Below are 72,089 nucleotides of genomic sequence, written 5' to 3'. Positions count from 1 at the left end.
AAAAATCGGCTCCAGTAAAATTTTCTAAATATCTCGAAGTGTTTAATTCCGAAGTCTCGCTTCTCTACATTCAAAACTGAAGGACAAGTATTGAAAATACTGTACGCAGGTTTTCGGCCGCTGCACAGCAACGGGTGGTTGCTGGGCAACGAAATTCAAACGCGCACATTCCGAACAAATACTGCACATGTTGGCAAAGTTTCATCGAAATCGGTTCGCTGGTTTGTGCTGTGGAGCCTCGCGTTGCAGACACACACACACACACACACACACACACACGGAAACCCAACAATAAGGGATATCTAGCATATATAGCGAATCCAACAGACAGACAAATAATAAAAAGACGTCGTTTGCGAAATCCACCGCCCCTCTCCAAAGGTTGCTTGGATACATCAAATTGTCCATTTCATTCAGATTAAAATTGACAATCTTAATGAAAGCTCAGATGAAAATTTATTATTTTTCAGATTGAAATTGATGATTTTAGAAATTTGACCTTGAGTTGATCTTTCACCTTTTGAGCTCAGAAATAGTTGGTTTCCAAATTAAGTGATGTTCAATGTAATTGCTGCTTAATTTTCAGGCTAATCAGATTAAAATTTACAATTTTTTCAGATACAATTTTATGATTTTATCAGTTTGACCTTGAGTTGACCTTTGACATTTTGACCTCAAAATAGTTGATTTCCCAATTCAGTGATGCAATATGCAAATCTTGTTCAAATTTCAAGTCAATCGGATGAAAAATGACGATTTTAGTAATTGGACCCCCAGATGACCTTTGACCTCAAAATCAATAGGCTTCTCAGTTTGAGACTACCTCTACAATTTGGTAAAGTTTCATGACGATCGGTTTAGAATTGTGACCTGAAGGCGATTGACAGACAGACAGACAAACAAGAAGAAGACATCGAGTAGGGCACGCTACTTGGAAAATCCACCCCACTCTCCAAAGGTTGCTATGGATACATCAAATTGTCCATTTCATTAAGATTGGAATTGACAATCTTAATCAAAGCTCAGGTCAATCGAATGAAAATTGATTATTTTTTTTCCGATTAAAATTGATGATTTTAGAAGTTTGACCTGGAGTCGACCTTTGACCTTTTGACCTCAAAAATAGTCGGTTTTCAAATTCAGTGATGGACGATGTAATTGCTGCTTCACCTACAGGTTGATCGGATGAAAATTGATGCTTTTTCAGATGAAATTTGATGATTTTAGAAATTTGACCTCGAGTTGACTTTTGACCTCAAAATAGTTGGTTTCCCAATTCAGTGATGGACTCTGCAAATCCTGTTCAACTTGCAAGTTAATAGGATATGGCCTGATCCAGTGTGTTGTGCCTCGGAGGTTCCGAGAGCACGATGGATTGACCTTGTGTTGTTTTCCGTGAGCACAGCGAGGTTTTCATGGTTTCCGACAGTTTGTGGCCCAAGGGAAGCTCCAAGGAAAATGTCGAGAGACTGCACCAGGTATTATTAGGCCCGTTCGAGTCATTATTTTCACACTTTCTCCACCGTCCACGTGTCTGGTTGGGTCAGGCGTTTGTGTGCTGATTTCAAACAACGCAGCACACACAGCACGAGGTTAAACATATCGCTCGGCATCCATTTACACCAACCAAGTTACAATAAACCCGATGATGTGACTGCCACGGGATACCTGTGCTCTCATGGAAACAAAGCGCCAGGTGAACAGGTGACGTGTACCGGTCCAATGTGAACACCACCGTGTTTTGAACACTCTGTTGATGGTGGGTGTGATTTGGTTGATTCAGGAGAGGTTGTTTTAATGGAGAAGCTTTTGAGGTTCAGTTTAAATACAAATGAAGAGTTATGTCGGCATACTTTACTCCACCTCTGTAAATTTGGGTACAATTATCATTTAAGATTGGTGGGTGGTGTCATATCCCCTCCCTCCCCCCAACCCGGCCCCCTCCAGGTCATATCACCTTTGCTCATAAATATAATTTGCCAAAAAATACTTCTAGTAGGTAGTGATGGTTACAATAAATAATTATATCAAACCATCCCGACATCTTCCTTTGACGAATTGTTGTTCCCTGTTCATCCCTCCGAACATTTACAATGATAATGTTTGTTGATTGTTTCCATTCACGCATTTGTCCAGTGAAATGTGAAAGATTTAACACATACACACGTGATCACGCACACATGTACACACACATACATGCACACACACGCTCGCATGCCCAAACCCATGCCCCCCCACACACACACATACACACACACACACACACACACACACACACACACACACACACGCACACACACACACACACACACACGCTCGCATGTCCAAACCCATGCCCCATGCCCCCCCCCCACACACACACACACACACACACACACACACGCACACACGCTCGCATGCCCAAACCCATGCCCCCATGTCCAAACTCATGCTCCATGACCCCCCACACACACACACACACACACACACACACACACACACACACACACACACACACACACACACACACACACACACACACACACACACACACACATACATGCACATACATGCACACACATGCACACACACGCTCACATGCCTACACCCATGCCCACACCTTCCAAGGTAGGCAAAATGAGTGCCAGCTTGCTGGTATCCTGTGTCGGAATGGTGACCCATCCAGGATTGTGTCCAATAGCCAAGGAGACTGCTTCGGCAGCACCAACACTCTGCACGGAGTATGGTCCCAATGGATGGATGGATGTCGGGATGGTTTCACATGATCATTTCTTGTGACCATCTCTACCTTGTTTACATACTTTTTGTCATACCCATCCCTCCATCCTTTTACATTTATAACTCGATGGTATTCATAGAATAATTATCCCGCACAGTCTTGAGAAGGACTTGGTACAAGCCAACTCGAATGTTTTTCTAAAGGTTTTGTTTTGTTTTTGATCCAATATGGTGCCAGACCAGTGACCGATGATGTCACTTTTATCAAACTATATTTCCCAAGGGTAGTTCATGAATGAGTTAAAGTTTTGCATTGATCAGTTAGTAGTTTCAACAATTGCAGAGAATTTTTTTTCATACTGACGAGATCAAGCATTGTACTTGTCGAATTATGACGTCATATTTAAGGCACCGTTGACATCATCATTAACAAATCGTATTCCGCATGGGGAATACTTGACGATGAGCCATGCTTCAATTTTTTCCATGAAGCGGTTTGGTTCAAAGTTTTTCAAGGTTTTTCCAAGATTGCGCATGTACCACGTGACCTATGACGTCATAGTTAAGAATAAAAAAAAAATTCTACACGAGGCGGCGCACCTCTTTGGAAAATTTCATGTCAATCAGACTAATGGTTGCTGCGAAAATGAATTTTTAAAATGCAGACACTTACGTAGACACGCACGGCACACGTACTGTACATACGGCACACGGACACTACCGATCGCTTAACCCCACCTTTCGCTTCGTGAGCGCAGAGTAACAATATGTTTTTATTTCTGTTTTTTTTTGTGTTTTACCTTCTTCACTGAAGCCGGAAGGAGGTTATGTTTTCATCCCTGTCTGTCTCTCTGTTTGTCAGTCTGTTTGTTCAGATTTCGGCAATTATGTTGATTGGTTGTGTGTGTCATTATGTGTGTCTATCTGTCTGTCTGTCTGTTTGTGTGTTTGTTTACCCTGTAGCAGCCACACCGTTTCAGTGATTATGACCAAACTGGGTAAAGACGTCGGCCATGGTCCAACTTAGACACTTGTCGTTTTTGGTGAATCTTGGTCACCGGCGTTTGTGGAGAGACAGACAAAGACAGGCAGATACAGACGGACAGAGTGACCCAATTGCTTAACTGGCAGTTAACTACTGTCCTCCATTTTTTGAGAAAGTAAAGCCCCAACTCCATACGAAGAAGCAAACACTGAGAGGACCAGGGGTTTATCACTGCTGTCGTGAATGAAAACGTCCACAGATGTGAGCAACTGCTTTGCCTCCTGGAAATCCTCATTCTGCACCACACCCCACTATTATGCCTTTATGTAGCAACTTGTGAAGTGGTTTAAGAACTGACAAAACTCGGGCAAGAACTGATGGTGATAACTCAACATTCCTTGGAAACCTTTTAGCTGCTGGTTCTTCTACAATGGCCCAGGTGGACTATTGCACCAGCCGTATGCCGGTCGCATCAACACGATAACCACAATGCACAACTGAATCAACCGAGAAGGCACACTTGGCCTTATTTAGATGAATCCTTGCAATCTCAACCGACGGAACACTTCCTGTATGTGGGACAGGTGATCTGCTTGGTCTTTACCAGCTACAAGTATATCATTCAGTCGAACGACCACAAAAGGAATTGACTTCAGCAAGTTTATGAGGAAGTTCTGAAAAATAACTGGAGCCAATGTTGTACCAAGTGGTAGACAGTTGTAGCGGTAGAGACCACGATGTGTATTGATCCTTGTATAATCCTTCAAAACCTCGGCAAACTCCAATTGCATGTAAACTGACGTGAGATCGAACTTAAACCACTCTCCACCACTTATCTCCACGAGAAGATCCTCCACCTTTGGAATGGGAAATTGTTCAACCACTGCTGCCTGATTAAACTGCCACTTTGAATAATCGGCCCTCTTAACCAGGCCTCCAGACTCTAAGCGGTCAAGTTCAGAGTCAATCTTCTGCTCCAGAGCAAATGCCACTGGTCTGATTTCAAAAATTTGGCCTTACAGTGTGCCTTGGCATACAATGTAGCTTTCATGCAACAACCGACCTGTAACCCAAATGAATAAGTCCTCATAATCCGCTAACACTGTCGTCTGTGGGTGACTATGCATCTTGAACTGCTAGATCTCTGACAAGTTCAACTTCAGCTGTTGAATCCAGTTCCCCCCCCCCCCATAAAAAAAATTTAAAACTCGGGCCACTCTGAGTAACCAGCAATAGCAATGGTTGTTGCTGACCTCAATGTCTCATTGTGACAACAGCCTCCCCATCTAGGGGAATGTTTCACAAGTGAACGTCTTAATAGTACAGAAAGGATGAAGCAATGGTCGTCTATTTTCCAGAGAATTGTATACCGTCTGACTAAGGACAAAGCATGATGCTCCAATATCTATCTCCATGTCAACCTTGGTCCCTTCAATGTCAACTGTGCACGTAAAAGCTCCAGAACTGGACATGTGATACAGTGTATCCTACTCCATGTTATTATGTTCCGCTGAAGAGCGATCTCCACACCTGGATGTGTCTGACTCTGGTGCAGCCAAATCCGTTGATTAATCCAGCAGTGATGTAGGACACAAGTCCACTTTTTGGGGGACCTCGACTTCGACTTGGACTTGGACTGAACTCTTCAGGACTCTGACTCAGGTAGTGAGGACTTGAGTACTCGGTCGGATTCAGGCGAGAGTCCGGAAAAAAATTGTGTATTTATTGCTCGTTTCAAACCCAAAGCTTCAGGATCAGTGGTCCTATTTTTCTGTAAAGTGTTATGATAGACCAATACAATTTTTCTTGTTAGACAAACCCGACAGACCAATACAATCTTTCTTGTTAGACAAACCCGACAGACCCATACAATCTTTCTTGTTAGACAGACCTGACAGACCAATACAATCTTTCTTGTTCGACAGACCCAACAGACAAATATAATCTTTCTTGTTGGACAGACTTCAATTTCATAATAATAATAATTTTGAAAAGGTGCTGACGTTTCGGGCTTTACCCTTTGTCTTAGCAAAAGAGAGACGGGGAAACGGGAAGAAGTGTATTTGACAACCGTGGCGGTGTACTGTCAAGGCGTCTCCTTGCTTCGTGTCTTCAGCATCCTCCACAAGAAGTTCTGTCGATCGAGGGAGCTCCTCCCAAGCTTCATCCAAAAGACCTTGTAAACTTTCACCTGACATTACAGAGCTCCAGCGGTTTATCGACAGTTATGTGCAAGGTTACCGTGTTGAGGAACGGCTAAACGACGTAGCGAATGATGCCGACCCTGTGAGGCCTCCTACCCCCGTATTGCAGGAAGAGCGGCCGACAGACAGTTTTATCAGTGTAGTCAATGCTGTGAGAAGGTTTGCGGCACCCCCTGGGACACCGCAATACCAAACTTTAATTAATATGGCTGCGCGAACTCCACTCCCTCCAGTGGTCAAGTGGGATGGGCTTGAGCAAAGTAAAATGGCCGCGCAAACCCCACTCCCTATGGCGGAGGAGCAGAACAGCCACAGGAAGAGCAACATGGTCGTGCAAACCTCCCTCTCCTCGGAAGATGAGCGGGTCGGCCTTGAGCAAAGCTTTGAAACATTTGATAATAGACAGCCAAATCCTCTAAGCTCGCAGAAGGTGTACAGGGCCAAGGTGGCCCCTTGGACGCACAGCAGTACAATTTTACACGAAAATGCACTGCAGCTGCGGAACCATATGACTCAGAGCCCAATACAAAACTTAGCCATGTCTGGTTTGCAGCAGCCACCGTACGTAAGTGGTACCGGCACAGGCGATGACAATGATGGATGGCTGATGGCCACTGGCAGTGCCACTGAAGCCAGTGTTGACATTGATGGGGGCTAAGTGGCCACTGGTGGTGCCGCTGGTTCCGGCGATGACAGCGATGTGTGTTTGGTGGCCACTGGGACAGCCGCTTCAGCTATCACTCTCCTATGCTCCAAATGTAAGCTCACTAACATGAGGAAGCGTTCCATTCAGTGCTGGGATGTAATTCTTATAATCACTATTCATATGTTAAATTGTCTGGGCGTCAGGCGGCAATGCTTATGACCAATTGGTCATGTCCTCTCTGCCTTGGGATTGCACCGAACTTCAGTGACCGAACCCCCCCCCCCCCCAATCTTCCCGGTTATCATGGCCCAAACAATGGCCTTTTCCACTTTCTTATTGAGATGTCATAATAATTTTAGGGTACTCTAAGGGTGCTCATATGCTCTTGGCAAACTTCTCCATGACATTGTCTTCAAGGACCAGGTCCCATTTGCTTGGTATCACCTCCTTGTTTTTTGTTGCTTTGGCCTCAGGGTGTCCGATAAAGAAGCTCCGGACTCCCCTGATGTATCATTGACTTCTAAAGTTAAGCGTCAGGTGGCCGATTTTTTATTTCTTCGTTTTTTAGGAATGGACGTCTTGCCACCACTTCCAGTTGCCCTTCCTGGCAACGCCACAATTAAGCCTTGTAAAGCCGATAACTCAACAGAAGGGTGAAAGCCAAATTTACCGATATGGATATGAAGGAGGTCATCAGAGAGTTGGTGTCCTGTGAGGGGCACACCCCACAATCAGCTGAAACAGCCGAAGCCATCAAGCCAAACTCCTGGCTGCCCCGCATTATCTCAAACTACTGGCCGTGCCCGACGGTGAATTAGCCACTCCATTCGTTCTTTCTGAGCATTCCGTCCAAATTGCGGTCAAACTTTTTCCATCTGGGTTAGCTGGGGGTCCAAATGGGCTCAGACCAGGACATCTCCAGGCTCTTTTGGGCAAGGAATCTGCCGATGCAGGGCCCACTTACTCTCTTCTCTTACCCTGTTCATTAACATGGTTCTGCAGGGAGAGGTTTCCGAAGCCATGCATCGTGTTTTTTTTTCAGCGCAAATTTATTTGCTCTAACCAAGAAGGATGGTGGTGTTCACCCGAATTGCTGTGGGCAATACTTTGCGCCATCTCTGTGGGAGTCCGATCTCTTTCTAAAGATCTCAGGGCTGAGCTATGTCCTGTACAGTTGGGATATTCAATAAAAGGTGGGAGTGAAGCGACTTCCCACACTGTCAGACTTTATCTGACAAATCCACCTCCTAATCGCATCTTTCTTTAGATCGACATGCGTAATGCATTTAATTGCTTGAGGAGTGACTTTTTTTGTCTGGAGTATGAAGGTACAGTCCGGGTATCTATCCGCTCATCTGGCAGGCATACGCTTGGCCTTCTGATTTGTTCTATGGCAACAAGGCCATTTATTCAGCAAATGGCATTCAACAGGATGACCCCTTCGGGCCAGGTCTTTTTTTTCCCTGAGCATCAGCCCAATAGCCAGGGGGTTCAGTCAGACTTCAATATATGGTACTTAGACGACGCATCATTTAAGGATGAACCCGTGAAAGTGCTGTTTGGCCTCCAGAATGTCCTTGCCCGGTTGACCAACATTGGTCTTGAGATAAATGATGGCAAGAGTGAGCTGACCATCCTCAACCATGCATCATTTGATGACTGTCAACTCACTGAGGCCATATTTAAGGCAGTACTCCCTGATATTAAGATTGTCTTGATCAATCACTCTCCTCTTCTTGGTGTTCTGATCTCCGCAAGGCCTTCACCCAAAGCTATTATCGAGAAGCACAACGACTTGATCCGAATGGCTGGCCGTCTGGAACAAATTGACGCACATGAAGCATTTGTGCTGCTCAAAAACTATTTCGCTCTGCCGAAGCTCCTGTACATCTTGCGTGCACCCCCTCTTACCTGAATGGTGCACAGCTAGGAGCTTTTGATTGTACCATTTGCAAAACCGTTAGTAAAATCTCTAATGTTGCTTTCAACGATTCTGCTTGGTACAAGCCATGCTCCCAGTTATGCAGGGAGGTCTGGGTTTCAGGAGGGCTATTGATATCACCCTCCCTGACTTAATCTCCTCTTTGCTGGCAGTCCACCCCTGAGTTGATGCCATTCTGTCCCATGTAAGCAGTTTGGCGCAAACAGTGGAGTTGACAGCGGTGGTGTTGTCTTGGAGTTCAGCCCATATTGGCATCTGTGAACCCGAAGGCCTGTCCTGGCTTAGTCAAAAAGCATGGGACGTTGAGGCGGCAAGAGTGTCTTTTGACAGCCTGATGAACAATGCGGATCAGGTCACCAGAGCCCGTCTTTTGGCCGCAGCCACTAAGGAAAGTGGGATATGGCTTCATGCGGTCCCCATTCCCTCTGTTGGAACACAGCTTGACCCTGAGTCTTTATGGGTTGTGGTTGCACTTTGAGTTGGAGCATCAATCTGTGAGCAGCATAAATGCCGATGTGGCAGTATGATGGATACACTTGGATACAATGGTCTGTCATGCCATTTCAGTGCCGATCGATCTTTCAGACATTCGGCCTTAAACGATGTGGTCAAATGTGCCCTTTATGGAGCAAGGATACCATCTGTCCTGTAACCCCTTGATGTAGACCTTGGTGAAAACACCCACCCAGATGGCTTGACCATCATCCCATACAAGAATGGGAATAGCCTAACTTGGGATTGTACCTGTGTCGACACTTTCGCCAAATCACACATTTACAATACAGCCTCAACAGCTGGAACGGCTGCCACTGATGCAGAGGTTCTGAAATGCAATAAATACACCAAACTTATTTGTTTGAACCAATCACCATTGAAATAACCGGAGTGCATGGTCGATCTATATCCAACAACATTATTGATATCGGTAGAAGCCTCGTTGCATCCACTAGCGATATAAGACAACTGGCCTGGTTTATCCAGCTGGGAAATGCCATCAGTATTCTGGCTCCAGCGTGGGAAGAACAAAACCCTGCATTTACACCATTTTAAAGTCTGTTTTTTTTTTCAGGGAGGTGCGGCATAAATTTTATTTTATTTTATATGAGCAAATACAACACGTTGCTTCGCTGATAGGGACAAAAAAAGGGGGGAGGGAGAAAGAGGGAGGGAGAGAGCTAGAGAGAGAGAGAGAGAGAGAGAGAGAGATAGAGAGATAGAGAGATAGAGAGAGAGAGAGAGAGAGAGAGAGAGAGAGAGAGAGAGAGAGAGAGAGAGAGACAGACAGACAGACACACAGACAGACAGAGAGACAGACAGACAGACAGACAGACAGTAAGAGAGTGACAGAGGTGTGGGAGGAGAGGGCTGCTAAGGAGGGGGAGTGAGGAGGGGACAGCTTGAGTGAGAGAAGGGTGGAGGGAGAGGAGGGGAAAAAAAGACAGGTGACATTGAAAAAAAGACAGGTGACAGGTGGAGGTGGGGTTAGCAAAAAGAATGATATGTGAAGCTTAATGACTGAACATGAAAAAAAAAACATGTCAGAACAGCTGTACACACAACGACACAACAGAGTTTGTGGAAGTAATCCGCTGCCACACCTGCAAAAACTTTGATATTCCAGTTCCAGAATATTTGTGGGAAAATGACCCAAAAATAATCACTGAAAACATAGAAGTACTACTCACGTTCGACCTAATGATACCATCGGGCATGAACATCGAAAACAAAGCATTGTGACCAGATATCATACTTGGGTACAAAAAAGAGAGAAGACGATATTGCTAATTGAGGTGGTAATACCAGTGATGTTGTACGAATGATGCAGAAATCAAGAAAATGACCAACTATCAAGATCTCAAACATGAAGTGAAAAGATCCTGGAAGCTGAAGAATGCCAAAGTTGTATCAGTGATGATGAAGAACCTCATGGGAATGATGATGAAGAACCTCACAGAGATATTAAAAATCATCCCTGGGAATATCACAACAAACAAACTAGAGTTGGAAGCCGTCCTGGGCTCAGTAACGATCCTGAAGAGAGTCCTCGACACAAAACTTTGAAAACAGAAAACTTCACAGCTTGGTCCATGAATCGTGACTCCTTACCAAAATGAAGGGGGATACTTTGAGCCCACCCTTGGAGGACTCCATTCCACATTCTGAAACCCACAAAAGTAGATACCAATAAACGACACACACACACAGACAAACAGACACACAGACACACTGCCTTTTAATAGTTTAGATTTCAAAAAAGAAAAAAAAATGTGCACTCACTTGTTCAGTTTTTGTTTAGAAAGAGAAAAATTAAATAATACTCATAATCATAATAATAATAATTATTATCATATTTTCCCTCGAAGAGTAGTTAGTAGTGAGAGTACCCATCCCATGCCGATGTGATCATGTCCCCAATGGATAATAATGAAAAATTGGAAACCCAGAGTGTGCTGAGGACCAAGTACCCTCTGACTGCACAAATTTGCATGAAAGTACTGTGTGTTCCCATTTCATGTGCTCCAGTCGAGAGAGTATTTTCAAGGGGAGATGTCCGCTCCCAGTCCTGCCCTCATCGGGCAAGACTGGGAGCAGTCACTCTATCCAAACTCAATTGTAATGAAATCCAAAATTGTTTCGATAATATGACAATAATATTCAAACATGTTTCTGAAAACTTGACAAGTAGCATGATTGTCTTCCTTGACGCAATATATTAAAATAGTCAAGCAGACTGAAAATCACTGTTTTGGAATCATTTATGTCGACAATTTGAGCTATGTTTGTTTGATGCTGTTTTGGACTTTCATAAGTTTGACACACATAAATGCAAGTTTTTACCACCATGTTTTCTTAACACGAGTCATACGCTTAGTGGGTGTAGGGAAGTGTTTAGGCTTCCACAAAAAAAAAATAGAAAAAAAAATTGATTTCTTAAAAATGCCAACAGGATTTAAAAACACACCGGGCAACACCGGGGGTTCCCCTGCTAGTATGGAATAAAATCTGCATGCAAGTATAAGTTACACTGTGAGTCAGTTTTGAAATTTTCTTGTATTCATTTACATAAACACAAATAAATTCCCCATTTATTTTTTTTAAACACTTTACAATACATCTTCAGTAAAGGACTTGGATTGGGACTCGGAATGCCAAGAAGTTGACTCAGGACTACTGGATTCAGACCGCAGCATCAGCCTCGGAACAGGTGGACTCGACTACAACATTGGAATAATGGACTCTGGACCTCGACGATTGGAGTCCGCCTTCTTACCACAACATATGACCCATTTTACCGCAATGAAGACACGATTCGATTTTGAATCGGCAACTGTTCGGAGCAAGTTTTCCATAACGTCTCCAACATCTGATGGTCTTCAATGGCAGAAACAACAACATCTGGACCGTATTTGATGATTGGTTTCCCCCCCAGAACCTTCACGAATCACAGCAGCACCACTTCCAGCTGACACGGAGGACAATGCTTTTTCAACCACCATCTTCAATGTAAGTCCGTCAGCTTCCAACAGCCTCTTCTGCACGCTTTCATTACTCACTCCAAATAAGACCTGGTCCAGTATGAACTCATAAAGCATCGAACCATACTCGGTGTTCCCGTGCGTCTCGTAGTTCTGCCAGGAACGAACTGATGGAGTGCTCCGGTTTTTGCAAGCAACCTCTCCTCTCCAATTGAAACGTGCAAGGCTTTTATGAGGATTCGGTGAAAAATGCTCTTCTGCAAACATCTCAATCTCTGCAAAATCACCTTCTCCCAGTTTCCTGGGTGCAAATAACGACCGGATGACTGCAATCGTATCGGCGCCCACAACCGACAACAAAATGGCGTGTTTCGTGCAGTCTTCGGTAATATGATTTGGGTTGCAGTAAAATGCCAAACGTTCGACATCGGCATCCCATGACTGCCTGGGGTTGAACTCTTGCACTTTTCCATACGTGCCATAGTTTCCTCATCGCCAAACGTTTAGTCCAGACGACAGCAAAGACACCAGAATGACGGAGGGTCACCAAGAACAATCAGCACATCATTATTTCGCACCCCAAGCCAATACAGTACACGAGGTTACACTGTGTCGACAATTTTCCCTTTTAGGGACCTTTTGGTGTGAAACAGCTGACGAGTGTACTTTTGTTTTGATCGCGAGCATCATGATCGATTTGTAATTCCTAATTCCCTTTTCGGTTTGATTTGAGACCTCAATTTCTTCTTCAATTTGCAACTTGCTGTTTATCTATATTTTTTCGACCCAAAATCAAAAAAGGAAGGACATATGATGGTGTATATATATATATATATATATATATATATATATATATATATATATATATATATATATATATATTTGCCCTCAGGTCAATTCTGCCCCCCTTGCCCTTCCGCAGCTCAGGACATTTCAGGCAAGTGGGGCATCATTCACTCATTGAGTGAATAGGTGACATGTTCACCAGTATGACCAACATGGGTATAAGTGTCACGGATATGACAGACTTCCACCCATTTGAGGATTTCCCAATTTTTTTCCTCGAAAAAAAGGAATGGAAGTGGAAAATAATATTTGTATTTGCTGAACCTAAAACAAATGGCACCATTTTGTACTTGTTACCTCCACCAATGCCTGGTGTTGGCCTAATGGTGAGAGTGGTGGGCTTGGCATTCCAGGATCGTGAGTTCAAATCCCACTTTTCTGTTGAATTAATACCAGGCAGGGTTGACTCTGCCTGTCATCCTTCTGAGGTTGGCAAAATGAGTGCCAGCTTGCTGGTATCCAGTGTTGGAGTGGCGACCTGTCCAGGATTGTACCCAATAGCCAAGGAGACTGCTTTGGCAGCACCAATGCTCTGCACACAGTATGGTCCCAATGGATGTGTAGACCTCCGCCACTGAAGGTACATGTAGGTTATGTTTTCACCCCTGTATCGCTGTCTGTCTGTCTCCATTTGTCTTTGTGACTGTTTGTGAGCAAGATATCTCAAAAAGTTATGGATGGATTTGGACTAAACTTAGTGGACAGGTTGTGTGTATGACATGGTCAAATGGATTCGATTTTGGTGAAGATACATATCTGAGAATTTATTAATTTTAAGTGATCCTTAACTGGAGAAGGTTTTCAGAGCTCTCCCATAATGTCGGGCGCACTGCCATGTTGGTTGTATTCACTTCTCTGACAAAGATAGCATCAGTAGTTCTACAATCGAGCAAGTTTAACTTGTTATTCTGACTTACTGCAATGGAAGGTTACGCAAATTATTTGGCCTTGTTTACCTTTTCTTGCTTGTTTAGCTTGCCCACCAAAAAATAGCACCCGAGCACTGCATCATGGGTACAGAACCCCTTCTATTGAGGCCAAAAACGATATTTAGCATGATATTTCAAAAAGTTATGTGCACAGGTTATGACAAAACGAGGTGGATGAGATGGTTAGGTGATGAGATCGATTTTATTTCAAGTCCGGATCCAGATCTAGCCTATCAGTAGAAACAAAACATAAACGGTTCAGCCTGGTGGAGGTTTGCGCTCCACTGAGAACTGTTCTAGTAACAGGTCTATTTTTTACTGGCAGGTCTGTGTACAGTGGCCCACAAAAGTATCCACCCCCTTCCAATGACACATCCAGATGAATTACCAATTAGGTTGAAACAATTTTCCAAATGAACTTTTCTTTTCATACCTGAAGATCTCAAAATTAACACTGTTAGTGTTGAAGGAAGTTACATATCAAGAATACCTGTAAAAAAGAACATGCACAAATCAAAATTCACTGGTTGAAAAAGTATTCAGTCCCTTTGGTCAGGAATTGGTGGAAGTACCTTTTACAACAATGACTGCAACGAGTCTTTTTGGGAAGGTCTCCAACAGCTTTGCACAGCTTAACTTTGCCTTAACTGAAAAAACGAGTCGAACATACATGTATTGTGTAAATGAAAACGAGTCGAACATACATGTATTGTGTAAATAAAAATGAGTCAAACATACATGTATTGTGTCAATGAAAATGAGTCAAACATCCATGTCTTGTGTAAATGAAAATGAGTCAAACATACATGTATTGTGTAAATGAAAATGAGTCGAACATCCATGTCTCGTGTAAATGAAAATGAGGCAAACATACATGTATTGTGTAAATGAAAATTGAGTCGAACATACATGTATTGTGTCAATGAAAATGATTCAAACATACATGTATTGTGAAAATGAAAATGAGTCAAACATCCATGTCTTGTGTAAATGAAAATGAGTCAAACATACATGAATTGTGCAAATGAAAATGAGTCAAATACACATAAATTGTGGAAATGAAAATGAGTCAAACATACATGTATTGTGTAAATGAAAATGAGTCAAACATACATGTATTGTGCAAATGAAACTGAGTCAAACATACATGTATTATGCAAATGAAAATGACTCAAACATACATGTATTGTGAAAATGAAAATGACGAGAACAAACACATATTGTGTAAATGAAAATGAGTCAAACATACATGTATTGTGGAAATGAAAACGAGTAGAACATACATGCATTGTGTAAATGAAAAAGAGTCCAACATACATATCTTGTGAAAATGAAAATGAGTCAAACATACATATATTGTGTAAATTAAAACGAGTTGAACATAAATGTGTTGTGAAAATGAAAAAGAGTCAAACATACGTATATTGTGTAAACGAAAATGATTCAAACATCCATGTATTGTGTAAATGAAAATGAATAGAACATACCTGTATTGTGTCAATGAAAATGATTCAAACATACATATCTTGTGTCAATAAAAATGAGTAGAAGTTACCTGTATTGTGTCAATGAAAATGAGTCAAACATACATGTATTGTGTCAATGAAAATGAGTAGAACATACATGTATTGTGTAAATGAAAATGAGTCAAACATACATGTATTGTGTAAATGAAAATGAGACAAACATACATGTATTGTGCAAAATGAAAATGAGTAGAACATCAATCTCTTGTGTGAATGAAAATGAGTCAAACATACATGTATTGTGTCAATGAAAATGAGTCAAACATACATGTATTGTGTAAATTAAAATGAGTCAAACATACATGTATTGTGCAAATGAAAATGAGTCAAACATAAATGTATTGGGGAAATCAAAATGAGTCAAACATACATGTATCGTGCGAAAGAAAATGAGTCAAAAATAAATGTATTTGGTAAATGAAAATGAGTCAAACATACATGTATTGTGTAAATGAAAATGAGTCAAACATACATGTATTGTGCAAATGAAACTGAGTCAAACATACATGTATTATGCAAATGAAAATGACTCAAACATACATGCATTGTGTAAATGAAAATGAGTCAAACATACATGTATTGTGCAAATGAAAATGAGTCAAACATAAATGTATTGTGTCAATGAAAATGAGTCAAACATACATGTATTGTGAAAATGAAAATGACGACAACAAACACATATTGTGGAAATGAAAATGAGTCAAACATACATGTATTGTGGAAATGAAAACGAGTAGAACATACATGCATTGTGTAAATGAAAAAGAGTCCAACATACATATCTTGTGAAAATGAAAATGAGTCAAACATACATATATTGTGTAAATTAAAACGAGTTGAACATAAATGTGTTGTGTAAATGAAAAAGAGTCAAACATACGTATATTCCAACGCTGGCGGTGTGGCAAAGGAGATTGACCATGTCCTCATTGACGGTCGTTGGAGGATGATCCAGAACTGCAGGGTCTACCGGAGTGCTCAGTTCCTCAATATTGACCACAGGCTTGTTGTAGCAACTCTAAAGCTGCACCTTAAATCCTGGAGAATGGTACCATCCCAGCCGAGGCTGGATGTTGCCAAGCTCAGGGATGAGAGAGTAGCTGAGGAGTTTGTGAACAGGCTGAGTGGACACTTGGGGGTTCTGGGTGCTTTGGGGGGTCATGAAGAGTTGTGGAGCGCCTTCAAGACCACCGTCCTTGATGTTGCCGGTGGATGCCTTGGAGCTCACCGCAGGGCAAAGAAGAATTTTGTCTCTCAAGGGACACTGGATACCATTGACCAGAGTCGCAGGGCCAGGCTGAATGGCAGAGCTGAGCTGTTCAGGGAGCTGAGGCGTAAAACTGTACGTGCATTGAGGGTGGACAAGGAGGCCTATGTGCGAGGAATCTGTGAGGGGGTAGAGCATCACCTGTGGACAGGTGATTCTCGTCCCGCTTACAGGGGAATTTGCGCATTACATTCATCCAAGCCCATCCCTCGGAGCACTACAGTTCGAGCAGAGAGTGGTAGGCTCTTGACAGAGGAGTCTGAAGTGAAGGCCCGCTGGGCCGGTTACTTTGAGCGGTTGTACCAGGCTGATCCCCCAACTGTCGAGTTGGACGTCAAGGGTGTTACAATCCCTGTTGCTGACCCTCGAATCAACTGTGGTCCACCTACGCTTGTGGAAACACGGGCTGCGGTGAACCAGTTGAAACGGGGCAAAGCTCCAGGGATCTGTGGCATCCATGCCGAACTTCTTAAGGCTGGTGGAAATGCTGCACTCGTGTCGTTGCATGCAGTTTTGTGCTCTGCCTGGAACACAGGCATCATCCCAACTGACTGGAAGAGGGGCCTTGTTGTCCCTCTCTGGAAAGGGAAGGGTGATCGCCAAGACTGCAACAACTACCGAGGGGTGACGCTGCTCTCAGTGCTGGGCAAGGTCTTTGCTCGGATAATTCTCGATAGGGTTCGCCACCATCTGCTTGAGCACCAGCGTCCAGAGCAGTCAGGCTTTACACCAAAGAGGTCAACGATTGACCGTATCCTTGCACTTCGTGTCCTCACCGAACGCAGACGAGAGTTTCGGCAGGGGCTGCTTGCAGCCTATGTTGATCTCTGTAAAGCGTTCGATTCAGTGAATCGGGATGTCCTCTGGAGGATTCTTGGTCTTCGTGGGGTGCCACCAAAACTGATCGATCTGATGTCTGAACTCTACTCTGGTACTGAGAGTGCTGTGAAGTGTGGTGGTACCATCTCTGACTTATTTCCAGTTGTTACTGGAGTTCGTCAGGGATGTGTACTTGCCCCCACACTTTTCAGCACTTGTATGGACTGGATTCTAGGGAGGATGTCGGAGAGATCAAGTTGCGGTGCGTCATTTGGGAATGTCAAGATCTCGGACCTTGACTTTGCAGATGATGCAGTCATCTTTGCGGAGACTTTAGACATCCTCTTGGGGGCCCTCGAGGTGCTGAATGAGGAGTCGGAGCCGTTGGGATTACGGGTTTCTTGGGTCAAAACAAAGATCCAGGCTTTCGGTGACATCTTGGATGCTGCTGTCCTGTCTGTGTCTGTTTGTGGTGAGGATGTTGAGGTCGTGGAGAGATTCACTTACCTTGGCAGTGATATTCATGTCTCTGCTGGCTGCGAGTCAGAGGTCAATAGACGTCTGGGTCGGGCCTGGGGAGTCATGGATTCACTGGATCATGGGGTGTGGCGCTGCCGGTACCTGTGCGGGAGGACGAAAGTCCGAGTCTTCAGGTCCTTGGTACTTCCAGTCTTGCTCTATGGGTGCGAGACCTGGACTCTGACCAAGGATCTGAGACGGAGACTTAATTCCTTTGGTACCAGGTCTCTTCGGAGAATCCTTGGCTATCGCTGGTCGGATTTTGTGTCCAACAAGCGGTTGCTGAGAGAGACTCGGATGAGATTTGTTACCTGCATAGTCCGTGAGCGTCAGTTGCGGCTGTATGGACATGTGGCTCGTTTTCCTGACTCTGATCCTGCTCACCAGATTCTCTCAGCGAGGGAGTCTCATGAGTGGAGGAGGCCAGTGGGTCGACCACGTGCCTCATGGTTGCAACAGGTTGACCATCATCTCAAGGAGATGGGGATGGGCCTGGCATCTGCCCGGGGGATGGCCAGACGGAGGCCCCTGGAGTACCGGCGGAAAGTGGACGCAGCGACGTGCTGTTCTGGCACATGCTCCCATACCTGACCTGACCTGATACGTATATTGTGTAAATGAAAATGATTCAAACATCCATGTATTGTGTAAATGAAAATGAGTAGAACATACCTGTATTGTGTCAATGAAAATGAGTAGAACATTCCTGTATTGTGTCAATGAAAATGATTCAAACATACATATCTTGTGTCAATAAAAATGAGTAGAAGTTACCTGTATTGTGTCAATAAAAATGAGTAGAACATTCATGTATTGTGTCAATGAAAATGAGTCAAACATACATGTATTGTGTCAATGAAAATGAGTAGAACATACATGCATTGTGTAAATGAAAATGAGTCAAACATACATGTATTGTGTCAATGAAAATGAGACAAACATACATGTATTGTGCAAAATGAAAATGAGTTGAACATCAATCTCTTGTGTGAATGAAAATGAGTCAAACATACATGTATTGTGTCAATGAAAATGAGTCAAACATACATGTATTGTGAAAATGAAAATGATTAGAACATACACATATTGTGTAAATGAAAATGAGTCAAACATACATGTATTGTGGAAATGAAAACGAGTAGAACATACATGCATTGTGTAAATGAAAAAGAGTCAAACATACATATCTTGTGAAAATGAAAATGAGTCAAACATACATATATTGTGTAAATTAAAAGGAGTTGAACATAAATGTGTTGTGTAAATGAAAAAGAGTCAAACATACGTATATTGTGTAAATGAAAATCATTCAAACATCTATGTATTGTGTAAATAAAAATGAGTACAACATACCTGTATTGTGTCAATGAAAATGAGTAGAACATTCCTGTATTGTGTCAATGAAAATGAGTAGAAGTTACCTGTATTGTGTCAATGAAAATGAGTAGAACATTCATGTATTCTGTCAATGAAAATGAGTCAAACATACATGTATTGTGTCAATGAAAATGTGTAGAACATACATGTATTGTGTAAATGAAAATGAGACAAACATACATGTATTGTGTAAATGAAAATGAGTAGAACATCCATCTCTTGTGTGAATGAAAATGAGTCAAACATACATGTATTGTGTCAATGAAAATGAGTCAAACATTCACATATTGTGGAAATGAAAATGAGTCAAACATACATGTATTGTAGAAATAAAAACGAGTAGAACATACATGCATTGTGTAAATGAAAAAGAGTCAAACATACATATCATGTGAAAATGAAAATGAGTTGAACATAAATGTGTTGTGTAAATGAAAAAGAGTCAAACATACGTATATTGTGTAAATGAAAATCATTCAAACATCTATGTATTGTGCAAATGAAAATGAGTAGAACATACCTGTATTGTGTCAATGAAAATGAGTAGAACATTCCTGTATTGTGTCAATGAAAATGAGTAGAAGTTACCTGTATTGTGTCAATGAAAATGAGTAGAACATTCATGTATTGTGTGAATGAAAATGAGTCAAAGATACAAGTATTGTCTAAATGAAAATGAGTCAAACATATATGTATCGTGCAAATGAAAATGAGTAGAACATACATGTTTTGTCATTTGTGTAAATGAAAATGAGTAGAACATACATGTATCGTCTCAAGGAAAATGAGTCAAACATAAATGTATAGTGTAAATGAAAATGAGTCAAACATAAATGTATAGTGTAAATGAAAATGAGTCAAACATACATCTATTGTGCAAATGAAAATGAGTCAAACATACAAGTATTGTGTAAATGAAAATGAGTCAAACGTATATGTATTGTGCAAATGAAAATGAGTAGAACATACATGTTTTGTCATTTGTGTAAATGAAAATGAGTAGAACATACATGTATTGTGTCAATGAAAATGAGTCAAACATACATGTTTTGTGTAAATGAAAATGATTCAAACATACAAGTATTGTGTCAATGAAAATGAGTAGAACATACATATATTGTGTCAATGAAAATGAGTCAAACATACAGGTATTGTGTAAATGAAAATGAGTCAAACATACATGTATTGTGCAAATGAAAATGAGTCAAACATACATGTATTATGCAAATGATAATGACTCAAACATACATGTATTGTGCAAATGAAAATGAGTCAAACATACATGTATTATGCAAATGAAAATGACTCAAACATACATGTATTGTGTAAATGAAAATGAGTCAAACATACATGAATTATGCAAATGAAAATGACTCAAACATACATGTATTGTGTAAATGAAAATGACTGAAACATTCATGTATTGTGTAAATGAAAATGAGTCAAACATAAATGTATTGTGTCAATGAAAATGAGCGGAACATACATGTATTGTCATTTGTGTAAATGAAAATGAGTAGAACATACATGTATTGTGAAAATGAAAATGATTCAAACATACGTGTATTGTGTCAATGAAAATGAGTAGAACATTCATGTATTGTGTCAATGAAAATGATTCAAACATACATGTCTTGTGTAAATGAAAATGAGTAGAACATACATGTCTTGTGTAAATGAAAATGAGTAGAACATACATGTATTGTGAAAATGAAAATGAGTCAAACATACATGTATTGTGTAAATGAAAACGAGTAGAACATTCATGTATTGTGTGAATGAAAATGAATCAAACATACATGTATTGTGTCAAGGAAAATGAGTCAAACATAAATGTATTGTGTGAATGAAAATGAGTCAAACATACATCTATTGTGTAAATGAAAATGAGTAGAACATACATGTATTGTGTCAATGAAAATGAGTAGAACATCCATCTCTTGTGTGAATGAAAATGAGTAGAACATACATGTATTGTGTAAATGAAAATGCGTCAAACATACATATGTTGTGTAAATGAAAATGAGACAAACATAAATGTACTGTGTAAATGAAAATGAGTCAAACACACATGTATTGTGTGAATGAAAATGAGTAGAACATAAGTAGGGAAAGAATACTGGTTCTGGCTCACTTTTCCCCATGTAAATGAATGGGGGATTTTCAGCCATGAAATTTTTCTTTTTTTTCCCCTAAAAAAATAAATCCCCTTTTTAGCCCAAGGTATATTTATTTGTCTCCCCTTTTAACCTAGGGGCTCTCCATTCAAATAACCCATACAACAAGATAAAGATTTGTTAAAGGTGATTCTAAAGAAATATCTGAAACGTCTAAGCCCCGGGACACTCTTTATCAAATAACCGATGCATATTGTTTAGCTCACTCATTGAACCTATAAACATTTGTTCATTCTCAAATTCCTTCAATAGTTTAATTTTCTTTGCACAATAATCCCCATCTAAAATATTTAAAAACAAAACATTTGAATCTTTATATTTTTTAAGATACCCCTTTTGTGCCATTACGAAATGATAAGCTTCTCTTAATGATCTCATCTGACCACCTCCTGAGTTGCATATCATTTTGATATTGTAGTAAATTATTTTTCCATTGTTCAATTGATAACCATCAATTTTTTCAGTCCATTCAAACATATTTATTATTTTCTTTACATCCTCTAACTTATTGGTTTTTAAATTGATTCGCATATTTGTTTTATTTTCCTTTGTTTTAGATATTTTTTCAATAAGACTTATTTGATATTTTTCACATTCATTATGTTTTCCATTTATATACCAAGACTAAGATTTTCTCCACTCTTTAGTTTGACTAATACTTGGTTCGACCATTTATATATTGTGAAAAACGTGGCGGTAGCCCTTAAAAACCCTAACCCATCTTCCCATCGTTAAAACTTGTGTCCATATGGAACACAATCTATTCTATTCACTCTATCATACAATACCCATATGGAACACAATCTATTTTATACACTCTATCATACAATATCCATATGGAACACAATCTATTCCATTATCTAAAATAAATCTCTTATCATCAAAGGCTCCTAATGCCTTTTTATTTACTTCTTCACTATATATCTTATGTTTATAACTTCTTATTGTATTCATTTTCCTATATTCTTCTTTCTTATTCAACAAACAATTATAATAATTTCTAAAAGTTATTGATTTCTTTATTACATATTTCTTTATTCCCTTTAACCTTTTATCAATCTGATCACCATACTTATAAGCATATGCCTTTGCTCTCAATCCAATAAACTCACTCATTACTTTTCCACCCAACTCATCCTTAAACTTACCAATAACCTTTTCATTCTTTTTTGAAAATAACTCACTCTTCTTACTAAAATTACTTGTATCATATACTCCAATGTTTTTCTTCATATCTTTATAAACATCGTCAGTTTTTATAACTAGAATAAAACTATCAGTGTCCATATACAACAATGAAACATTTTCACCATACTCTTTCTTTAAATCATTATACAAATAATCATACATCAATATCTTTGATAAATCAAGACCTGCTGTTCCAATATAAATTGGTTTATCCATGACAATACTTTCCTTTTTCATATGAATAGCAGAAAAGTTCTCTGAAAAAACCTCTTCTCTCTCAAAACTAGGTTTATTTATCAATCTAGAAGCTTCTTTCCAAGATGTTGCAAATCTAATGTTTTGTCTGTTTCTAACATTCTCCATTGTCTTTCCAAAGAGCATTATTCATCAATTTATAGAATTCCCCTTCAAATTTTACTTTTGTATTTGTTCTCATATCTGTATTGAATTTAATATACTTTTTCATCCAAGGACTTTGTTTAAATTTTAAAACTCTATGAATTTTAGCTACTCTCAACCCAGCAGATAAATATTGTCTCAAGTTCCTTTGATGCAAAACATATCCCTCTTTATCATAGAATCTTTTTCACTCTCATAATTTGGAAGATATTTATTATTTGCTTTAGCATATCTTTTTGAACATACTTGTGATATTCCACCTCTCTTGGACTTCTCAATCATCAAAAGCATATCTACATCACTGACTAAATCTATATCTTGTTTTGTCATTTTCAACATTGCACTCCAAGCTAAACCAGGAGCTGTGAAATAGTGGGCAGGATCTAATCCATAACAATTTTTATGATGACAGAGTGATCTAAAAGCTTCAAACACATCAGCAAACAATAAAACATGTTTTTAGATATAAATCATGATATTCTCCAAGGTTCTTTATCTTAAATATTTTCCAAATTTCTTGTGCGTGTTTATATTCCTTATCACTTATCTCTTCTTCATAAAGGTTATTATAGAAACTTTCTTTTGAAGGAAGTTGTGTTTCTTTAAATCTCATAAATGAATCCATATAACCATAAGGATAAATTCCCTTACTTGTAAGAATTTTCTCTTTACTTTGAATTTCATTCCTTGTTTCAATTTCCTCTCTAGTTAGAATTCCCTCTTTAATCAGAATTTCATCTATAATCAGAATTTCCTCTTTAGTTAGAATTTCATTCTTTGTTCGAATTTTCTGTATAATTAGAATTTCATCTTCAGTAAGAATTTCTTCATTAATTTCCTCATTAATTAGAATTTCCTCTTTACTTTGAATTCTCTCTTTAATCTGAATTTCCTCTTTAGTTAGAATTTCCTCTTTTGGAAAGAATGAATTAAGATTTGGAAAAGAGCCCATGGAGCTTAGATTTGATGCGAGGTTGGCTAGTGGTGTTCCCATAAACTTGTAAGAATCAAGAAACCGAATACGAGTTATAGGTTTTGTGAATATCATTTTTGTAAATGAAATATACTTTTGACTTGTGTTTGTTATAGCACAAATATTCCCTGGTGTTTTTGAAAGTTCATTTATAAATAGATGTGTATCATAGTTGGCGCTGTTGTGAAGAAAGACTGGAATAAAAGAAGGTAATTTATAATTAAGATTACAACAGGAATGAGCGGGACCTCTATATTTACCAGTAAGATGACAATGATCCCTAACTTTAGACTCCTCAATTTCCTCCTCACAAATATGACAGATATTGTTCTTTCTAAATTCTAATTTTTCTTCTTTGGTTAATTTCATCGGTTCATTTGTTTCTTTCATTAATTTAGTTAGTCTTATACAATCCTTTTCTAATCGTTTTACAAACTTGTGAAGCATTTTTTCCACTATAATGTTCAAGTTTATTATACTTTTCTCCAACAGATGATTTGATATAATAACAGAAACCACAAGGAATATGTTTTTGATATTTATTTGTATATGGTTCTTTTGGATTAGGAGAAGCAGTATTTATCTTTTTAAGGATACATTCAAAATCAGCGTATATCACAAATGGGTGCATGATAGATTTATTATTATCTTCAAAAGAAATCTTTTCACCAGGTTTAGGCATTGTAATTACAGCTGATTTATGATTACTACAATATTTTGAATGTTGTTCTAATCGTTCTTTTGTATGAAATGAATTAAGACATCGCTTACAAGGATATATTTTGTTTGCTGTTCTGAATACCTGAGAAGAGATTAATCTTGATAAATTATTGATGTATGTGTAATGTGAATTCTTTCCAACACTAAAATATAAAAGATCAATGTGTGTTTCTTCATTTTTATAGTTGTTTGAAATTTTTAATATTTGAACTTTGTTTGTATCCGTTAATCCATATACATTAATAGAAAGATTATTCTTTTTCTCAAATTTAGGAATATCTGTTAGTGGCATTGGGAAATTAAAATCTTTAATGTCCAAGGTATTCTCATATTTCATATATTGTTTTACTCTTTCTGAATTACATTTTGGTGGATGTAAGTGAGCAAGAACAGACCAGAGAAAACATTTATTATCATTATTCTTAATATTAACAACTGCCTTCTTTCGTTTTATTTCTTTTGGTAATTCAATATAAGAAGAAGCTTTAAGAGGGTTTGATTTTAGAATGTGTATATCTAAAAAGATAATTTTTTAAACATTGAATCCACTTCCTACCACTGTATTATCAACATCCTCCTCTTGTCTTGATAGTTCTTCATAAACCCCACTATTCAAAAAATCTTGAAATGATGTTATAAAATGAAGATCTGTTCTCATATAAGGAGTTTGTTCTTCATCTTGTCTTTTCATATTCATTTTCACTCCCATATAAAACTTTAAAGTTTTCATTTCTTTTAATGTCTTTTTAATAAATTTTTCAACATCAGGTTTCACTATTTCAATTGATTCAACTATTGATGATGGACCGGGTTCTCCAAATTGAAAAATCCTTATTTTTATATGCCCTTTAAATGCCCCATCAGTGTTTTCAATATAATAGTCTCCCTTTACTTTAAACTCATTTTTCTTGTGTTTTTGTGATTGAAGATGTCTATTATAACTACTCTTCAAAACATCCTTTGAGCAGGTATCACAATGTTTTCTTTCCAACTCAAGAGGGGATATTTTGTGAAATAGATTAAATGTGTGTTTGTTGGTTCGGAGGTGTTTTCTATAATGTTTATATTCGTGATTACAAACATCGCAGTATGTTGTATTCACCATATTTATATAATAAAACTTTGCTTAAACTAAAATTTTCTTGATGAAAATCTCGTTTATTTTACCAGTGAATCTGTGCTTAAAACCATTTTATCCTCCAACTTTTTCACTTAATAAATACAATGTTTCAAGACACAAAAGACAAGTTTCAATCAATCTCTTCATTTGTTAAAGATGCTGAGAAATATGTCAAGGATGTAAAATTGAACAAAGATAAATATAACAACTATTGGATAAAAACAATTATGGTGGATATGATGAGTTCTTTAATTTACTTCAGTGGAAGGGCTTTTAGTATACCTGGAAGAACATCAATTACGGTATCTCTAACAAAAGTTTCTCCTCTCCTTCTGGCAATATATTCAAAACTAGAAAAAGCAATGAAACAAGAAAAGGTATCAAAAAATAAAAACCTTATGGATGAAGCTTAAGAAAGAAAAGATAAGACCATCTGTAATATGCAAGGAGAAATTTGTATTTTTTTTTCAACAACCCCAAAGATGTAAATCCTGATGAAATAAAGGATGTTAATATATCAGGTGAAATGACATTTCGTTCAATTGTTCATTTCGTTCAATTTAGAGGATCATTTTAAAATTGCCTTTAATATAAAAAATGTAGCAGTTGAATCTGTTAATGAAAAAATGTATATCGATATCGATGGTAATGTTTTTTCTACTAATCAAATGAGTCAATATTCAACTGAAGATTTTGAAGATTATGAGAGTGATTATGATACCGAGAGTTTGCATTCAAACGATAGTTATGACACCGAGAGTTTGTGTTCAAATGATAGTTATGAAAGTATAGATGATTCTGAAAGTATCGAAGATGATATCGAAGATGAATTTCAGTTTAAGTAAAGTTTTACTTTATAAAAATGAATAGTTTACTCGATTTTGAGCCTCTTGAAATCCATGATTCTCCATATGACAAATTTGAGAATTGTCCTGCGTGTGAAAGACGGGGATTAAACACAGAGTCAAAAGCCTATAAACAATGTATATTCTGTGATTATCTTCTAATTAATGATAATCAAAAATATAAAAAGGAAAATAATTCTTTTAGATTTCCACCAAAAATGAATTACTTTACAAGATTGATAAGAGAAATGAATGTAAAGTACGAGGGTGATAACACACCTTTCCTTACAAGGGAAGAAACTGAACGTATTAGAGAAATGTTCAAAGGATTGTTGTTATATATTATTCATGGATGTGATTTTCAGGGAAATATCAACACAAGATATTGCATAAATAAAATAATGGATTATCTTGAAATTAAACCTGAACTTAGGATAAAATATAGAATTTCGAAAAAAGCCAATAATAAATTAAATAACCTGTTTTCCAAATATATAAATGAATGATTTTTTACCCATTTGGGAAAATAAGATAAAATTTGACAACCATAAAAATCTCCCAAATTCATTAAGATGCCTCATAGTTGGTTCAAGTGGATGTGGAAAAACCTGCTTACTTTTAAAGATGCTCCTCACTCCCAACATTTTAGATTATGATAATTTTGGTCTTCAAAAAGAAGATATAATCGGTTTATTTAAACTTCAAAAAAACCTAAATGATTTTAACATTGAAGATATAATACAACTATTTTGTGATACACAGAGATGTAAAAAGAAATCAAAACCGATAACTTGTATTCTGAGTGATAATACGGATGATATACCGTCTCCCCAAGATTTGGATAAATCCTAAAAGAACCTCGTTATCTTTGATGATTGTGTTAATGAGAGAAACCAAACGGTAATGGACAGCTACTACACAAGAGGGAGACATTCTTCTTGTAATTGTATTTATCTTTGTCAATCGTACTTTCAACTTCCTCGTCGTTCCATCAGAAACAATGCTAATACTTTTATTTTATTCAAGTTAAATTCAATAGATATCAATAATTTTTGGAGAGATAATTGTTCTACATTATGTAGTAAAAAGGAATTTGGGGATTACATGAAACACACGACTGAAAAAAAAAATATATTGTTGTGAAACAAGATGAGATATTAAATGATATTTTTCAATAAATAAATGGATGCAAAAGAAAGAGCAAGAAGATTTAGGGAACATCAAGAGTTGGTTTCAAAAGTTGTAAAACAGCAGGACATAAAGAAGAAACGCAGACAGAAACTAACGGGCGAAGAAGCATTTGAAAGAAAACAAGAGAAATTTTTTAAACCACTTTTAAAAACTTCCCAAGAAAAAATGAAAGATGTTTCCACAGTTCCCACAGTAGAATATACTCCTACAAAACTTCAAATGTTAAAAGATTTTGATCAAATGACGGAGGAAGAATTAGAGCATTTAGGAGAATTAGAATATGATGATGAAGGTTTATTTCAACAACTGGAAGAGATTAATCGACCCCCTGATTATATTGTGAATGCTCTTCAAAACAATGAATATTCAGCGGATTCAAAAACCAAAGCAGGACTCATTCCAACAGAACAATCAGCAATATTTCATCTTGTTCAAGAAAAGGTATTGATATTTAATGATGAATTAAGGTTCTTGGGTTCTGCTCAACCCCCTGTTAAACTAACTCCGAGATTAATGTTTCTTCTCACAAAAGATGGAAGACAAGGTTCAACTGTGAGGGATGAATCAAAGTATATTGATAAACCATTGGATATGGAAAATAATGATGATAGAGTATATATTGATCTGCTGAACACTCTAAATTATAAGGTTATTCTTTCTGGTAAAAGTAGGAAGAATGAGAAGGAGAAACACATTATTCAGGCTTTAAGTATCCTTGGTTCAGGTGTTAGTTTTCTTCCAAATGACCCATCGCAATTAGTTAATAGACTGTTATTGTTGTTCGGCAGTAAGAAGGCTGGAAATAACAATTGTTTTAATGAAGCATCAGCCATTTTAGACCAGTTGATGAACATGAAAATAATTAATAAATATCAATATAAAGACATTTTATCTCATATTAAATAAGATGAGAAGCACAATCCTTAGTTTCAATTTCACAACAAGCGACCACACATCTTCATTCCCATACCCACTACAACTTTACACAACAAAAGAATATGAGGCATCTTTATTGTCCATGGAAACTTATAATACCTTATTTAATATAACCGAGAAAAATGACAAGTTTAGTTATAATCCGGGAAGTGGCTACAAAACGATAACAGTCTCACCCGGAGCATATGAGATTTCTCAAATATCTTCCGAAATTGCTCGTCTTATGAAAGAACAGGGTGATGAACCAAAAAATATTGTTATAAACATTCAAAAACATACTTCAAAATCAACGATTAAAGTTAAAAATAACTACAAGGTTGATTTCACAATTGATAATTCATTTAGAGAGTTATTGGGTTTCTCCTCAAAAAAGATTGAAACTAATGGGACGTTTTACAGTGATAATGTCATTCAAATATCCTCAGGAATAAATTCGGTGTTGATTCACTGTGATTTGATTGATGGTGCTTATAATGATGGAAAAAAAACAAATACAATATTTTCATTCAGCGCATACTCAACCCCAATTGGTTATAAATTCAATATGGAACCCAAAAATTTGGTTTATCAACCTGTGTCAGGAAAAACCATACACAGAGTAAATTTTAGGATAACCGACCAAGATAATCGTGTGATTTCTTTTAATGGAGAAGTTATATCCATCAGAATTCACCTACGTGAAGTTTTCCAATAAATAAATACGATGGTTATTGTGAGGAAACACGAGTTGGGAAAATATAAAATAATTACAGGGGATGGGATGTTCCTTTCCCCATACTACAAGGGTGAAGGTATGTATCTTGGTAGAGGATACTATAAACCTAAGAGACAAAGGGGTGTTGGACATCAATTTAGAGGAGATGGGATAATTGATACTCTCATGGGTATTGGTTCAACTATTCTTAAACATAAAGATCTAATTGGTTCAACTGCTTCTGCTGTGGGAAATGTAGCAGGTGCTCTAAAGAGTATAAAAGATGATCAGAAGGAATCTCATAAATTACAAGCAATAAAAGAAATTAAGAAAGGCAAAACTCAGTTGTCCCCCCAAGAACGACAGAAAATAATTCAAATACTTGGATCAGGGTTTCAAAAGTTTTAACATCTTTCTTTCCTAAATAAATACAAGTATGGAAGCAATTGATAGTATCTATGATTTGGATGATACTATTATTATCTCAAACTCCACTAAAAAAGAAGATTACTTCAAGGTAAATGCAATAACTGGAACAGACTGGAATACGAATGGTACAAAAAGTTTTGAAATAAATAATCAACAAACCGATTTGAATCTCTCCGAAAGTTTCTTGTTGTGTAAATTTAAATTCACTAAGGCTGGGAATAACACAAACGCTACACTTGTAAATGATTTCTTCTGGAAAATGTTTGATAGTGTGCGTTTGTATATTGGAACACAAGAAGTTGAAGCGGTTGATTATGTCTCTGCTGTATCTGAAATGATGAAATTTACACTCTATACATTCAGTGATAGAATGGGAAAGGGGTCTGTCGAAGGTTTTATTCCTGATATGTCAACGGGAACAAACACAGACCCTGGATATACTCAAAGGAAAGGAATGTATAATGATGATACAAAAGCAGAAAATAGTTTTACTGTGGCAGTTCCTCTTAAAGGTATATTTGGATTTTGTGATCATGATAAAGTTCTGTATGGTCTTAAAATTAGATTTCAACTACAAAGGAATGATAATGAAAATCGATTGCTTTTTGGTGTTGGTAATGCTTTTAGTGATCAGAATAAATTTGTAATTGAGGAGATGAGTTGGTATATCAGTGAATATACTCCTAATCTTAAAACAGAAGAGATGTTGAATCGAAGACTTAACTCAAAGAAACCACTCAGTGTATCATACCTCAAAAGAAGATGTCAACACGTTAAACTCAACCAAACTACTTACACGTGGAATTTGGGTGTTCTGGAAGGAAAGCCACGATATCTGTGGATCATTTTTAAAAAGCCAGATAGTGATACTGCGACTGATAAGAATAATGCATTGAGTGATAATGCTAAGGTGAAACAACTTCGCGTTTCTCTAGATGGAACATTTTATCCACGAGATAGATTGGAAATTAATTGGGAAAAAAATGATTTTGCTGAAGCATACAAGTCTTACCAAAAGGTGTGTGAAAGTAATGGAAATAAAGAACCTATTTTGGATATGACAGCATTTAAAAGTTTGTATACAATCTATGCGTTTGACCTGAGCGCTCAAAAGGAAACTATAAAGTCTAATCGAGTGGATACTTCCCTATACATTGAAAGAGGAGAGAGTGAAGAAGTTGATACATATTGTTTGCTTTTGGAAGAAACAGAATTGCAGATTAATGCAGATAATGGTGTGATGATTAGTCTCACATAATTTTTTGTTAAATAAATGAGTGGCAAAGTACCAACTGGGGTATATGTTAATCAAATCAATCTTCATAAACTATCATCTTGTGTTCAAAATCAAAAGCCTTGTACGATTAACGTTAATACAATTCAGAGAAAAGGAGCAGTAAGAATTGATGTTTTGCTCACAAGAGAACAGGTTAAAATCTTGAATGACACTGGCTCACTTAAAATTAAAATGACAAAACCAATGTTGAAAAAATATTCAATAAGACAGACGAGTGGAGGATTTCTCCCATTTCTAATTCCTTTATTTGCTGGTTTAAGTGCGGTTGGAGCATTGATGGGTGGTATTTCAACAGCGGTGAAAACTGCCAACGAAAGGAAGGCTCAACTCCAGGCTCAAAAAGAATTGGAAAGACATAACAAAGAGTTGGAGAAACAAATTAGTGTAAGTGGTGTAATTGTAGATTTTGCTGAAAAACTTGAAGGTCTGCCTGATAAAGCGAGATTGTTAGTTGGAGATATGCTTTCTTCTATAGCACAAGCAGGTGTAAAATTAACGAAAAGAGGTAATGGATTATATCTTTCTAATAAATAAATGAGCATTGATGAGTGGTTGAAAGAATTTGGAAAGAATACAACATCAAATTTGCAACTTGTCAAATATTGTAAGAAATTAAAAATTCATAATGTGGTTATTTGAATGAGAGATGAATCAACAAATGTGCCGAAACATACAAAGAATATTATTATGAACTTAGAAGATAATAATGGGAACGGTTCTCATTGGGTTTGTATTTTTAATAGTCAAGACAAATATTATTTTGATAGTTTTGGTCTTCCACCACCTGTTGAAGTCATAACATTCTTACAGAATGGTGTTTATCAAACATTTCAAGTCCAAGAATTAAATTCCAAGTGTTGTGGTCAATTATGTCTATATGTGTTATTTCAACTCAACAAAAATAAAAAATTTTATGATATTATTTTTAATCTAATATAAATGACTTATGTTGGTAAAGATGGTTCTATCTTTGGTGTATCTCAAGAACTGGATATTGATTTATCAAATCATTACACAAAGGCACAGGCTGAACGACATAAATATCATGTAACCAAAAATATTAACATGAAAAATGCTTATAAATTAAAAAATTATCCAAGCCCGACTGACGCGAATGACTTGGTGAGATTAAGCAATTTATCACAATATATATCCTTAAATAAAACGGCCGTGTATTCCAAAGATACAGAAGTGTTGATATTATCTCCAGGTCATACAGAATTCACAGTTCGAATTAAAATAATTTTTTTATAAAGAAGGGCGTATCGTTTGTATGAGAATAGAACAATGGGGGTATGATATGAATGATTTAGGGTATAATTGGTCATTTAAAATTAACCTCGAAGACCTGGAACAATTAAATCAGTCTCGTAAGGAAGAATATTATCCACTTGGTATCGAGAATGAGTTTTGTGGGGCCACGATTAGTAAACAACAAATAAAAGAATTTAATAAGGGCAAATATAATAATGGTTTTGCCCTTGTTTATCTCATGAAAACAAAAAAAAAACAGGATTATATATAATAAGTAAGGAAATACAAAATGATTTAACTATGGGAAGATGGGGAGGTGTTTCGTGCCATAATATTATTCTAACATATATTTCTAATACATAAATGACAGCAAGAAGGCTTCAAGAAAATTATCATTTCTGTGTCCAAGCATACCTTCAAGAAAAGGGTATTCGGTATTTTAATAAATATGTTCTACAACATAAGAATGAGGTATTTTCAATAAAAGATTGGCATTATGCTGATGTTGATAAACCGACAACTTTAGATTTAATTAGAATGTTAAATAATGAAAAAATTATAAAGTTAAGAAAAGGTAAGGCTCTTTTAGAAATTCAAAAGAAATTTTATTAGTTTCCTGTTGTAAAAAAAAATATTTTGGATACAGGAATAAAAGAAATCCTGATGAATATATGTATGATATTCTATGGGGTGTAAGCGATTCAAGGATAAGGGATGAGGAAGGAGTTGAAGAAGAGAGGGAAGAGGAGGAAAAGGAGAAGAGGGAGAAGAAAGAGAAGGAGGAAAAAGAGAAGAGAGAGAGGAGGAGAGGGAGAAGAGAGAGAAGAGAGAGAGGGAGGAGAGGGAGAAGAAAGAGAAGAAAGAGGAGGAAAAAGAGAAGAGAGAGAAGGAGGAGAGGGAGAAGAGAGAGAAGGAGAGGGAGGAAAGAGTGAGACAAAATAAATATCAAAATATGGAAACCAGTGAGATTAAAAAAAGATTAGGGGTATTACAGAAAATAACTCAACCTACCGAGGAGGAAAACAAAGAATTGACAAGTCTATTTGCAATACTTTCGACAAGACTATTGACATCGACAAGATATGGATTTTAATTCAAGTTTTTCATTTTTTTTTTTTCTTAAATAAATGGAGGAGAGAGTGAAGGCATTTCTAAGGATTCTTTATGTTTTAAAAATTAAGATTCAAATGTGCATGTTGGAAACTAAAAAGGTTTTTGCACGCTGCAGGAATTTTTCTCATAAATAAATGAGTTATTGTCTCAAATGTAAAAAGAAAACTAATACTAAAAATATTTCATATATTAAAAGTAAAAATAACAGGGTTATACAAAAAGGTATATGTTCGGTGTGTGGTTCAAAAAAAAATCAATTTATCTCCCAACACAAACTCGGAGGAGATATACAAAAGTTTTTATCAGGAAGTAAATTTACAACTACTGGAATACCAGGGGAATTACATCTTCCAGGGTATTCTTTCTGTGGTCCAGGCACAAACTTGGATAAAAGATTAGATGAGGCAGACAATCCTAAATCCTGGAGTAAGCCTATCAATAGAGTTGATGAAGTGTGCATGAGACACGATATTGATTATGGGAATACCACAACGTTGGAAGAAAAGCATGAAGCCGATAGAGAAATGTTGTATAATTTGTCTCTGATACAAAATCCAACCTTGAGAGAAAAAGTTGATCGGTTCATTGTGAAGAAGATGATCAGTGCTAAATTGAAACTTGGACTTGGAAATTCAAAAAACTTGTAAGCTCTTATGATGTCATTAAGATTGAAGAGCAATTCGCTGATGAATTACATAAACCAATATTCACAAAGTTTCAGAGAAGGAAAGTTTATTCCAAGGAAGTAGATTATATCTGGTCTGCTGATTTGATTGAACTCAATAATGATAAGGGGTACAAGTATGCTTTAACCGTTATTGATTTGAGGAGTAGATATGCGTGGGTTGTACCATTAAAAAACAAAACAGGTAATACTCTTATGTTAGCCTTCCAACAGATATTTAATAAAAGTAAGAGAAAACCTAAAAAATTGTGGACTGATGAGGGTAGAGAGTTTTATAACAAGACATTTATGAATTTTCTAAAAAATAACAGTATTACATTATACAGTACCTTTAATGAAGGGAAGGCAGTTGTTGTTGAACGTTTTAATCGTACCTTAAAAGAGAGACTATATAAAAATTCACACAACTCGGTTCACAACAATGGTCATCTTTTATTCAGGATATTGTGGATAAGTATAATGACACGATTCACACGTCAACAAATATGAAACCATCAGAAACATTTACAAAATTAAAATATGAAAAAGAGATTAATGTCAGAAAACCTAAGTTCAAAGTTGGTGATATCGTAAGAATATATAGGTGGAAATCTCATTTTGAAAAGGGTTTTACTAAACGATGGACGAAAGAACTTTTTAAAATTGTTGATGTAATAGATACGGTTCCTTGGACTTATAAGATATATGATTTGGAAGGGGAAGAGATTTTAGGTTCATTTTATTCACAGGAATTACAAAAGACAAAACTAAGCAGATAATACCCATGGGAGCAATGGGTTGTCCCTTCACTCCCTCCTACTATACACCTTTGTGGACACTAGAGGGCCAAGTCCGAGGTGTATTACAGTATATAATGTGTGTCAAGGGGGGACGTTCTTAGATCTGTGAACCCCAAACACAGAATCCTCAACTGAATAGTCAAGGCTTAACGTGTGTGTGTGTGTGTGTGTGTGTGTGTGTGTGTGTGTGTGTGTGTGTGTGTGTAATGGGAGCAATGGGTTGGCGCTTCACTCCCTCCTACTATACACCATTGTGGACACTCGAGGGCCAAGTCCGAGGTGTATAACAGTATATAATGTGTGTGCAATGGGAGCAATGGGTTGGCGCTTCACTCCCTCTTACTATACACCATTGTGGACACTCGAGGGCCAAGTCCGAGGTGTATAACAGTATATAATGTGTGTGCAATGGGAGCAATGGGTTGGCGCTTCACTCCCTCCTACTATACACCATTGTGGATACTCGAGGGCCAAGTCTGAGGTGTATAACAGTATATAATGTGTGTCAAGGGGTGGACGTTCTTAGATCTGTGAACCCCAAACACAGAATCCTCAACTGAATAGTCAAGGCTTAACTTTGTTTGTTGGTGTGTGTGTGTGTGTGTGTGTGTGTGTGTGTGTGTGTGTGTGTGTGTGTGTGTGTGTGTGTGTGTGTGTGTGTGTGTGTGTGTGTGTGTGTGTCCCAACCCTCACATTCAAAATCTCAACCCCAACCCTCACATTCAAAATCTCAACCCCAACTCAATCCTCGCCCAACACAATGTCTTTTTAAAAATGAGATTTCCACCTTTATATATATATTTTTGACGTTTTTTTTTTTTTTTTCTTCTTCCAATTCTGTCTTTTAAGGCTTTCAGGTTTGATGACGTAGAAAGGGGGAGTAAGCCTGCACTTTCTTCCCAGAACGAACAATGTATATTTTTTGTTTTTTTCTCTTCTTCCAATTCTGTCTTTTAAAGCTTTCAGGTTTGATGACGTATAAAGGGGGAGTAAGCCTGCACTTTCTTCCCAGAACTTTCTTGATCTTGCTCCCATCAAGCACCATCCGACAAAGAACTACATCGATAGGTTTAGATCCCAAAGAGTGATAGCAACTCCAAAAGTCTCCAAAATATAAATAAATAAAATAATAATAATAATAATAATAATAATAAATAAATAAATAAATAAATAAAAGTCTCCAAAAAAGTTTCAAGTGCCCAACATAAACCCAACTTTCCAAGTCTTCAAGGTATAACCACATTCCCGTTGAGTTTCCAAGATATGTATCACATTGTGAGTTATCAATCCAGAACCCACATTTCAAGTATTCAAAGTAAAACCAACTTACAAAAAGTCTCTTAAGGATAACTCATTTACTGATTTTTTCAAAATTTGTGAGTCTCCAAGGTAGGCCCCATATTTAGAACCATCTTGGCAGAACCCTTTTCCTGAGTCTCCAAGGTAGTTATTTCAACCATCAAGGCAGAACTCATTTACTGATTTTTTCAAAATTTGTGAGTCTCCAAGGTAGGCCCCATATTTAGAATCATCTTGGCAGAACCCTTTTCCTGAGTCTCCAAGGTAGTTATTTAAACCATCAAGGCAGAACTCATTTACTGATTTTTTCAAAATTTGTGAGTCTCCAAGGTAAAACTTGTATTCTGGCTCATCAAGGTATAACTTGTTCAGTGGGTATTGTCTTGATAACTCACAATGAGTACTATTGCTGTAAAACTCTTTTTCAGGATTTTGCTGGTCTCCAAGGTATAACTCTTTGGTTGGGTCATCAAGGACGAACTCGTTCTGTAGGTCTTGGTCGCTCATAAGGTCTTCAACCAAGCCAACAATTTCCCCCCAAGTTGTAGCAAAAGCAGTATTTTCATTTCGTATTTCAGACACAATTTCCTGTGAGAGAAAATAATAATGTATTAATTAAGTTATTTAATTATTAAACGAGTCGATGTTTAAAAGGAACTAAAAATAGGAAAATAAAAATCTTACCTCAACAGATAAGAGGTTTGAATCCAGTTCATCAACTTGATGGTTTAGTTCCATACAAGTCAGAGAGTTCCAAGGAACCCCAAAGTCATCCCACTCAAGGTCTTGGTCGCTCATAAGGTCTTCAACCAAGCCAACAATTTCGCCCCAAATTGTAGCAAAAGCAGTATTTTCATTTCGTATTTCAGACACAATTTCCTGTGAGAGAAAATAATAATGTATTAATTAAGTTATTTAATTATTAAATGAGTATGCTTCAATCAAAGTTTGAAAATAGGAAAATAAAAATCTTACCTCAACAGATAAGAGGTTTGAATCCAGTTCATCAACTTGAAGGTTTAGTTCCATACAAGTCTGAAAGTTCCAGGCAAGCACACAGCACACCATTGCCAGCAAAAAAAAAATGTTTAAAATGGAGTCTGGGCTTGAAGCTTTTGTAGGGAAAGACTATTGGGTGTGGTTTCCTGTGGAAATTCCCTGGGCAAGCTCACGCAGGCCTTCTTTGGGCAATTTTTCAAAACCATAACATGCTGGAATTTTCTTGTGATTTCTTTGTGAGTCAGAGATGAACTGGAAATGATGTAAGAGTAGGTGGGGCTTAGCAAAAGTAGGCGGGGCTTAGGAAAAGTGGGCGTGGCTTAGAAAAAACCTCATGGAAAGTGGGCGGGGCTTAGCAAAAGTGGGTGGGGTTTAAAGTGGGCGGGGTTTATAAAAATCCACAGAAAGTGGGCGGGGCTTAGAGGAAAGTGGGCGTGGCTTATGGAACACCTCGTGAAAAGTGGGCGGGGCTTAAAGAAAAGTGGGCAGGGCTTTAAAAAATTCCATTTGAGAGTGGGCAGGGCTTATGAAAAGTGGGCGGGGCTTAACAAAAATAATCTGTGGCTCAGGAGGTGGTCAGATGAGATCATTAAGAGAAGCTTATCATTTCGTAATGGCACAAAAGGGGTATCTTAAAAAATATAAAGATTCAAATGTTTTGTTTTTCAATATTTTAGATGGGGATTATTGTGCAAAGAAATTAAAACTATTGAAGGAATTTGAGAATGAACAAATGTTTATAGGTTCAATGAGTGAGCTAAACAATATGCATCGGTTATTTGATAAAGAGTGTCCCGGGGCTTAGACGTTTCAGATATTTCTTTAGAATCACCTTTAACAAATCTTTATCTTGTTGTATGGGTTATTTGAATAGAGAGCCCCTCGGTTAAAAGGGGAGACAAATAAATATACCTTGGGCTAAAAAGGGGATTTATTTTTTTAGGGGAAAAAAAAGAAAAATTTCATGGCTGAAAATCCCCCATTCATTTACATGGGGAAAAGTGAGCCAGAACCAGTATTCTTTCCCTACTAACATACATGTATTATGTCAACGAAAATGAGTCAAACATACATGTATTGTGTCAATGAAAATGAGTCAAACATACATGTATTGTGTCAATGAAAATGAGTCAAACATACATGTATTGTGTAAATGAAAATGAGTCAAACATACATGTATTGTGTAAATGAAAATGAGTCAAACATACATGTATTGTGTAAATGAAAATGAGTCAAACATACATGTATTGTGTAAATGAAAATGAGTCAAACATACATGTATTGTGTAAATGAAAATAAGTTGAACATACATGTATTGTGTCAATGAAATTGAGTAGAACATACATGTATTGTGTCAATGAAAATAAGCAGAAGATACATGTATTGTCATTTGCGTAAATGAAAATGAGTAGAACATACATGTATTGTGTAAATGAAAATGAGTCAAACATACATGTATTGTGCAAATGAAAATGAGTCAAACATAAATGTATTGTGTCAATGAAAATGAGCGGAACATACATGTATTGTCATTTGTGTAAATGAAAATGAGTCAAACATACATATATTGTGGAAATGAAAATGAGTCAAACATACATGTATTGTGTCAATGAAAATGAGTAGAACATACATGTATTGTGGAAATGAAAATGAGTAGAACATACATCTATTGTGTAAATGAAAATGAGTAGAACATACATGTATTGTGAAAATGAAAATGATTCAAACATACGTGTATTGTGTCAATGAAAATGAGTCGAACATTCATGTATTGTGTGAATGAAAATGAATCAAACATACATGTATTGTGTCAAGGAAAATGAGTCAAACATAAATGTATGTGGAAGTCAAGTGGAACATACATCATCTATAGTGACCTTTCCTGGGAAAGTCACATTTCCAACCTCGCCTCAAAAGCCAGTCGCCGACTGGGAATCCTCCGTCGTGCTAAGTCCTTCCTCGGGCCTCTTGAGCTCCTGACCACTTACAAAGCTTTTGTCCGTAGCCTGATGGAGTACTGCTCTCCCCTCTGGGCTGGTGCTCCTGCCTCCCACCTTTCTCGCTTCACGCTGTCGAAACCAGGGCATTTAAGATCATCGGCATCTCCCGCAATGAAGCTGAGTCTTTGGGCCTCTCACTCAATCACCGCAGGTTGGTCGGTGGTCTTTCTGTCTTCTACCGACTCCTCTCCAGCCTTGCCCCCCCTGCTCTCTCTGCGATTTGTCCCCACCACATTTCCACAGGGCGCTCAAGGTCCGCCAACAACCCCCTTCTGGTAAAACTACCAAAATCACGAATCACTGCTCATCTTCACTCTTTCATTCCTCTTTTTTCCCGCCTTTGGAATAAACTTCCTCACTCTATTCTTTCCCATTCTTCCCTCCAGGCTTTCAAAACAGCTGTTCACCACCACCTCTTATCTTCCCCCATCCAAATCCTCGATCTTTTCTACCCCCGATAATCCACCCAAGCCCACTTCCTTCATTTCTCCTGCTTTCCTTCCTGAAAGTCCCTGAAATGTCCATCTTCTCTTCGCCATGTTCCCCGTCCCATCCCCATCCCTCTCCCTTCCACAGTTCACCTAATGTGTCTGTTCCCCACTGTTTTGTCCCTTCCACTCCCGCCCCTCTTATCTCATGCCTCCTTGCTGTGAGTTGTGTGTTAGCTCTCATACGAGCCTCGACCAAGGTATACAAAAAAATAAAAAATAAGAATCAAAATGATTAGAACATACATGTATTGTGTAAATGAAAATGAGTAGAACATACATGTATTGTGTAAATGAAAATGAGACAAACATACATGTATTGTGTAAATGAAAATGAGACAAACATACATGTATTGTGTAAATGAAAATGAGTAGAACATACATATATTGTGTCAATGAAAATGAGTAGAACATACATGTATTGTGCCAATGAAAATGAATAGAATATACATGTATTGTGGAAATGAAAATGAGTCAAACATACATGTATTGTGTAAATGAAAATGAGTAGAACATACATGTATTGTGTCAATGAAAATGAGTAGAACATACTTGCATTGTGTAAATGAAAATGAGTCAAACATACATATATTGTGTAAATGAAAATGAGTAGAACATACTTGCATTGTGTAAATGAAAATGAGTCAAACATACATGTATTGTGGAAATGAAAATGAGTAGAACATACATGTATTGTGTTAATGAAAAGGAGTAGAACATTCATGTATTGTGTCAATGAAAACGAGTAGAACATACATGTATTGTTTCAATGAAAATGATTCAAACATACATGTCTTGTGCAAATAAAAATGAGTAGAACATACATCTATTGTGTAAATGAAAATGAGTAGAACATACCTGAATTGTGTCAATGAAAATGAGTAGAACATACATGTATTGTGTCAATGAAAATGAGTTGAACATACTTGTATTGTGTAAATGAAAATGAGACAAACATACATATGTTGTGTCAATGAAAATGAGTCAAACATACATGTATTGTGTCAATGAAAATGAGGCGAACATACATGTATTGTGTCAATGAAAATGAGTAGAACATACATGTATTGTGTAAATGAAAATGAGTCAAGCATAGATGTATTGTGTAAATGAAAATGAGACAAACATATATGTATTGTGCAAATGAAAATGAGTCAAACATACATGTATTGTGTCAATGAAAATGATTCAAACATACATGTATTGTGGAAATGAAAATGAGTGGAACATACATGTATTGTGTAAATGAAAATGAGTCAAACATACATGTATTGTGGAAATGAAAATGAGTCAAACATGAATGTATTGTGTAAATGAAAATGAGTAGAACATACATGTATTGTGTCAATGAAAATGAGTAGAACATACTTGCATTGTGTAAATGAAAATGAGTCAAACATACATATATTGTGTAAATGAAAACGAGTTGAACATTAATGTATTGTGTAAATGAAAAAGAGTAGAACATACATGTATTGTGTCAACGAAAATGAGTAGAACATACCTGTATGTGTCAATGAAAATGAGTAGAACATACATGTATTGTGCCAATGAAAATGAATAGAATATACATGTATTGTGTCAATGAAAATGAGTAGAACATACTTGCATTGTTTAAATGAAAATGAGTCAAACATACATATATTGTGTAAATGAAAACGAGTAGAACATACATGTATTGTGCCAATGAAAATGAATAGAATATACTTGCATTGTGTAAATGAAAATGAGTCAAACATACATATATTGTGTAAATGAAAACGAGTAGAACATACATGTATTGTGCCAATGAAAATGAATAGAATATACATGTATTGTGTCAATGAAAATGAGTAGAACATACTTGCATTGTGTAAATGAAAATGAGTCAAACATACATATATTGTGTAAATGAAAATGAGTAGAACATACATGTATTGTGTCAACGAAAATGAGTAGAACATACATGTATTGTGTAAATGAAAATGGGTAGAACATGCATGTATTGTGTAAATGAAAACGAGACAAACATACATGTATTGTGTAAATGAAAATGAGTAGAACATACATGTATTGTGCAAATGAAAATGATTCAAACATACGTGTATTGTGTCAATGAAAATGAGTAGAACATACATGTATTGTGACAAAGAAAATGAGTCAAACATACATGTATTGTGTAAATGAAAATGATTAGAACATACATGTATTGTGTAAATGAAAACGAGTATAACATACATATATTGTGTAAATGAAAATGAGTCAAACATATATGTATTGTGTAAATGAAAACGAGTTGAACATAAATGTATTGTGTAAATGAAAAAGAGTAGAACATACATGTATTGTTTCAATGAAAATGAGGAGAACATACATGTATTGTGTTAATGAAAAGGAGTAGAACATTCATGTATTGTGTCAATGAAAACGAGTAGAACATAAATGTATTGTGTAAATGAAAAAGAGTCAAACATACATATATTTAGTAAATGAAAATGATTCAAACATACATGTATTGTGTCAATGAAAAAGAGTCAAACATACATATATTGTGTAAATGAAAATGAGTAGAACATTCATGTATTGTGTCAATGAAAATGATTCAAACATACATGTCTTGTGTAAATGAAAATGATTCAAACATACATGTATTGTGTCAATGAAAATGAGTAGAACATTCATGTATTGTGTAAATGAAAATGAGGTATAACATACATGTCTTGTGTAAATGAAAACGAGTAGAACATACATGTATTGTGTCAATGAAAATGAGTAGAACATACCTGTATTGTGTCAATGAAAATGAGTCAAACATACACGTATTGTGTAAATGAAAATGAGTCAAACATAAATGTATTTTGGAAAGGAAAATCAGTTGAACATACATGTATTGTGTCAATGAAAATGAGTAGAACATACATGTATTGTCATTTGTGGAAATGAAAATGAGAACATACATGTATTGTGTAAATGAAAATGATTCAAACATACATATATTGTGTTAATGAAAATGAGTAGAACATACATGTATTGTGTCAATGAAAATGAGTAGAACATACATGTATTGTGTCAATGAAAATGAGTAGAACATACATATATTGTGTAAATGAAAATGAGTAGAACATTCATCTATTGTGTGAATGAAAACGAGTCGAACGTTCTTATGAAAGTTCAACATTCCTGCTTGAAGGTGGTGATTGAAACAAAACAAACGGCTGGATGACATCACGTCACCTTCACCCGTCCTCTCTTTCGCCCATCTCCGTAACATCCCCAGGATAAGCAGGTTTGGCTTATTTATTTCTCTTCACAAGCTGGAAGTTCCTGATCTCCGGCTCAATCCTGAAGTTTATTTTAGGATTTACATGAGGACAATCATAGTCGGTGGTGGCATGGTTGGAGCGACCGCTGCGGGTCTTGAAGATCTGATTTTCAAACCCCGGCTGAGTCTTACCAAAGACATTCTGGTTCCTTGCTCGACATTCAGCATTTAAAAGGTCAAGAGCACGGACAATCCTCATTGCTTGACATGTATGGGGAGGTGGATGGAGATTCCTCCATGGGAGATGCCCCCACTGAGAGCTTGAGAAAGGCGGTGCCAGTGTTGTGACGTCGCTGGTGCCCAGAGGAGCCCGTAAGCTCCCCAAAGCTCAGTAATGGCTGTGTGTGTGTGTGTGTGTGTGTGTGTGTGTGTGTGTGTGTGTGTGTGTGTGTGTGTGTGTGTGTGTGTGTGTGTGTGTGTGTGTGTGTGTGTGTGTGTGTGTGTAGCAGCTCCACTTGGGGTCTTCGATCATGTTTAAAAAAAAAAAAACATCTCATGGAGTTGGTCTAATTTGAAGTACAGTGGTCAAAGTCGTTATGGGATTTTATTTATAATTTATTTGAATCTCGTGTTGAGACGTTCTCAGGATTTGTTTGACACTTTCATTTGTCTCGTTCACCTCCCACCTCTGTTACCCATCTTGGCCACCCAGGTTAATTTGAGGACACCTCTCTTTACCCTGTCAAATCTACTTGTGATCGATCAATCGATTGATTAAACCTATTCCCGCCATTGCAGCCTTACACAAACTGAACATCAAATGAACAACGAAACAATTGATCGATTTGACTTCCATTCAACTTTGAACATATTCCACGTGTACCTGTGATGTACCTGTGATGTACCTGTGATGTACCTGTGCCCAAGATGATTAACACGATTGAAACTCTGCTTCTGCGCTTCAGAATGAATGAAAGAGCCAGAGGTAACCCGCCATCGATGGGTACCGTCCCTGTGAGCAGGATGTTCATGATCACCACCGCATCCATGATGTGAAATTCCATCTTCATCACATTATTTCTTTCTGTTGCTTTGCAAATGACTCACTTGTTTAATTTGTTATATTTATATTCACTCAATCATCACCGAGTTTAGCTCTATTTATAACTGCGGCATTACAAAGTCGTGTGACCATTTTAATACACGACCCCTTGGGGGATGGGCAGTTTTGCGGCGCCGGAATCGTGGCCACGCCTCCTCTCCATTTAATTCTCCGCTCCTTTGAGGGCGTGGCCACGATCCCTCTCCATTTAAATCTCCGCCCCTAGTGGGCGTGGCCAGACCTCTCCATTTAATTCTCCGCCCCCTAGAGGGCGTGGCAAGCAGCCGCTTTACTCCGATTGGCTGACTCTCCTTGGCCGGAAGTAAAACAACCGTGGCTCGGGGGGGCCTCCACTCGTCCTTTAGCGCTTTTTTCTCTGGCGGACGCACTTCGCGTCTCGATCTTCACTCGGATTGACAGCACAAGCAAAAGGAGCGATAATCCAGGAAGGAATCTCGAGCCGACACCATGGATTTCGTGATGAAACAGGCTCTCGGCGGTGAGTGCATCAGCGTGCGATCTATGGGAAGAACAGCACCACCCCGGCCCCCTCCTCCCCAAACCCCCTGGTGCAGTAGTGGTAGTGGTAGTGGGAGGAGGAGATGTGAGTGATGGGCGGCTTTTGATGGCTTTGTTTTGTTGATTAGGAGGGGAGTCGGGGAGGTCACGTGAGCGTACGTCGACCTCCAAGGTTGACCCCTCCCTGATCTCCGGACCGTAATTACAGTGAATTCATTCGTACAGTTGTCGTGCTGAAAGACCGTAGTGCCGGCGATCCACGGCCGTTGCGGCCGTATTCACACGTTTTAGTAATCCTTCCCATTTCACACGAACCATAACGACATGTCATGTGTTTGTCATTCCTCGGTTTCATTCCCACTCCCAGTCGGCGCTCCACGCTTACTGGGTACTTGGGATACCGAGCGGTTTTTAATGTGTGGTCGGTTTTTGGTTCTGCACCATAGACCCCCTCCCCCCCCCCCCGAGCGGTTTTTAATGTGTGGTCGGTTTTTGGTGCTGCACCATAGATCCCCTCCTCCCCTTTATCTCCCCCCCCCCCTCCCCTGCGGTCCGCTCGCGCGTGCACTGATGGTGCTCATTCCTAATGTACTTGGTGTTGTTCGTTCCCAGCATTCCAGCACATCATCACCATTAGCATCCATCTCTTTGACCTCCCCTCTCAGGCTCCCCCCCCCCTTCCCTTCTCTCCCCCTCCAGTTACCTCTTCCTTGACGCCAACCATTGATCCAGTATAACTTCAGCTTGGTTTAAAGTATCCGCTTCTCGCGTGTTACATTCAGCATATCATGGTCCAGTTCCGGACTCAGACCGGCAACGACCTTCGATGATCTGCACACACCTCGTGTTCGTTCAATTTGTGCGTTAAAATTTTCACACCAAACCTTTCAAATGATTTGGTTACGTTTTCCTCTGGTAGTGGTAACAGTGGTAGTGATGCTTGTGATTGTGGTGGTGGTGCTGATGGTTGTGCTGGTGCCTAGCATGTGCGGATGTATCTCGGTGGTTTGAGCTGATGGAATGACGTCTCCAAAGATGGGACAAGCCACCTTTAAGCCACTCTCACACCTTGACGTTTTAGCTAGCGTATGGCAACGTATCAAAATATATGTAAAACGCTGGCGTACGCTGAACTATTGATGTTTTTTTTTTAATTTTTGGGCGTATAATAACGTGTTGGACGTATGCATAACGTATTAATAACGTACACAGAACGTTTTAATCATATATAGATAACTTATACCAACGAATGCTGAGCGTGTTTTCGGCGTTCACAACATATGCCCAACGATCGTCTAACTTATGCATAGCACGCGGCAGCGTATCGCCGACAATCACGTGGCGTAGGCTATTATTCGGCTGCGGCTCGACGATTCAAATCATAACCGCACTAGACATCGAAGTGTGAAGCCGCTGTCACACCTTGAGGTTTTAGCCAGCGTATGCCGACGTATGAAAAATTTGCCCAACCAAGCTGGCACACGTCGAATACGCTTTGGGTAAGTTTTTTTCTACGTTAAGAGCACGCTGGTATACGTCGTAATATGCTGGCATACGTCACTGTACGTCGAGAAATTTTCAGCATGTTGAAAATTTCTCATCGTACTCGACGTATGACACACATTCCGCATACGCTGGCATAAGTTGTAGGCACGCTACGCGATCGTTGATACACGTCGACATACGTTACTCATAAGTCGAAACGCGTCAAGGTAATGGTTAGCGTCAGTGTTCCAGACTCCCTGTTTTTTTTTATTCATTTCTTTTTCTTCGGTATGATGGTTATGATTTAAATCGTTGAGCAGCAGCCTTTTAATTATGTTATATTATAAACGCACTAGAAATCGAAGTGTCAACATGACCGTCATACCGAAGAAAAAAAAAATAAAAAAAAACCAGGGAGTCTGGAACACTGACGCTAACCATTACATTGACGTGTTTCGACTTATGAGTACCTTACAAGTAACGTGTGTCAACGATCGCGTAACGTGCCTACAACACGTTACTCATAGGTTAGAAATAAATTTCGGGTACGCTAAACATTACCTCGACGTGTTTCGACTTATGAGTGACTTACAAGTGACGTGTGTCAACGATCACGTAACGTGCCTTCAACTTATGGCCAGCATTATGCGGAACGTGTGAGTCGGGAAATTTCAAGCATGGAAAATTTGTCTAACAGCTCGGCGAACTTCAACGTTTTCTAGCGTACTACGACGTATGCCAGCTTGCTCTTAATGTATACAAACTTACCCATAACATATTTGACATGTGCCAGCGTTTTAGCCCAATTTTGCACACATCAGGCATACGTTGGCTAAATCGTCAAGGTGTGACAGGGCCTTAAGCTGGGCTCATTTGCGATGATGACTAAATTTTATCATTGTACGTGTGTTCTATTTAGTAGTTTTATTACTGTACGTGTGTACTCTATTTAGTAGTTTTATCTTTGTAAGTGTGTTCTATTTAGTAGTTTTATTACTGTACATGTGTACTCTATTTAGTAGTTTTATTACTGTACGTGTACTCTATTTAGTAGTTTTCTCATTGTGTGTGTTCTATTTAGTAATTTTATTGCTGTACATGTGTACTCTATTTAGTAGTTTTATTACTGTACGTGTGTACTCTATTTATTAGTTTTATCACTGTACGTGTGTACTCTATTTAGTAGTTTTATCATTGTCCATGTGTACTCTATTTTGTCGTTTTATCATTGTAAGTGTGTGTTCTATTTCGTAGTTGTATTACTGTACGTGTGTGTTCTATTTAGTAGTTTTATTACTGTACGTGTGTACTCTATTTAGTAGTTTTATCATAGTAAGTGTGTTCTATTTAGTAATTTTATTACTGTACGTGTGTACTCTATTTAGTAGTTTTATAACTGTACGTGTGTACTCTATTTAGTAGTTTTACGATTGTAAGTGTGTGTTCTATTTCGTAGTTCTATTACTGTACGTGTACTCTATTTAGTAGTTTTATTACTGTACGTGTGTACTCTATTTAGTAGTTTTACCATTGTAAGTGTGTGTTCTATTTAGTAGTTCTATTACTGTACGTGTACTCTATTTAGTAGTTTTATTACTGTACGTGTGTACTCTATTTAGTAGTTTTACGATTGTAAGTGTGTGTTCTATTTAGTAGTTCTATTACTGTACGTGTACTCTATTTATTAGTTTTATCACTGTACGTGTGTACTCTATTTAGTAGTTTTATCATTGTCCATGTGTACTCTATTTTGTCGTTTTATCATTGTAAGTGTGTGTTCTATTTCGTAGTTATATTACTGTACGTGTGTGTTCTATTTAGTAGTTTTATTACTGTACGTGTGTACTCTATTTTGTAGTTTTATTACTGTACGTGTGTACTCTATTTAGTAGTTTTATCATCGTAAGTGTGTTCTATTTAGTAATTTTATTACTGTACGTGTGTACTCTATTTAGTAGTTTTATAACTGTACGTGTGTACTCTATTTAGTAGTTTTACGATTGTAAGTGTGTGTTCTATTTCGTAGTTCTATTACTGTACGTGTACTCTATTTAGTAGTTTTATTACTGTACGTGTGTACTCTATTTAGTAGTTTTACGATTGTAAGTGTGTGTTCTATTTAGTAGTTCTATTACTGTACGTGTACTCTATTTAGTAGTTTTATTACTGTACGTGTGTACTCTATTTAGTAGTTTTACGATTGTAAGTGTGTGTTCTATTTAGTAGTTCTATTACTGTACGTGTACTCTATTTATTAGTTTTATCACTGTACGTGTGTACTCTATTTAGTAGTTTTATCATTGTCCATGTGTACTCTATTTTGTCGTTTTATCATTGTAAGTGTGTGTTCTATTTCATAGTTATATTACTGTACGTGTGTGTTCTATTTAGTAGTTTTATTACTGTACGTGTGTACTCTATTTCGTAGTTTTATTACTGTACGTGTGTACTCTATTTAGTAGTTTTATCATTGTAGGTGTGTTCTATTTAGTAATTTTATTACTGTACGTGTGTACTCTATTTAGTAGTTTTATAACTGTACGTGTGTACTCTATTTCGTAGTTTTACGATTGTAAATGTGTGTTCTATGTAGTAGTTCTATTACTGTACGTGTACTCTATTTAGTAGTTTTATTACTGTACGTGTGTACTCTATTTAGTAGTTTTACGATTATAAGTGTGTGTTCTATTTAGTAGTTCTATTACTGTACGTGTACTCTATTTAGTAGTTTTATCATTGTACATGTGTGTTCTATTCAGTAGTTTTAATACTGCACGTGTGTTCTGTTTATTAGTTTTATCATTGTACGTGTGTGTTCTATTTATTAGTTTTATCATCGTAAGTGTGTGTTCTATTTATTAGTTTTATCATTGTACGTGTGTGTTCTATTTAGTAGTTTTATTATTGTATGTGCGTGTTCTATTTAGTAGTTTTATCATTGTACGTGTGTGTTCTATTTAGTAGTTTTATTTCTGTTCGTGTGTACTCTATTTAGTAGTGTAATCATCGTAAGTGTGTGTTCTATTTAGTAGTTTTATCATTGTACGTGTGTATTCTATTATATTTTGTGTATCGTTTGTATTTAAGACCTTTCATTATTTTTATTTTATTATTCTCGTTATTATCTTTTTTGTTTGTTTGGTTTTTAATTATTTGAATGTGGTGCTTTGCCATTTCCTGCAGTGCCCTCACTAACTGATGGTTTGATTTGCCATTTTCAATCACCCAATATTGATCTCCACACCCCCACCCCCTCTCTGTCTCCGATCACACAGTGAGGTTCAGCAATACCACAAAAAAAATTGATACTAAATCAAGACGTGCATACTAAATTTGATACTAAATTAAGACATGTGCATACTAAATTTGATACTGAATTAAGACATGTACATGCTAAATTTGATACTAAATTAAGACATGTGCATACTACATTTGATACTCAATAAAGACACATGCATACTAAATTTGATACTAAATAAAGACCTGTGCATACTAAATTTTATACTAAATTAAGACATGTGCGTACTAAATTTGAGACATGTATGTATGTGTGATAGTTATAAAATAAAAAATGGATGGGCCTGCACCAAATTTTTTTCAAACGTGCTTGGGGTAATATAGTTTCACTTTCTTGGTGTTTGGCAAACAGAAAATAATTCCTGCCCCCCTCAATCCCAACCCACCCCCTCCCACTGCCCCGTCGAGAATGCGGAGATGACTTGCAATTTTCACGTGTATGCGGAGAATAGTACATGCAGTTTAACCACTGACACCTACTGGTGAGAGTGGGTGTTGACATTTTTTTTTTTGTTCCCAGAGGAAAGCGGTGTTACTATTACTAAAAGCAGATGCGTCCGTCCATTCAGACGTGAAGAAGAAGCTGAACTTCGAGCTTTCATGAAGCCATTCCTGCTGTCATAGAATAATAAAAATGGTGCAGTTGGAAAGCTAATAGTCAATATCCTTTGTTGGAAAGTGAACAATCAATTTACATGGAGCAAACATTTGTGTAGGTTTAATTATAAAGATGCCCGTTATAAAAGTTCATATTTTTGGGATTGAAGAAGACATGTAGCGGTTCCAAGACTAACATTTATTATTCTATGACAACAGGAAGCCTGATTTGGAACAGGCCGCAACGATTTCTTTACGATAAAGTTTTTTTTTATTTGTTATTTTAATTTTTTCCCCACTTTCTTCACTCGTATTATCAAATGCCTGTTCATCATAACTATGAATTGCTGGGTGTATTGCAGTGCTTATAAACACCTGGAGACGCCAGCATTCATGGCTTTATTTCATTTGCGTACATGAATAACCAAGAGAATCTCTGAAACTAACCAAAATTACAAAATGTAAGCTCCAGATTTGAAAGTATCAGCAGTTCCGACTCCCCCAAAAAGTGTTGATGTGTCCAATTCAGACATTGCACGGGCATTTCCGGGTGCATAGTTTTATCACGGCAGTCAGTAATCGTTTGCCAAACCAGGTGTTCTGTTGGAGTGCTCGAGTGCTTAAGCCACTCTCCAATCTGTACAATACAGTTCGTGTCCTGATCGGGATGTGCAGTCAACAGTTACTCCAACGTAGAGATACGTATACAGCACACATGGACGTGGTACATATGGGTTGATTTGGATGTGTACGGACTCTCCATGGGTGTGTGGACATGCCATGCCTGTTACGGGTGTCGTGGTGGCAAAGTTTCATCCCGTATCTTCTGGAGATTCTTTCAGGTTTTCCTTTGCCCTCGTGACTGTTTGTTTCTCAAGCATTTGGTTATTGGATTTGCTTTACAAAGGATAATTGTTTCTCTCTGAGTTTCAAAGCAAAATATATTTGATAACGCCCGATTTCTGAGCCGTTTGCCATATTAATGTGTACAATTTTTTTTCCACCCATCTCACGCAGCTGTTTATAAAGAATAATGTTTGTGATCATATCCTTGAAACGTCAATATAAATGTAACGTAGTTTTTCGGTGAAATCTACTCAAGGTTTCTGGGTCGTATTCAGTAAGTATTGCAGTCAGTAATCCAACTGACTCCAACCTGCCGATTCCCGAAAAATTGCCGATATCGGCGTGTGTGCGTGCATGCGTGCGCGCTCGTGTGTGTTCACAAAAAATAAAATATTCTCTCTGTCTCTGGACGTATCCAGACAGTCATTATGTCTGAACGATGGTTATCTCCACATGTGTCTGGGCAGTAGCTATATCCGGGTGGGGGTTTCTCTCTGGACGTTTCCGGATGGCATTGATCTCTGGACGTGTCCGAATGGGAGTTTGTGTCTGGGCAGTGTTTATCTGGACGGGAGTTTGTCTCTGGACAGCTTGGCTCCAGACGTGTTTATGTCTGGATGGGAGTTTGTCTCCAGATACGTATCTCCATATGTGTCTGGACGGGAGTTTTTCTCCGGGCGGTGTTTGTCTCCAAACAGCTTGGCTCCGGAGGTGTCTGGGCAGTATTTACGTCCGGTCAGTGTTTGTCTCTGAACGTATCTTGGCGGTGTTTATGTCCGGACAGACTTTGTCTCCGGCTGTGTCCCGATGGGTATTTATAGTTTGACCGCCAACCGGTCCAAAATGGATTTCAGACATTATTTTGTTTCAATCTTCACTGTTATTCTATTCAGAATCATTTTGATGAGACGGTTTGAATAGTAATTAACACCCCACCACATGTCTGCCTTCCCTTCCTCTCCCTCCTTCCTCACTTCCCCTCCTCGCTCTTTTCCCCCTCTATCTCCACTCTCTTTCTCTCCCCCCCCCCCTCTATCTCCTCTCTCTTTCTCTTTTCCCCTCAATGTCCTCTCTCTTTCTCTTTCCCCCTCGATCTCCTCTCTCTTTCTCTTTCCCCCTCGATCTCCTCTCTCTTTCTCTTTTCCCCTCGATCTCCTCTCTTTCTCTCTCCCTCTCGATCTCCTCTCTCTTTCTCTTTCCCCCTCGATCTCCTCTCTCTTTCTCTTTCCCCCTCGATCTCCTCTCTCTTTCTCTTTCCCCCTCGATCTCCTCTCTCTTTCTCTTTCCCCCTCGATCTCCTCTCTCTTTCTCTTTCCCCCTCGATCTCCTCTCTCTTTCTCTTTCCCCCTCGATCTCCTCTCTCTTTCTCTTTCCCCCTCGATCTCCTCTCTCTTTCTCTTTCCCCCTGGATCTCCTCTCTCTTTCTCTTTCCCCCTCGATCACCTCTCTCTTTCTCTTTCCCCCTCGATCTCCTCTCTCTTTTTCTTTCTCTTTCTCTTTCCCCCTCGATCTCCTCTCTCTTTTTCTTTCTCTTTCTCTTTCCCCCTCGATCTCCTCTCTCTTTCTCTTCCCTCCTCGATCTCCTCTCTTTCTCTTCCCCCCTATGGCACCTGGCGATGCTGCCTTGCAGCACACAGTCAGAATTGGGAGGGAGCAGTGTACAATAATTAGTTGATTAATTGCAAAATAAATAAGATTTTAAAAAAATAATCATAAAATAAATAATTTCTCAATCGAATGACATACCGAAACCACCACTTTCATCTGAATCTAACTTTTTGAAAATTAAGTAATTAATCTAAAATTTAAACAATTGATTAATTAATAAATCAAAAATACTCAAAAGCCAAATCACTTTGTCACAGTCATGTCCAATTATCAGCTTCCTTGCTCAAAATATGCCTGAGATATTGCCAGGATGAGAAATAAAATAAATTATGAATCAATTAATTGATTAATCAAAAAATAAATAAGTTTTGCCAAAGAACATCTTCACTTTTGTCCCCAAATTTCAGCTTCGAAGCTCAATGGATGGCTGAGATATTGCCCGGACAAACAAGAAAACAAGACGCCGTCGCGCAGAGCACGATGCAAAATCCAAAAAAAACAAATTTGACCTCAACATTAATTAGTGGTTAAATTCAATGACCAAATATGCAAATCCTCTTCAAATTTCAAGTCAATCAGATGAAAATTGAGGATTTCAGAAATCTCACGGAAGTTGTTGAACTTTTGACCTCAAAAACAAACGGCTTCTTCCTTATGACAAACTCTTCCATGTGGTGAAGTTTTGTGAGGATCAGTTTAAAATTGTGACCTGTATGCGACAGACAGACAGAATAACAAAATCGACTTACCAATATACTTGAAAAATCTTCGATTTTGCAAGAAACAAACAAGAAAACGGAGTGAAAACTGAGTACTCCTTTCCTTCAGTGCCCGGTGATGACGTAGTGCATCGCCTGGATATGAAATTGGGAAGGAGCGGTGTACAAAAATTTAATAAAACAGATGGATTTAATCCATACCAAAATAACAAAATATATAAAACATTAAGCATTTTGTTATGAAAAGAAGGTAAATGTGGACTCAACCAAAACATGCCAGGGGAGGGAATGGACAGAACCATTCCAAAAGCGATACATATCCAAAACCAACTGAAAGGGATCTCAAAGCAATTTAATATAATCGATGGGCTCAATCCAAAATAACAAAATGTATAAAACATTAAGCGTATTAAATTTGCTAATTAATGTGATAAAATATTTATAATTACCTTCAAAAGAAGTCGAAAAACAGAAATTGTGACACCAACTGATGGGAAGCTCTAAAATGCATGATCCATTAATTGTGATCCCAGGCACGGCCATCTTCGAGCCCTCCAAGAAAAACGATGTGGCTCCAGTGGGTGATACACACAGTTCAGGTCAGGTATGGGAGCATGCGCCAGAGCAGCGCGTCGCTGCATCCACTTTCCGCCGGTACTCCAGGGGCCTCCGTCTGCCCATGCGCCAGAGCAGCGCGTCGCTGCGTCCACTTTCCGCCAGTACTCCAGGGGCCTCCGTCTGCCCATCCCCCAGGCAGATGCCTGGCCCAACCCCATTTCCTTGAGATGCCGATCAACCTGCTGCAACCATGAGGTATATGGTCAGCCCATTATCCTCCTCCATTCACGAGACTCCCTCGCTGAGAGAATCTGGTGAGCAGGATCAGCATTAGGAAAACGAGCCACATGTCCATACAGCTGCAGCTGACACTCACGGACTATGCAGGTAACAAATCTTATTTGTCTCTCTCAGCAACCCTCGTTGGACACAAAGTCTGACGAGCGAGAGCCAATGATTCTCTGAAGAGACCTGGTACCAAAGGAATCAAGTCTCCGTCTCAGATCCCTGGTCAGAGTCCAAGTCTCACATCCATAGAGCAAGACTGGAAGCATTAAGGACCTGAATACTCGGACTTTCACCCTCCCGCATAGGTACCAGCAGTGCCCCACCCCATGATCCAGTGACTCCATGACTCCCCAGGCCCGACCCAGACGTCTGTTGACCAGTGCTGACCACTCCTTGGCTTTTTTTCACAAGATCTTGGATATTCATTGTTCACCTTGGCATCTTGGTTTTCTATAGGTTTTCTTGGCATATCGGTTTTCTATTATCATCGCTTTTACAAAACCTTGTGAATTCTTGGCTTTTTTCATTGGCTCACCTTGGCATTTATGAAAATGAGGAGTGGTCACACTGCTGTTGACTTCTGACTCACAGCCAGCAGAGACATGAATATCACTGCCAAGGTAAGTGAATCTCTCCAGGACCTCAACATCCTCACCACAAACAGACACAGACAGGACAGCAGCATCCAAGATGTCATTGAAAGCCTGGATCTTAGCTTTCACCCAGGAAACACATAATCCCAGCGGCTCCGACTCCTCATTCAGCACCTCAAGGGCCCCCAAATGGATATCTAAAGTCTCCGCAAAGATGACTGCATCATCTGCGAAATTAAGGTCTGAGATCTTGACATTCCCAAACGATGCGGTGCAGCTTGATCTCTCCGACATCCTCCCCAGAATCCAGTCCATACAAGTGCTGAAAAGTGTGGGGGCCAGTCCACACCCCTGAGAAACTCTAGCAACAACTGGAAATAAGTCAGAGATGGTACCACCACATCTCACAGCACTCTGATTGCCAGAGTATAGTTCAGACATCAGATTGATCCGTTTTGGTGGCACCCCACGAAGACCAAGAATCCTCCAGAGGGCATACCGATTCACTGCATCAAACGCTTTACAGAGATCAACAGAGGTTGCAAGCACCCCCTGCCGAAACTCTTGTGTGCGTTCGGTGAGGACCCCAAGAGCAAGGATACGGTCAATCATTGACCTCTTTGGTGTAAATCCTGACTGCTCTGGACGATGGTGCTCAAGCAGATGGTGGTGAACCCGATCAAGAATTATCCGAGCAAAGACCTTGCCCAGCACTGAGTGCAGCATTACTCCTCGGTCATTGTTGCTGTCTTGGCGATCACCCTTCCCTTTCCAGAGAGGGACAACAAGGCCCCTCTTCCAATCAGTTGGGATGATGTCTGTGTTCCAGGCAGAGCACAAAACTGCATGCAACTACACGAGTGCAGCATTTCCACCAGCCTTGAGAAGTTCAGCATTGATGCCACATGTCCCTGGAGCTTTACCCCATTTCATCCGGTTCACCGCAGCCTGTTTCCACAAACGAAGGTGGACCACAGTTGATTGGAGGGTCAGCAACAGTGATTGTAACACCCCTGACATCCAACTCGACAGCTGGTGGATCAGTCTGGTACAACTACTCAAAGTAACTGCCCCAGCAGGCCTTCACTTTGGACTCGTCTGTCAAAGACACATTGGAGCCTACCACCCTCTGCTCCAACTGTAGTACACCGAGGGATGGGCTTGGATGAACGCAATGCGCGAATTCCCCTTAAAGCAGGACAAGAATCACTTGACCACAGGTGATGCTCTTTCCCCCTCACAGATTCCTCGCACATAGGCCTCCTTGTCCACCCTTAGTGCACGTACAGTTTTACGCCTCAGCTCCCTGAACAGCTCAGCTCTGCCATTCAGCCTGGTCCTGTGACTCTGGTTAATGGTATCCAATGTCCCTTGAGACAACATTATTCTTCACCCGACGGTGAGTTCCAAGACATCCACCAGCAACATCAAGGATGGCAGTCTTGAAGGCACTCCACAACTCTTCATGATCTCCCAAAGCACCCAGACCCCCCAAATCTCCACTCCGCCTGTTCGCCAACTCTTCAGCTACTCTCTCTTCCTTGAGCTTGCCAAGATCTAGCCTAGGCTGGGATGGTACCCTTTCCTGGATTTAAGATGCAAGAGTTGCTACAACAAGCTAGTGGTCATTATTGAGGAACTGAGCACTCCGGTAGACCCTGCAGTTCTGGATCATCCTCCAGCGACCATCAACGAGGACATGGTCAATCTCCTTTGCCACACCACCAGCGTTGGAATACCAAGTCCAGTGATGAGCTTGTGGACGCTGAAACCATGAACCAGCCACCCTAAGTCCAAGACTTCTTGCAAAGTCAAGGAACTTAGTGCTATTCTGGTTCTCAGTTCCAGACCCATGGGGACCAACACACGTCTCATAACCATCCCTATCAGTTCCAGTCGATGCAATGAAATCCCCCAAGACTAGAAGTGTATCTCGTCTGGGGCACTGATCAACCACAGACTCGAGCATGGCATAGAATGCGTCCTTCATGTTGAGATCACTCGCCTCAGTCGGAGCATAAACAGAGACCAGGGGAATGACACCCAATAGTGGGGCAACTTAGCATAACAATTGTGCATTTTGTGAGGAAAGCACCAAATTTGGCACACCAGTAGCCTATCGTATTATGAACAGATTTGGATATTGGGCCATCTCAAATTTTTTGATGGCAGTGGAAAATGGCTGCCACAGCCATCAGTGGCTGAATTTGATATGGCCCAATATCCAAATCTGGTCATAAGATGATAGGCTACTGGTGTGCCAAATTTGGTGCTTTCCTCACAAAATGAACAATTGTTATGCTATATTTAACTAAGTTGCCCCACTACAAGGAGTGGCGAAACCTTAGTCTCTACAATACGCTCATTGACCGGTGTTACCTCAAGTATCATTGGAGTCACTTTATTGGACACAGCCACAACAACTAGTTGGGCATGGTAACCATCAGAGCAACCAAACCAATAGTAGGTGTAACCACCCACCATGATCTCGCCACAATCCAATCTCCAAACCTCAGAGAGTGCTGCAAGAACGATGTCCAAATGCTTGAGCTCAGATGATAACAGACAGGTGATCATCCTCTCTTTGGGTGAGGACATTCCAGGCACCCACCCGAAGGGACCGCCTCAGGTTAACCCAAGGAGACTGCCGTCTGGTGGACGACACCTCAGCACCACTCTACCGCAATCTGACCCGGGAATGTTACCCCGTGCTTTCCCTCCTTTCATCAAAGATTGGTGGTCCCGAAGGCTTTGCCCCAATCCCATCATCCGGTCAGCTGCCCTGTGAAGGGAAGCTGCACAGGAGGTACTCCCACGGAGTGGGTTTTTCGATTTTTTTTATGCTTCGAGAATGTTTTGTGGAATGAATGTTTTTACGGTGGCCGGAATGCAAATCCTGCCACCAATACGCATTGATGTCTGTAAACTATGTCACTGATCCGTTTACGTGTATTTCACATTCTTTATTAACTCTTTTATATATTCTCCCTCAAAAACAAAGTACAAAAAAAAAACATTCAAAAATAAAATTTGTAAAAACATTGAGGGATGAAATCTCAGAAACAACAACCAAACAAGGAAGGAATGACACCATATTATGATGCCACAACACGACACCACAACCCTCTTCTGGATTACCATCACGACGTCTTTTGATGTTGTTCCATCACAATACAGGCCACTCTCTACCCTGGATATGCTGCTTCTGCTCTCACAACAATGAATGCCAGACATGAAATCAGACCCATATCAGGTGCTGTTGACACGGTCTGGCACCCTGCCCTACTCACCAAACTCTCTTCTTATGGGATCCAAGGCCATCTCCACTCATGGCTCGTGACTTCCTCTCCTGTCGCAGTCAACGTGTGGCCCTAAATGGAGTTCTTTCATCCCCTCTTTCTGTCCAGGCTGGAGTTCCTCAAGGTTGCGTTCTGGGCCCTGTTCTTTTTCTGATTTTTATAAACGATCCCTCTGACTCTCTGGAAAATCCTCTTTATCTCTTTGCTGATGAATCCACCCTCTACCGTACCATCTGCCATCCCTCAGACCAGCAAGCAGCAGCTTCTTCACTCACTGCAGATCTGGGAAAAAATCACAAACTGGTCCAACACGTGGAACATGTCTTTCAATCTGGACAAATCTCACACTCACTATGTCTTTCCAAAAGGACTATTTGGAACCCACCCCCCCCACCCCCCAATATACTTTCTCAAGAATCCTTTGGAAGAAGTCCTTTCTTTCAAGCTTGTGTCTCACTATCTGCCATGATCTTTCCTGGGAAAGCCACATTTCAAACCTCGCCTCCAAAGCCAGTCGCCGACTGGGAATCCTCCGTCGTGCAGTCCTTCCTCAGCCAACCTGAGCTCCTGACCATATAAAAGCTTTCGTCCACAGCCTGATGGAATACTGCTCTGCCCTCTGGGCTGGTGCTCCTGCCTCCCACCTTTTTCGGCTTCACGCTGTGGAAACCAAGGCATTTCGGATCATTGGCATCTCCCGAAATGAGGCTGAGTCTTTGGGCCTCTCACTCTCTCACTGCAGGCAGGTCGGTGGTCTTTCTGTCTTCTGCTGTCTCCTCTCCGGTCTCGCCCCCCCCCCCCCTGTTCTGTCTGCAATTGATCCCCACCATATTTCCACAGAGCGCTCAAGGTTCTGTTCCCCACTGTTTTGTCCTTCCCGTTCCCACCCCCTTTGCTGTGTGTTGTGTTTGCTCTCATATGAGCCTCGACAAGGTATCCCCCAAAAAAATTATCCCACAACAAAAATATGACGTCAAAATATGTTCAATGGACTACGTTAGATCCCGAGCAACACCCGGTACCTTCGTGGGAGGAGGGTGGGAGTGGGTGGGGTGGGAGGAGGGAGAGGAAGGGGCAACACAGAGTACCTTTTGCACGGACAGTAATACTTCTCAAAACAATAGAAGAAAGTACACCGACTCCACAAACAACACCAACAAAACTATTACATGTTCGAAGAGTCCCTTTTTTGCATGTTTGTAGTATTTTAAAAAAAATTATCATTTATGTATGTACAGGTAGTCACAAAAAGTGGAAACGCCAATGTAAAGTCACTTATTGGGTGTTGGGCCATGAGTACGGCCTGTATGCACTGTGGCATGGAGCCCACCAGCATCTGGAATTCTGCAGGAGAAATGTGACACCAATCAACTCACACCTGTTTTGATGGAGGTGGTATACGCTATCTTGGTTGTCATTCCAGTGTATCCCGTAAATGCTCGATTGGGATCAGATCTGGTGATTGAGAAGGCCATGACATATGGATAACATCAGTGTCAGACTCATCAAACCATTGAGCGACCACACGTGCTCTGTGGATGGGGGCATGGGGGGGGAGGTCTCCTTTTGTAGCCACGTCAGCCATAATTATCGGCAACCAGGTCTGTGCAGCATTTTTATACATGACCCTAAGCATACTGGGATGCTATTTGCTTAATTCACACATGGGCCACACCTTTTGTCGAAACTGTTGCTTGCTGTCCCTCATTTACCCAGGTGTTTCCATTTTTCTTTTTCCATTTTTTTGGTCCACAACCTGTATGCCTGAACCTTATGGAATCAAACATTGGTTTAACCACTGATCCCTGCCTGAATGAGAGGGTATTGACACAAAATTTTGGTTCCGAAGGGAAGAGGTATTGCTGTTTATCTAAATTTGTGAACATTTCGTGCTGTGACCTTGAATCCGCAATGCGTCTTGGCAATGGTACAACAGATGGGGACATCCTGGATTTGTGTGTTACTGTGAACTATGAAAGCAATGTGGTGCATTGCAGTGTCCTCACTGCTTTGAGTCCAGTTATGGATCTGTGGGACACACTTTGCTCGAAGCTAGGCCATTGGTCACGGGATAAGAGAGAGATATATGTAGGCGGGGAAAAGAGATGGATAGATTCAAGCAGTCACGGACATGTACCCCAAAGATAGTGAGGGATGTGTTTGAGAAGGGAGGGGGGGAGGGGATTGGGTGTAAGAAGCAACAGTGGAGACAGACTTGAAAGGCCCTTTAATTAATGAGTCAAAAATGCTTCTAACTCAAGTATTTGATCCTGTCAAAGGCACCTTGGTTTTTAATGCGTTTAATGGGTATTTCTAAAGGAGATTTAGCATTAGGAATTGGAATGGAAGGGGGGGAAAAAAAAAAAGAAGGCCTTCCATTGTAATTGGTTTTCCTTTGGAAATTGCTCTTGACATTCATTTTTGTGGATAAAGCCTGATGTGGTGTGAAGGTTTGTTAGTATGTCGTCGTCGAATGATCGTCACTGCATAACCATCGTCTACAAGGTGTTCAGTCTTTGGATTTCCGAGCACATGTGATCGCTTGAACGGAGGAAGTCTGTCTGGCTGTCTATGACGAGTTTGTCTGTCTCGCTGGAACCTGTACCTTGCATCCCAAATGGAAGACTGCTGCCCTGTTGCGGTTTTGTTTGCCTCGACTGCTAATGCACACGTTGTGGGTACCATGTCAGGGGAAAGTGTGCGTGTTAGTGAATGATGTCACAATAACGATCGATTGTGTCATGATTATGGAAATGAGCAGCAACTGAAACATTATGACATGGATAAATGGCAAATATGCTATTGGACAAGAACCTCAGCATAATGGCCATTTATGCCTTTGATGAGCATTTGTGCCTGAGTGTTAATGGTATCTTAGACAATGCCCACGCACAACCTGGAAGGAAAGGAAAATGCAGGATCACCTGATTTGGCCATATTAAAGTGGTTGTGAATGCCCTCAATAGTTTAACCTCTCTCTGGACGTCTTTGTGAAAACTATCACGTTCTCCAAACTTGGCAAGAGCTGGTTGGCCTCGCTTGCCAGAGATCGCCGAGCCTCTGCAGGTCCTTCTCACCCTGTGGTCCTGCATTCTACTGACATACTAGGAGGCCGAAGAGAAGGTGTAATTTGACTTTTTGCTGTCAGTTAAAGTGCGTTAAATTTGAGCTATAGCCAGTCCCTGCGGAGCCTGCACCCTGGCAACCATTGCGGAATGGATGCTTTATGTGCTAACCTTTTATGCCCTAACCTCTCGGATGTGAAAAGGACCGCCTCGTGGATTGCACTTGCAGGTGTACATTGATGCCCGTGCATCTCGCTCCATGTTTAGCAATCGGTGCTTTGAGTTCAGTGGCAGTTCCACAGTCCTCATCCCTCTCGTATCCTAAAACTTGTGCGTCTCAAGATGTTTCCTTCGAACTTTGAGAGCATGATGGCTTCCATCTTCAAGATTTGAGCATCTCAAAGGATGTTGAGAGTTTCAAACACCGAGTTTGAGACTCTCATGAATGAGTAATTGGAAAAAGTAAGAGATCGCATCAAGTTTGTGCATTTTCCTTCCCCTGTCCAGATGCTGTGTTCGCCATTTATTTTGATAGATTCACAGATGTTAGGATCATAAGTAGCGGTTGGTGAGTCGAGAAATCCACGGGTCTCCATCCAAGTGCCCCTTGTGTCATAAGGTCATCAAGGTGTGTGCTCAAACACCGGTGTGAGACATTGATTTAGGTGGTTTGTACATCGAAGATGATCAAGTCTGAATGAATAATTCTCATTGCTCGAATGTTCGTGATTCAAATGAGTGCGGAGAAGGACGAGAGTCGTTTAGGTGTCTGTTTTGAACGGCTGTCAAAGGGAGTGGTAGTGTAACTTGTTTGCTGTGTAATTTGGGATGCACCGAAAGGTGGTTTAAAAACTATCTATCAACGTGGTGGAGTTGGATTATCAAAGTGTCGGAACAAAATGAGGTGCTGGTGGTGTTGTTGAGCTCGTATAAACACCACCACGGTGGAATATATGTTTACATAGAGTGGTGGGTTGTTGTCGTACTTTAAATAGTATCTAACAAGACTCGTTCTTACTCTACTGGGCAAAGGGTACTACTTATTGTTGTTCGTGCTGTTATTTTTGTTATTGTTAATATTATTTTCCGTGCGAGACGTGCATTCACTTTGTTCCGGATGCTTTTCCGACATTAGACAAACCTCATGAGATACTATTTTCCAGCACCAAGAGTGTTTACTAAGCTTTCAACCCCTCAAGGATGACTTTTATGTTCACATAATGGTATGGATTCCAGACCGAAGCACGGTAATTCAAATGTGCATCCTCCATGGGGCCCGTTCGCCGTCGCATCACTTATTATACAACTTTCCCAAAGTGGCTCGTGCTCCACCGGGGGAGGGGTGGGGGGGGGAGATGGGACCTGGAGTGCACCAAACAGAGGTGACTTGAGAACTACTCGGGTGAGATGTTGATTTTTTTTACTATCATGAGATATAGATAAAAGGGGTGCACTGTACATTTATATCTGGGCCTGTGTGCCTGCCAGCTCTACACCAGGATTGCAATCTATTGATCCAACGGGCTCTCATGATTGTGGACGTGCCTCTGTCCCTCTGCATTACGGACCTTGATCGCTGTCTTCGTGCCGGACACGTCCATCCCCAGTCTCCACGTGCCCTGGTAGTAAGTGCATGGGTGTTGTGTGCGGTTTCGCAAGTGGAAGGAAATGCTGAAGATGATGAGTCTCTCTCTTTTTTTTAATATTTACATTGCATCTCATGCAAAATGGAGCAGTTTATGAATACACAGGTGGTCTTCACGGACGTCTTCAGACCGATGTGAAAATTGAAGTACGGCTTGAAGGTTGGAGAAGAAGTGGACGCATAATTTGGTCATCCATCTGTGACATGCCCTCTCCCCCTCGAGCTCTTCTGAGCTGCTGTCGAGGAGAAGAAGATGAGACCTTGACATTGACTCGATGTCCATGTGCACAAATTGTTCTGTACTCGGAGCTCGATGGGACTGAGTGCGTTCCTTGGTTATCCGGCTTTGCGATGGCACTCATCTTCGTCAAAGGACATGAACTTGGGTCGGATTGTGAGCGATCAAATTTGGCTGATTTAACAAGAGGGCCAAGCTGTATATTATCTCTGTGCTCTGCTGACATTCTCACGATCACGAGCTATTTTTGTCGAACTATGATGACTTGAATACTCGTTAATTTCCACATTGAAATGGCAACTGCCTCGGTGTGCCAGTGTGTTCATACACCGTCGTGTCCACGGCTGGGGGCTAATCTGCTGCAGTATGACTAATTGTTCGGTTCTCTTAATTTATACACCGTGAAATAGGAAAACTGGTGGAACATTTGGCACCAAAAGAATGAAATATATTATTTAGGGGTTTCAATGCAATATACTTAAAGAAGGCTCTTATTTCTCTTGAACTTTTCCCAAAGATAGACACCGTTTTCTTTCGGGTTGGAGTTACCAAGGTCTGAGGACGAGGGTTGGACACTGGCCCAGTAGCTGACCCTGGATGTACTGTTTGTGAAGTTTCTATTTGGACATGTTTGATGGCGGTGTCCGTCTGAAGGACTGCGACGTCTGAGATGAGACTCCGTCCACTTCCCGCACCAGTAAGTCTCTTTAACTCGATTTTAAATCGTCTGCAGTTGGAACTCGGGGCTGACAGCTCGGTAGTGAGCAGATTGCCAAATGAACTAGCATGAGACTCCGTTGACAAGGTGAGGATGTTCTCGTTGGATTGTTTGCGCTGATGTGATCTCGGTGAACAGCTCTGTGCTTGTGTCCTTGTGAACGCCAAAATAGCTTTCTTGCACCCAAATACAAAAGTGACTACCTGGAAGGTAAAATGGGTTTCAAGGTGATCCTGATCCCTCTGCGATTGGGATCAATCGAGATATCTGATCGTATGATCCTGCCAAGATTCCTTTGTCTGAGTTCTTTAAAAAGGTATGGCCAGAAACCAAAATGTCTCTCACAGTTGTGATGGTTTTTTAGTGACAGACCATTGTACTATTTGTCATTCTGTCCAGTGGAGGCATTTCTTACCCCCCCCCTCTTCACAACCCACCTCCAGCTGGACCCTTCCCCCCCAGGATGTTCCAAATATGACCTTTACAGGTCACTGCTCAAATGTGATTTTGTTGCCACTCACAGGCCTTTTCCTACCTACTCTCTCCTCCCCTCAAAAGGAGCCACAAAAGATATGGGAAAGATGCTCGGGGGGCAGGAAGAGAAAGATCCGGAAGCAGATAAGAAAAAAGAGGAGTTGCAGGAAGCGTTGCGGCAGCAGGAGGAGGAGCGCAAGTCCAAGTATGCACGCATGGAGGCCGAGCGTGAGAAGATGCGCCAGTCCATCCGTGACAAGGTCAGGGAAAATGGCCGTCCTTGGTTTGTAGCACAGGATTCACTTCATGTTCCACTTGAAATGTAATCTTGTACGCACTGTTTGTTTCCTCCTGCTGCCTTGTACGACGGAAATGGTGAATAAGAATGAGCCTCAGATGTCGAGAGGTTTGAGATTGAATGTGGTAAGGGGCTGGGGAGGTATTATGCTACCTGGAAATAGTTTTGATTATGAAGCATTTTGATGAAATGGCCACTGAGTGAGGTTACTGAGAAAATCTGTAGATTGAGGGCAAGCGGGAACTGGTTGAGTAGACGGTAGTTTTTAAAATGAGTCGAAATGATGCCGATTATGAAGTCTCATTCTCAGGTGAGAAATGCAGGTGGCGCGTTGGAAATGGTGATGAGACGCCGATGCTCGGGCTCGACTGTAGTGCCGATTGTGATAATTGAAATTGTATTAAAACCCCCAAATCGTTAAGATTCTGCGAGCGCGGAATGGTCACCTCTTACTAAGAAAGCATTTCCGATGGTTTTAAATTCGATGCTTGCCCGCAGCTGCGTGGCTAGCAGTAATGGGCAATCGTGCCCAGCGGGTGCCTGTGGCTGACGCAGCGCTGTTCACTGCTTGCAGTATGGCATCAAGAAGAAGGAGGAACAGGAAGCAGAGGCTAATGCTGCAATGGAAGTCCCTTGCGAAGGCAGCCTGACGCGCCCCAAGAAAGCTGTGCCTGCTGGTTGTGGAGATGACGATGAGGAAGAGAACATCCTCGATTCTGTCATCAAGTTCCTCCCAGGCCCCTTCCAGGACATTTTCAAAAAATAGGTTTGGTCCTGAGCCACCTTCCGGTCCCACACCCTCTCTTGTGTGTCTCACTGCTGTTGTAAGTCTTTTGCAAGTCTCATTTGAATCTAAATGTTATACGCACTAAAAGGTCATTCATGATGTAGTCCTGCTCCTCCCCACCCCACTCTCCGTCACTTACGACATCTGGGAAGAAATGACAAAATATTTAAGGTAGAGAGCGTGTGCTCTTTAGTCTTCCAAAACTGCTGCACCCAAAGGACCCTCATCCCAACTCTCTGCCGGCTTCTCCAATTTCACGCTCTGCTCCAGGTTTGCGGTGACCCGTTCCCTCGAATTAGCTCTTCTCACCTGACGTTTGGTGGCGAGGCCTGGTCTCGGCGGATAGTCGCTCGCACGTGGCACTCGACGTCGTTGAGATTGTCGTGTACTCATTGTGATGCACCTACAAGAGGGTGCGTCTCCTCGAGCCATATACACTGGTGGGAGAACCTGCAGCTTGTTTGTGAATGAATTATCGTTTAATTCATTTTGAAATTTGAGCTCGTTCTGCCTTTCTTTCCATCATCATACACAATCTGAATCTCACGTGTGGTTAAATGGAGGCCACGTGAATAGCTAACCGCTCTGTTGGTTCAATTGAGCCAACGGGATGCTGATCCACGTCGTCCGTATAAGCTGGACGTCTAGGGTGGGGAGGGATCACTATGTCGATCCGTCCGACGCATTCACCTCCCGATGCTCTTGCATTTTATTGCTCTGCTCAGCCACATTGGCTTTGTTGATGCTTTTTAGACTTTAATCGACTTTCCAAGGAAGCTCCCACTGCAGCATTCGTCTGAACGTAAGCAAACGAGCTGGGATCGGAGCTTTTTCCAGTAATTTAAACACAACGTTAAACCGTCACTTCTGTTTGTGTAGCTTTAAGTTGTTAATTACTTGATAGTTTGACAAAATGACAAAAGTATTTTCTACATTCCTGCCCGTGAAGCAGACCATGTAATAAGTTATTTAGCATTTGCTGCTATTTAAGAGGAATCTTGTGCAAGTTCAAATTTTTCTTCTTTAGGTTGAGGGGTGGCCTTACCTCCTGCGCGGCACATGGTTGCAGAACACGACCCTGCTAAGGTGTCCGAGTTCACCCTGCCGCCGCAGGAGTTGATCGCTGCACCGACCTTGTATTGCAAACAGACAAAGCATTCGGATTGACATTGTTACCGAGTGTGGCCTGCCAATTCGAGACTTTAATCGGTGTCGAACGACCCGTTTGTTCTTCTTTATTTATTTATTTTGCTGCTAAAATCGGCCGTCCTCGTCGGTGCACATACGCGATACTCCTCAGAAGACATCCGGCGAAATGTCGATGCGATTGTTGTGAATTTTGATCGCAGTCAAGCTTTCACGAGTTTGTGTGGTTTTTGTCGCGTCTCCATGACATCTGAGCAATCGTTCTACACAAACCATGCATTTCGGCAAAACTGCATTACACTTATGATGCGGAAACGTGAAACAAAACCACTGGACAGTATGCAGGCTCGTCGATCCGTTTCTTCAAAGGTTTTTGTCTGAGCTAGAGCCATTCGCCTTGTACACGGTATGACGAACAGAGCGCATTATTCGGCCCGTTACCCTCACGAAGACATCGATCTACAGGACCATGGCAGTCCATTGTATCACCGGTACGCAGCGGGGGCATTTGGGAAACCTATCCGAGGTACTTAAACCGTTTGATTTCGAGTCCACAGTCAGAGCAGGCAGCATGTCCAACTGAATGTTTTGCATCACACAATTGAAGTGTTCTTCTTCCTCATCTTGCCGTCTTGTCCCGCTTTAAAGTGTTCGTCCGCATTTGTGCCCGCTCTGCTTTTAAGCAACTTTAAACCTAAAGAGTACGTGGAGCTTTTGAATATACGCGCCTCAAATCCTCCTCATCATTTATATAAAAAGAAATGTTCTTGTATACACTTGTCTGTTCACTCTTTAATGTCTAAACCTAGTCTCAATAATATGTAATTTGTCTGAATTCTTCCAAAGTATGAAAGCCATACTAATGTGTTTAAACTGCTGACAACTTTAAATCTAAGTCCATGGCTGGAGAAGGCTGTCAGGGTGGTAGCCACCGATGATGATTCAGGGACTTTTTAAATCAAAATGTCGGTTTTTCTTTTCCTGCATGTTTCTCTATATGGTTGTGTTGTTCTGTACGTTTTCATCAAAATAAATGTCTGAACACTGTCAAGTCTTCCACAAATAAATCCAGTGGACTTGGCCTCTGTTGATAATATATTCACATAAAAGGTATCCAGGGAGCGATTTGTGACTTTTAACTTATTCTGCTGTAAATATTGCTCCACCTAGGGTCTCCTAATGGTTCCTCTCCAATATTGAGGGAACTGGTTCAGTTGAACGACGACTGAAGAGGGGAGGGTGGATGGTCAAACCTTCCACCATTTTTGCATGCACGATAAATGGATGGTGCCTAATATTAGGATCGTGCTCGATTGTTGTTGTTGAACTCCTTACTCTGCTCACTCTTCGTGTAGTTTACATGTCACATGTACGAGTAGCTCTCTTGTCGATGGGTAAACTTTGTCTTGCCCTCGCTCATGCAGGTTCGATTCCCACGCCTGGTGAGTGGTAAAAAGGCTTGGAAAATGTCTGTCTGGGCTAATCCCATTTGAAGGCCTTGTTCCACCCAGAATGTCAGATAGCAGGAAGGCATTTGAACATGAAGCGTCCATGCGAGCTTTTTCTGACATCAAATGTAAGTTTCTTGCTTTCGTTCACGTATCAACGATAGCTCTATAGCAGGGTTGTGCTCACTTTGCTCTGAGGTTTGTGAGTGCAAGAGAAAAGATTTTCTTGTGAATAAACACTTTCAGGTGCAAAATGGTGATGGCAGTTTTAAATAATGTATCATCACGTTTAAAGGCAAGATGAGGGTCCTTCCATTGGTACAGCTTTGTGATAAAAGCATATCCTCGGTGCTGTGTGACCATGATTCGGTGTCCTTCGGCCATCTTGGCTGCAAGAAGTCGATGCTGCCCCTCTGTGTCTGCTGATCCGGAAACTGGAGTTCCTCACAAGGTGTAGTGCAACCACTCCATCCCATGAGGCCTCGGTCCCTTTGGACGCTAACGTTTACTATATTAACAGGGTTTTTGTATTTCAAACGATGATCCTCGAGGGAGTCCTTTGTTCTCAGATGCGATCTCCGCTAGATGTGCTATTCTGCTGTTTGCCATTTTGTGATCTTCAAGCTTTTTGAAGAGGGCTTCCTATCTCCACTCATTTGTTCTGTGAACAGGATATGTGATGGTGTGGGGGATGTGCATGCGGTGCAGCAAAGTGTGATCATATTACAGAATTGACCGTGGAAGCTTTTGAGCACACAGGCACAATCTTTTCTTCTGACACCATTGCTGCTCCACATCACATCACATCATTGTTTAGGTGCTGTTGGTTCACCGGATTACTTGTGATTTGGAGGGCACCCCCCAACGCGAGCCAACCAAAACTAGCAGGTACACGACGAGCAACATTGTGCAGGAAGGTGTCTGGTTATGGGATGCTACATCATCAGCCTGTCAAAGTTCACTTCTAAAAAAAGAACAGGTCGTATGTGATGTCCTTGTAGAGACCGATAAAATCTCACCAAACGACAGAACAAACGGGTGCCACTGTGGCCGAACTTGAAAACAGGCCGTGAAAAGAAATCGATTTTATTTCCTTTGCTGGAGCAAGGACAAACGTAAGTGAGTTGAGAATGTTGCTCAGCTCGAATGCTTTGATCATAAAAGGAGATCTTTCCTTTTAATGAACACCCTCATTTGCATGGCTGAATGCTGCATTCTCATACTAGCTATTTGAGGAAAATATAATTGTATGGATAACACCAAGGTACCAGGTTGTGATGATGGATGAGAACGTAGAAATGCTTTGATGTGCTTCTGCCACAAGTGGTGACAAAAACCATCATGGCTTCTCACACTTCATCACCAACTTGTCTTGCATCCTTTTCAAGAAAACCTAGCTGTGCATGGTCTTAGCACAAGACCAAGCGTCTTGTGAATGGTTTGTTTTACACAAATAAATATTGGGTGGAACAAGGCATGAGGCTTATAGAGATCATGCACTGGTGCTTAAACCATCAGGGTTCATCTACACGAAGGTCTAGTACTTGTTGAAGTTTAAATCAGACAATCTTCAGGTGACTGCAACTGGGTCCAAAATCATTTTTCAGCAGAAAAACAAATGACCATCTTGAGTGATTAATCAGTAAAATTAAACAAACACATGAGGCAACAGCACCTCTAAAAGGAAAGACCATCGCCGCCAATGCAATGGATCCCTCAAGCACCCATCATTGCATTTGTGCAATCAGAAAAAGCAAGGAAACCGAAATAAGGAAATTCTCTGTACAATATGTCTGTGATTATTGAATCAAACAGCTGGCTCAATCTTCTCTGAATTTTGCATTACGTGCTCAGTGCCTAGGCACAGGTCATGGGCACAAAGTAATAAGAGCGAGAATTGCTTTGTGATACATGTCCTCCACCGATGTGATATTTTCTAAGTCCCTAAAGGACAAAACATCCTACACCTCGAACTTGTTTTATAACTTATCATTATAAAGCAATGTGTTAAGTCTCACTTTAATATGTTGAAGGGTATGGGAAGAAAAAGTAAAACAAAAAAAACATAGGTGAGATGGACAGACAGATGGGAACAAACCTATCGTCCCCTCCCGTGAAACTAGAGGGGGTGGGGGGGGGGGGGGTTGGTACTAACAAAGGTGAAAAAGTAAGAGCCTTTGCCGATGTTCCACAACATACTCAAGGATGGTTCAATGGTTGAGACCAGGCTGAGAAATCACTAATTTAGTGTATACCAGCAGCGGGACTCTCGCCCCCATCTCGGCCCACTTTCTGTGGGTAATTTAAAGTGGTGACATTTCCACAAAGTGATACTCGCTTCTGGAACACACTGAACACTTATAAAGTAATTGAGATATACTGGAACCATATTTGGCCTTGCTCGACAATACTGAATGTTTTCGTGATGTAAATCACCAAGTAATCAATTTTGAAGCTTTCGTCATATTGTACACAAAGTTGAGGCTCGTGGAAGAACTAGATTACAGGATGCAACATAACAAAATGAACAGTGGAAAGAGGAGGGGGAAATACCAACAGCAGGACCAAGGGAGAAAGTAAATCGAGGCAAAAAATGAAAAAAAAACACAGGGATGCAGGTAACAAGGAAGGGTAGAAGACAATGGAGGAGGTGGATAAGATGGATACAGAAGCAAAATTTGGAAGGGGGGTGGGTGGGTTACGAGGAGAGAAAAGATCATGGTTTGGATTGGGAACTATCTGTGCTCGTGGTGAACAGCAGTCTTGAAGAGCTGGAGAGAAGATTGAGATTGAAGAGGATGTGGAAGTTGGTTCCAGAGGTGGGAGAAAAAGGAATGAATGAGTGGAGGTGAGCAGTGATCTTGGATTTTAGGTTGGTTCACCAGTAGGGGGTTGATGGTGGAAAATATGTGCCCTGCAGAAACTTGGAGGGATGGGGGAAAAGCACAGAAAGAGCAGAGAGAGTGAGAGTGAGAGTGAGAGTGAGAGTGAGAGTGAGAGTGAGAGTGAGAGTGAGAGTGAGAGTGAGAGTGAGAGTGAGAGTGAGAGTGAGAGTGAGAGTGAGAGTGAGAGTGAGAGTGAGAGTGAGAGAGAGAGAGAGAGAGAGAGAGAGAGAGAGAGAGAGAGAGAGAGAAAGAGAGAGAGAGAGAGAGACACCACTGACCTGTCTGCGATGAAGTGATCGACCCATAGACTCAGCTTCATTTCAGGAGATTCCAATAATCTTGAAGGCCTTGGCTTCCATGGTGTCAAGCTGAGTAAGGTGTGAGGCAGGGGAGCCAGCCTATAGGGGAGAGCAGTACGCCATCAATCTGCGGATGAAGACCTTGGATGTGAATAGAAGTTCAGGTGTGCCAAGGAAGGATTTTGTATGACGGAGGATGCCCAGTTGGCGGCTGGATTTGCAGATCAACTTTGAAATGTGGTTTGCCCAAGAAAGATGCCTGAGATTCAAGAAAGATTGAAACCCAGGAGTTTGAGTGCCTGAAGCTCTTTGAGAGAGTTGTTAACAAAGGAGATAGAAGGTTTGCCACATATATATATATATATATATATATATATATATATATATATATATATATATATATATATATATATATATATATATATATATATATATATATATATATATATATATATACACACAGTCATGCGCCGCTTAAGGCCCAGTCACACCTTGACGTTTTAGCCAGGAATGGCAACGTATAAAAATGCACGTAAAACGTTGGCGTACGCTGAAGTTTTGAGTTTTTTTTTAAAGTTTTGGTCGTATTCATAACGTGTTGGTCGTATGCATAACGTATTAGTAACGGGCATAGAACGTTTCGTTGTGTTAAAGATAACTTATACCAACGAATGCTTAGCCTGTTGTCGGCGTTCACAACCAATGCCCATGATATGCCCAATGATAGTTTAACTATCATTGATAGTTCACATGCCCAATGATAGTTTAACTTAGTCATAGCGCGCTGCACGTATCGCCGACAAACTCGTGGCGTTCTCTGTTAAAAATCTGCTGCACGCAGATTTAAATCATAACCGCATGAAAATTGGAAGTGTCAACATCGCAGTCACACCTTGACGATTTAGCCAGCGTATGCCGACCTATGAAAAATGTGTCTAAAACGCTGGGACACGTCGAATACGGTATGGGTAAGTTGTGTATACGTTAGGAGCACGATGAAAAACAATGAAGTACGCTGGCATATTACGTGGTACGTCTAGTACGTCGTGAAATTTCAAGCATGCTGAAAATTTTACGACGTACTCGACGTATGG

The 72,089-nt window shown here is 39.8% G+C and overlaps 1 protein-coding gene and 1 long non-coding RNA gene across 2 annotated transcripts; one reads left to right on the top strand and one right to left on the bottom strand.

Moving 5' to 3' along the window:
* Window positions 1-37,135: 37,135 nt before the first annotated feature.
* Window positions 37,136-44,389, bottom strand: LOC147016201 (uncharacterized). The gene is made up of 3 exons (XR_015050058.1): window positions 43,998-44,389; window positions 37,329-37,388; window positions 37,136-37,232 (listed from the first exon to the last, which is right to left on the bottom strand). It is a non-coding gene; the product is annotated as an uncharacterized LOC147016201 (long non-coding RNA).
* An 89-nt stretch (window positions 44,390-44,478) lies between these two features.
* Window positions 44,479-67,410, top strand: CPLX1 (complexin 1). Its single transcript, XM_085849024.1, has 3 exons — window positions 44,479-44,682; window positions 64,217-64,392; window positions 65,005-67,410. The coding sequence occupies exons 1-3, from the start codon at window positions 44,652-44,654 to the stop codon at window positions 65,194-65,196; spliced, it is 399 nt and encodes a 132-aa protein (XP_085705150.1). The 5' UTR covers window positions 44,479-44,651; the 3' UTR covers window positions 65,197-67,410.
* The last annotated feature ends 4,679 nt before the right edge of the window (window positions 67,411-72,089 follow it).

The sequence above is a fragment of the Eptatretus burgeri genome, chromosome 12 (assembly GCF_056783735.1).
Source record: "Eptatretus burgeri isolate ZD-2024b chromosome 12, Ebu_testis_v1, whole genome shotgun sequence".
In the NCBI taxonomy this organism is placed as follows: domain Eukaryota; kingdom Metazoa; phylum Chordata; class Myxini; order Myxiniformes; family Myxinidae; genus Eptatretus; species Eptatretus burgeri.
Note: the sequence above shows the minus strand (reverse complement) of the source record. Positions and strands in the feature narration are given on the sequence as shown.

Excerpts from the sequence above, each read along its gene's own strand:
- CPLX1 (XM_085849024.1), top strand. The coding sequence starts at position 44,652 with ATGGATTTCGTGATGAAACAGGCTCTCGGCG. Across the intron at positions 44,683-64,216 it reads GATGAAACAGGCTCTCGGCG|GAGCCACAAAAGATATGGGA; the intron begins GTGAGTGCATCA and ends TCCCCTCAAAAG. Across the intron at positions 64,393-65,004 it reads GCCAGTCCATCCGTGACAAG|TATGGCATCAAGAAGAAGGA; the intron begins GTCAGGGAAAAT and ends CACTGCTTGCAG.